At 35.9% G+C, this 72,089-nt stretch overlaps 1 protein-coding gene and 1 long non-coding RNA gene across 4 annotated transcripts; one reads left to right on the top strand and one right to left on the bottom strand.

The window, feature by feature from the left end:
- The first annotated feature begins 15,780 nt into the window (after positions 1-15,780).
- Positions 15,781-24,996, top strand: LOC132645192 (uncharacterized). 3 transcript variants are annotated; one of them, XR_009584029.1, is made up of 2 exons: positions 15,781-16,116; positions 23,179-24,996. It is a non-coding gene; the product is annotated as an uncharacterized LOC132645192 (long non-coding RNA). The 3 variants fall into 3 exon arrangements; XR_009584028.1 differs by having other exon boundaries at positions 23,061-24,996; XR_009584030.1 differs by lacking the exon at positions 15,781-16,116 and adding an exon at positions 18,389-23,011.
- A 10,772-nt stretch (positions 24,997-35,768) lies between these two features.
- On the bottom strand, positions 35,769-48,040 carry LOC132645191 (receptor-like cytosolic serine/threonine-protein kinase RBK2). Its single transcript, XM_060362023.1, has 11 exons — positions 47,654-48,040; positions 47,370-47,524; positions 47,154-47,194; positions 46,783-46,886; positions 46,333-46,695; positions 45,925-46,176; positions 45,664-45,818; positions 37,906-37,985; positions 37,669-37,804; positions 37,426-37,575; positions 35,769-36,294 (listed from the first exon to the last, which is right to left on the bottom strand). Exons 3-11 carry the CDS (start codon positions 47,189-47,191, stop codon positions 36,115-36,117), a joined length of 1,458 nt encoding a protein of 485 aa, XP_060218006.1. The 5' UTR covers positions 47,192-47,194; positions 47,370-47,524; positions 47,654-48,040; the 3' UTR covers positions 35,769-36,114.
- Positions 48,041-72,089: the final 24,049 nt, after the last annotated feature.

Here is a 72,089-nt window from a genome sequence, read left to right as displayed (position 1 = left end):
GCAATTGATGAGTGGCGATCGGAACGAATTGATAGGTCTTTGCGCATGCCAAACACCTTTTTCACGTGTCTGAAGAACCATCTGTAGGATTCATTATTCTCAGAGTCTGCAATACCAAATGCGAGAGGAAATATGTTGTTGTTTCCATCTTTTTCTACTACTATCATGAGCACACCGCGGTATTTTGATTTCAAGAAGGTTGCATCCACCATCATTACTGGTCTACAGTGTTTCCGACCCTCAATTGATGCTCCATACGCAAAAAAAGCATACTTAAACTTATTGTCAGCGGTCCATTTGATGTTAGCAACTGTTCTAGGATTTCTTAATTTCATCATGTGAAGATATTGCGGTAGAAGTGTGTAGTTATTTTCTGGACTTCCTCTTATGACATTATAAGCGGGTTGGACGGAACACTATGCTTTGTGGTAACCAATGTGCAAGCCATATCTGCTTCTCATTTCTTTAATGACAAATTTGGGTGTCATCTCTTGCAGTGTATGGTGTACTAGGTCTGTAATGTATTCCGCTATGAATTTTGAAGTTGCATTCCTCATGTCAGAGGTGATGAAATTTATTGAATAACTATGTCTCTTTTCAAAGTTAACTACTTTGAAAAGTTCTGATCCTCTGAACCTTGAACTGTGGAAATGCCAAATGCAAGTTGGGTCAACACATCTGATGTAATACCGTTACGTGCATGACTTTTCTATCTTGTACTGTTGATGACGAGTAATTGCAATGTTATTCACGCACTTTTTCATGGTATCTTTGTCTTTGAATAAAATGTCAACTTCTATTTGATTAATCGATGCACTAGGTGTCAAAATTTGTGTATCATTTTGTATCCTCTTCTTATTTAATGTCTTTGTTTTGTTGCATGGCTGTGTTTGTGTCTTTTCAATTGTCATGCTCGGAGTAAGTGATACAACATTCATTGAAGTTGGATGCTGAGAAAGGTCATTGTTTACAACTTGCTTAATGTTTGGTGGTTGCCATTGTAGCTGCTGAGGTGTCTGGTTAGGAGTTACTTTCTCGCTCTGCTCATGTGAAATCCCAAGGTTATGTCCAATAGGGCTGTGTTGTTCGTCATCCAATCCAACTTCAGACATGTCTTCTTCATAAGCAATGCAGAGTTGTGTGTCAATTTCCTCTATGGTTAGTCCTTCTGTCATTAGGATAGATTCATTATGATGTTCTTGTAATGGGTTGTTCTCCGCATCACATGAATTAAACTCTAATATGAAACGAGAATTTCTGAAGTTGTCATTGTTGTTAAGTAGGTACAAGCAAGTGTGAAGATCAATGTTGTTTGTTACACGCATCCCTTTGGATGTTTTCTCACTGGTGTCAAACCATATGTTGGCCTCTTTTTGCTGAGTATCTTGTGTATGTCCCGCAAATATCTGTTGAGTGAATTGTTAAAAATTTACACCATCATTGCCAAGTATTAGCTTGGGTTCATGATTAACATAATTGTAGGCGGCATCCCATTTGCCGTTGAAGGCTACGTAGATGCATCTAGGTGTCATTTTTTTGTTAAACTTCCTGTATAAAGAGAGATTCACTTGAGAAAAAAACAAAATGAAATGTATTTAAGTTGTTAGTTTTGAAAATTTAAGTTCTGCCCTTCCCAACAGGCTTTGTATGTAAAGTCATGAAGTATGCCTGAAACGGCATACTCTACCGTTTTGTAAACAGAAGTTCTGCCGCTACCAGCATTCTTAAAAACCGAAGTAACTGTTTGTGCAACAGTTATTCCAATGAAATTGCAACAGTTATTTTCATGAAACTGAAAAACCTCCTCTGTCTTTATCCAATTTAAATCAAATTCATGCAACAATTATTTTAATTTAAAATGGACTAATTTATACTTCTATATAAACCAACACAACTTTTAGAAGAAGGAAAAAAAACACTTTACTTCTGAAAACAAGATATAATCACATACAAAATGAACCAAAATCAACATATTGTACACGTTAATGGTGGCCATGGGCAAGCACATGAACATGCCCATCTTCATAATCAAGTCTATCCTAATATTGCAAATTTTCAAATTACTCATGAAATTGCTGATATCAAAAGAGACATTGATTTTCTGAGGGCTCTTTACGATGCTCTAAATAGAGAAAATTACGATTTGTAAGGCAGAGGTTATTCCAGCACACTGGCCAAGTTGACGATGGGGCAATTTGGAATGGGTACACATGAAATTAGAACTGATGATGGTAGTTTGGTACTTATGAAGTTAGGATTTTCTGTTTTGTGGACATATTTAAATGTATGTTAATGAAGTGTAAGTTTCTTTAGGTTTGTAGAATTTTACTTTAATGGCTTCTAAACAGAAGTATTGCCTTCTACGACATACTTGTTCAGAAGTTTGTTCAGAACTTTGCCTGTAACGGCATACTCTACTACTTTATAAATTTTACTTTTGCCTCCTTCGGCATAAGTACTTTTTGTTTTGCTTAACTTAATGCAGTAACTGTTTTTGGTTAAAAAAAAATAAATTAAAACCTTCTCTACCTTCATCCAATTTAAATCAAATGCCTGCAACAGTTATTCCAATTAGAGGATTGACGTAACTGGACTAATTTATGCTTCTATATAAACCAGAACTTTTGCCTTCTCCGTCATACTTATTATGAAATTGGTTCAGAACATTGCCGTTAACGGCATACTCTACTCTTTTGTAAATTGAACTTTTGCCTCCTCCGACATAAGCACTTTTTGTTTTGCTGATGATAATCCAGTAAATGTTTTTGGTTAAAAAAATAAAAAAAAATTAAAACCTCCTCTACCTTCATCAAAACCTCCTCTACCTTCATCCAATTTAAATCAAATGCCTGCAACAGTTATTCCAATTAGAGGATTGACGCAACTGGATTAATTTATACTTTTATATAAACCAGAACTTTTACCTTCTTCGACATACTTGTTATGAAATTGGTTCAGAACATTGCCATTAATGGCATACTCTACTCTTTTGTAAATTGAACTTTTGCCTTCTCCTGCTTAAGCTGTTATATCCCGTATTTTGCACATTCGGATATTTTAAGGTAATTGCAACAAGTTAAAGACAAGGCTATATTTTGATCTTGTTTAATATATAAGTTGTTTATGAAAAATTTTGATGTGGAAATATTTAAAAAGGCTAGGGGTAAAAAGGGAAATTCACAAGACAACTCATGGAAATATGGAGGAAGGCTAAGGGCAAATTTGAAATTTGGAAAATAAATTTTCATGAAGTACGAAAAAAAAAAGATGTGGGCTTAATAAAAGGGGCCAAGTGGCCGGCCACATGGAGTGGGCCTTGGCCCACATGGGAGCCCAACTTTAAATACATAAAAGATGAGAATTAAAGCTCATTTTTCATTCTTAACACTTAGAATTTTCAAGAACCTTGAAGAAGACCAAAAACACAAGGCTATTCGGCCAAGAGAAAAAAAATTGGAGCCTTCAATTTTGATCCAAAAAAATATTTTCTTGTAGTATTCCTACTAATTTGAAGGTCCTCTTTAACGTGGTATAATTGTTGAAGCAAGAAGACCTCTCTTTGTTGCAAGTCCATAATTTTAGCCATGAGGGAAATTAAGGGGAAAAGGTAAGAGTTAATCTTCTTTTATATGTTATGGATGGTTGTGTATGTTATAGTATGTAGAAATGGAAAAAATTCATGAAAATATGGATGTATGTATGGTGGCCGTGTATATGTGTGTGTGTAGGAATAATGACTCAATTATTTTATTTAGTGTTTTGGTTGTTGTTGTTATGGATTCTATGTTGATAATGAAAGTTTGATGATTCTAGTTGAAGTTGTAAGTGTTGGAGAGTGGTTTTAGAAGCCAATGTGACTATAGTATCATTTCTTGTATTTATGGAAATAATGTTGCTAGCATGTGAATTGTTGGCGAGGTTCATGAATTTTGGAAGAAGGAAATGTATTGTTGTTGTTGTTGTTGCATTTGGAAGGTTTCGGGTGGAATGGAGTTTTGGTTGGATTGTTTGAAAGACTTTGGATTGGTATTTGAGTATGCGAGCATTAGCGTTGGTTTGATTGTATGTAGTTAAAGTGAATGTAAACGGAATGCCGTTAAATTATTGTGAGGACCCACAGCTGGGCGCTAACCATACTGTGAACCCCTGGGTACAGCTGGGCGCTAACCATACTGACCCCATGAACATGCGTACATACATACATACATGACATGCATACTCAGGTATTGTATGGGCAGGTGCCAACAGACAATTCGATATACGCTGCAGCGGCTGGTATCGAACCCGTGACCTCCCCCCTTTTGTTCTCCCAAAGGAGACGACTCTCACCAATTGAGCTCTGTCACGACCCAACCCCGTGGGCCGCGACTGGTGCCCTACTTAGGCACCCCAAACAGACTCACAAACCAGATCATCATATTAAGACTCATTCATACTTAACATACGTTGTTCGAACTGAAAACTAATAGCAGACGTCACACAAACATTGATCGAACACTTATCTTAAGCGGTCGCCCGTGCAGAACAGTCATATAAAAATCAGAAAGGTGGCGGAATATACATCGCCCAAATGCACACACACACGTACAAACTCATGGGCCGTCTTGGCCATAGTAGCATACGGGCCGCTTAAGAACGCAAACCAGATCCACATACAAACACACCAGACCCACGACCCACAAATATGACTACAGGCCTCTAAAACAAAACAGAACATACGAACATATGACGGGACAGGGCCCCGCCGTACCCACACAGCCACAAATGTACAGAAACACACACAACAAAAGGTATGTACCAAAAGTTAAGCTCCGGATCAAGGGGAGCTCTCCAAAATAGCAGAATAGGTAGCCTAAACCGGAGGATCACCCAAACGAGCTTCTGTACCTGCGGGCATGAAACGCAGCCCCCCCGAAGAACAGGGGGTCAGTACGGGAGAAGTACTGAGTATGTAAAGCAGAAGGTACAGAAATCACAATCATAACTGGAGTCAGAAGGAACAAACACAAACGTCAAAGTAGCAAATCAAACCTGTACGGAAGATAAATGTACAAATGCAAATAAAAACCATGTATAGGGCTTAGGAACGTGGTCACCCCCGACACTGGTGCCACAACACATCATACTCCAGAAGTTTTCAAATCTCCGTACAGTCTCCAGACAAATCGTATCACACACATATCACATCATCAGAACATATCAAATGCCATATCACATCATAACTCCATAGACGGTAACCGGCCCTATGGCGAGGCCTCGGAAACCGTAACACATCATACTTCCGAATATGGTATAGCGCGCACGATCACAAAGCCGGCCCGGGTACCGACGAACGAAATCATAACGAATGGCACGAACGGAGTAGTGCAGAGACCATATGCATATTAAAATAATTTACAGGACTCGACACATAATTACATATAGGCATATACCGACGCCAGAAGGCTCGGAGTAGGAGTCAGGTCGATCAAAATTAATGTATAGAAGTTACGAAGTTCCAAACTGCAAAACCTTTGAAAAACAATTCACAGGTCATTTTCCGAAAATCTAATATCTTTCATAGTGCAAAACGTTCAATAATAGTATAGGAAATTTCAAACGGACCTTGGAGTCCTAGGCAAACGATCACTTTTCATATCGGACGGAAATGAGTCAAACAAACCAAATAAGGGAAGCCTCGGGGCTTGCGGGCCCACCTTGAGTCAAATCAAGGCGGCGGACACAAATCACAGACTTTAGGCTCCATAAAGCCATCTACGAAAGTTTCGGAGAGATTCAGACACAATAGCAAAAGTTATGAAGGTTTGAACATTCTTGCAACCAATTATAAGGAATATGTTTCAATCGCGCTGAATGAATAGTGCCCAAACTTGAACTCGGATTTCCAAGAGCAGAATTATCCCCGAGGGTCCGATCTTAACCTAGTATGACTAGGACATGCCAAAAGAGGAAAAGGTAGGCTTTACATACCTGGATTGCGCCTTACGCTCGTCAAATCTCAATTCCCGTTTCGTCCAAAAACTGCAAATGGTCACTTTTACCAGTTACTATTCATGAAAGTTAACATTTTAATATTTGGGTTAAGCTTGGCTACCGAAATTTCGGCAGCACTTCCCCTATAACTTTGACACCCCGAGAATTTAACTCGGCTCAGAGTATTCAACCACAACCCACCAACAACATCAACAACATCAACAATCACAATAAAACATAATATAACACTATTAGTCTACTTTCCAATATAATGCCATAATTCCTCCAACACTTCCAAATCAATGCAACCTTACATCATTTTTCCGTCATTTAAATTATAAAGATCATAACCATACAACTAACATATCAAACAAAACAATTCATCACCATATCAAATCCTTCCATAGCCACGGCCAACATCCATATTTTTTTCAATTCAACTCAATTCATTCAACTTTCGTTTCTAATATAGATTTCACACAACCATAACTAGAATACAACATGGAATCAACTCATCTTTGCCTACACAACACATGCCCATGCACGGATACACACTACTTCACACAAGCATCATGCAACTTCCATGTTTTCATGATTTCTACTCATTTCCTACATTCCACAACACAATTCAAGCTTCATAAAATAAGAAATTGGATTGATTTTTACCTTTTCTTCACTTGGGGTTAGAGTTGCTTTCTTGCCACAATACTTATATCAACTTGTAGAGGGCCTTGCACTTGGTAATTATTTCACAAGAAATGGAATTTTGAATCAAGGACTTGGCTCCAAAAAAAATTTCTTTCTTTTCTTTCTTTCTTTCCCTTTCACCTGAACCCTTCTCTTTTTTTTTTTTTGTTCTTGCTTTGTGTTCTTTCTTGAACCTTCTTTGGATAAACATAGATATATATATTGTCACATGGAAATTAATTCCATGGACTTGGGCCTAGGTGGTGGCCGGTTGGGCCTTCCCAAATTGGGCCTCCTTTACTTATCATTTTTGAGCCCAAGATTGTTGGTTACATGTTGTAATTCATGGGGCAAGTTTTCAAAATTCCAATTTTGCCCTTGGCCACCTTTCGTAATTCCACACCATTGCATTCATAGTTTACACATTCCTACCAAGCAAGGTCCAATTGTGGCCTTATTCATTGCAAGTCAAATTATTTCGAATCTTTCGAATAAGCTAAAATGTCGGATGTAACATCCTCCCCCCCTTTAAAACATTCGTCCTCGAATGTTAAATCAACTTCCTAGGGCGTCATACCATTTCGGGAGGGTTCTCTTTATAGTTGTCCTTTGTTGACTTTCCGACATGACTTCTTCACCAACATTATGGGGTAATTTCTCACATCACTGATTCAAATGCCTTCATAATACATTTTCTCATACTCCACGTAATCACCGAACAATAAGCTATATTCTTGTACTAGACGAACGCTTTCCAGACATCATAGTCAGTATCATTTCTTATTACACTGCTGAGTTTCCTGCCACATTATCGTAACCCCACTTCATACCAGACACTTTATGCCAAACAGATTCAGAGCTAGGGCCGGACGCGCATAAGCATATCAGACGGATTCGCAATCGGAGGCAGACGCACTAAATTATGGCGGACGGATTCATAGTCAAAATCAGAGGTACGGAAGTATGTCAGACAGAAACGTATTCAGAATCAGACGTACAAAGATTCATCAGACGGGAACATAATCGAGCTCAGAAATACAGAGGCGTAATAGGCAGAGCCTTATCGGAATCGGGAGTGCAGAAGTATAACAGATATAATCCGAATTAGAATCAGATCACTCCTATTAAGGCTCCAATGATTCATGAAAATTTCCTTTTGTTTGTAAACTTGTTTGCCAAGTGATCATACAAATCGTCCTGCGTGTCGCTCATCGACTCCTTCAGAGATTCCGCTTATTCACACTTCTTATCTTTCATCACTCACAATATTAGTCGCCTGGACTCGGCTCTCGACCCATATGGGCACCAAACGAAAATCATACACACATTTACTAATACCTTACTGGCGAACGTCTCTAACTGTTATTCAAATTCGTTCAATTTCCCGAGCGGTGTTGCACCCTTTTCTTTTTGCCCATTTAGTCCGCCTCGTTCTGCGCGACTCCTGTAAGGGCACTAATTACTCCACACATTCTATTTTCCTTTTGGTTACTTCAAATTTCCATTCATATTTATCATACTCTCACTTGTGAAAAACTTTGCATTACTTCCCAGGGGGTCGTCTCCTTTGGGAGAACAAAAAGGGGGAGGTCACGGGTTCGATACCAGCCGCTGCAGCGTATATCGAATTGTCTGTTGGCACCTGCCCATACAATACCTGAGTATGCATGTCATGTATGTATGTATGTACGCATGTTCATGGGGTCAGTATGGTTAGCGCCCAGCTGTACCCAGGGGTTCACAGTATGGTTAGCGCCCAGCTGTGGGTCCTCACAAAAAAGGCGACTTGTGTTTGAGGATCCGCAGGTGTAACCCATGCATGCTGCGGGTTGCCCTCCATGACTTGCTCATGTACACTGCATTATTGTGGCAGTGAAATCACACCAGTTCGCTGCGCCCTGCAGAGCTTCGAACCCGTGACCTCAGGCCCTTTGTCCTCCCGAAGGAAGCGCCTCTTACCAGTTGAGCTGCAGCTCAACTGGTAAGAGGCGCTTCCTTAGGGAGGACAAAAGTGACTGCAAGGTCGCGGGTTCGAAGCTCTGCAGAGTGTGCGAACTGGCTAAGCACCCTTTCACATACAATGACCCAGTAGTCCATGCTCAGATACATGTCAGCAGAGAGGGCAACCCCAGTGCAGATCACTGTGGATCCTCGACAAAAAGTTGTCTTTTTTGTGAGGACCCCACACCCCTTGCGATGTGATGACCCCCTGTGCCAGCCCCTTACAACTAGATACACCTGAGTATGTCATGCAAGCATGTGTGTCCAGTTGTAAGGGGCTGGCACAGGGGGTCATCACATCGCAAGGGGTGTGGGGTCCTCACAATTATGTTAAAGCGGGTTACTAATGTTAGAATATGTTTCAAATTGATTATTGGTATTGTTGGAATAATTTTTGGTATGGTTGTTGATAAATTTGGCCGAGTTGAATTCTCGGGGTTGTTGTATTTACAGGGGAGATGCTGCCGAAATTTCTGTAGACAACTGCTAGCTTAGGATTGAATTCCTAAGTACTTGTAGCTAACGTTTGGTATTTAATGACGTTATTGTAGATCTTGGGGAGCCCGAGACTTGAGTTGGGATTAGCTTAAGGAGCGAGTAAGGTATGTAAAGCTTACCCTTTCTTTCTTTTGGCATGATCGTGGCGAAACAAACAGACGTTATGTATATGATTCCAAAGAAACTCCTATTCTTAGAGCCACTAGGATGACTAATATTCTTGACTTCCATAAGCTATTTCGTATGGTTTTGATGCGTATCCATGATGTTCGAAGTTCTATTTGGTACGTTTCCGAATGGCATTCGAAAGATAATTGATATGACTAAAGTCTTGATTTCCAAATGCTAGCACGTTCGATTATTCTATTGAGTCCTTGATATATTTTGATACGTACATATGGTTCCAAAAGCTCTATTTGATTTGATCCATAACGATATTTGAAAGGTACTTGATATGATTGTTGCTTTGATTTTCCAAAAATGGCTTCTGAAACGTTCGTAGAAGGTTCTGTACTTCAAACGCTCATAACTTTCTTATACTAAGTCGGATTGACCCGAATCTTGTTTCTGAGCCTTCAGGGGTCGGTAAGTATACTTATCTATCAAGTCTTGATTTATGTGCATATGGTTTCCCACTACTCTGCTCGTGCATACTACTATTATATCGTTCGTCGAGTCCCGGGCCGGTTTGTCGTCGTGCGCACTATGTTATATTCGGCAGTATGATGTGTTACGGTTTCCCGAGTCCCTCGCTATAGGGCCGGGTGCCGCTTATATATGGCGTTATGATGTGTTATGGCGTATGATGTGCTATGATGTTATGATGTGTTTCGGGGTTGTACGGAGATCTGAAATCTTCTGGAGTATGATGTGTTGTGGCGCCAGCGTCGGAGTGGCGACCACGTTCCTGAGCCCTATGCATGATTTTTATATATGGATTATTTGTGTTTCAAAACGAGCTTCTTGGTATACTGATTTTTGTACTCATTTTCCATACTTCTTATTTCCGTTGTGATCTTAATTATTGTATTTCATGCTTTATATAATCAGTATATATTTCGTACTGACCCCCTTTTTTCGGGGGCTGCGTTTCATGCCCGCAGGTACTGACGCTCAGTGTGGTAATCCGCCAGCCTAGGATACCTATTCTGCTACTTTGGCGTGCTCCTTTGATCCGGAGCCCATACTTTTGGTACAGATCTTTTGTTGCACATATTTATGTATATATAAGACTATTTGGGGGTACGACGGGGCCCTGTCCCGTCATATGTTTCTGTTGTTATTCGTAGAGGCCTGTAGACATATATGTGGGTTATGGGTCGTTATTGTTTGGTTATGTTTGTGATTTGCGCCTTAAGCGGTCCCGTTTGCTGTGACGGCCGAAACGGCCTGTATGTATGTATATGTATGTGTATATTTGGGCGATATGTTTTCCGATAGCCTTGTCGGCTTCTGTGTGATATATTTGTTATATGTGACCGCTTAAGACGACATCTGTTCTCAGTATCTATATAAATTAATGTATGCTGAATATGGATAAGTCATTGATATGTCGATTTGGTAAGTGAGTGTGTATGGGTGTCCAACTCGGGCACTAGTCACGGCCCACGGGGTTGGGTCGTGACATAAGCACTTTTTGTTTTGCTGATGATAATGCAGTAACTGTTTTTGGTTAAAAAAAATAAATGAAAACCTCCTCTATCTTCATCCAATTTAAATCAAATTCCTGCAACAGTTATTCCAATTAGAGGATTGACACAACTGGTCTAATTTATACTTCTATATAAACCAGAACTTTTGCCTTCTCCGGCATACTTGTTATGAAATTGGTTCAGAACATTGCCGTTAACGGCATACTCTACTCTTTTGTCAATTGAACTTTTGCCTCCTCCGGCATACTTGTTCTAAATTTGCACACAGTTTGCCTTAATTCAAGTATAAATCGATAAGCATTGCCTGATTTAAATTGAATTTACTATAATTACAATTTCAAGTAAATAAGCATTGTATACTAATTTAATTAAGGTATAAAGTAATTAAAATCAGAACAAAGCATTAAATCCAATCAATTCTATTTTGCTGATTAATTTTATCATGCGTAATGTTCAATCTGAGTTGTATGTCATCTGTTTCTTAATAATCAAGTCGTAGAAGATGATCTTTTTCAAATATTAACAATCTAAACTCAATAAAATCGTTAAATTGAGTTGAATTAAGGTTTGTCCCTTTTACTGATGTTGTAGCAGCAAAATCAACTGAGAAATCTGGCTTGAAACAACGATTTGAATAATGTGAAAAATTGGGAACGAAGTTGGGCTGGGTTAACAATATGAAAGAAGGGAAGGATTTGAGAATAATGATATTTGTGTTTTATATGTAACGGCTAGGGGTAGTAATGTCTTTTTACTATGTTGCTTTTGCTCGAAGGGTAATAATTAAAGACCACCATTTTGAGGGGCAAAATCTAAAGACCAGCCCAAAAGAGGGGCATTCGTGCCAATTTACTTTCGTTGTTTTGATTACGATATTGGGCTTCTCCACAGATCTTTCGCAGTTCTTCTTGGGCCTAAGATGTTGGTCTTAAATTGGTGTAGTCCAAATTACAACCATGTAATGAAATCTTATTGTAACACCCCGCATCTTGGAACTGAGTTTAAGCTCATATCATTAGAGTTCTAGTGGAAACACTGAAGGTTTGAACGTTTTGCGAAAATGGTTGATAGGCCTATTTCGGGCAGCGATAACTCCTTGATCGGTTTGGAATTTGGGAAAGTACCCTCAATGAGGTTTTAGTATATAGAAATACCTTTCTAACGATATAAGGACCAAGCCAATCAGAGATCGGAGCAAGGAGATATGATCGTCTCAATATGGCTGATAGTAAGACACTTGAAATCCTATAGAACCGGCTAAGTTTTCGATATGTCTGCCTTCCAGTCAACTTTCGTGAAAAATCGTTGGTAATTTGGGAAAACTTCCTTGATGAAAGTTGTAGCCCTTTGAAATATCTTTCCAACGGTATATTATGGGGGTCAAACTGACATCTGTGCAAGAAGTTATGCCCATTTTACCGAACACTGTGCAGAACCGACACCCGTCGCTTCTCGGGGCGCGTGCGGGTGCGTGAGAGATCGCGCGATGGTCCCGCTTCGCGGACCGATCGCGCAACTCTGAGTTTTTAACTGCAGAAAGTTGCGCGATGCATCCGCATCGCAGAACCATCGCGAAACAGGTCAATTTCGGGTCAAAAGTCGGGTTTACGCGTTTTCTTGTTATATTTGGGGTTGGGGTTTATTTCCCAACACCCCATCCACGAAAATTCTCTCTAAACTCATAGAGAACAAGCCCCAAACCTCAAGATATTCCAAGGTAAGTTTTTATCATGATTCTAGGTTGAATTTAAGTCCCTAATCCCTTTCTAACTTGAGTAAACTCTTCTAATCCATAGAGTTAGGATTGGAACATTTTTGTTGGATGTGGAAACCCTAGAACCCGAATTCAAGAGGATTGGACTTCAAAAAGGTAATGTTTCTATCCCTAATCATTTATAGTTGTGAATTGACGAATTCTTGGGAGAATAATAATTGGGTTTGATGAAGAGAATTATATGAACTATGCTAGAATTGTTGGATTGTTGACTTGGGATTGTTGTATTCATATGGGTGATGAAGAATGATGTTAAGTACCTCTAATTGAGATTGTAGAATTAGCTAGAAGTAATAGAATGGGGATTTGGTGAAGAAAACACCATTAATGAGGGTTGTGGAGCTTCATGCCCACCAAGTGTTTGATAAAATGCTTAGATGAACAAAGCATGGATATTGTTGCTAATATAGAATCCCTATGACCTGTATTGCTATAGATTAAAGTTGAAGGGATTCGAGGACATTGTGATACGCTCAAAAGCAGGAAGTTAAGGTATGTAGAACTTCCATCCACATGTGGGAATCTCCATGTTCTTCCCCATGATCCGTTTCCTAAAATCTATGAAGTTCAAATCCTAGGGCATTAAACCCAACATATTGGTAGCCCGTAATTATGTATGTATGTACATGAATTTTGTATCTATGTTCGTTATTGTAATCCTAATCTTCCATTACGGATATTAGGAATCCTAGCTTAATCCATGAATCATGAATTCTTCCTCATGTGTTCTCATTATGTTCATATGAAACTGTATGATTTTATTTTGCAAATTACAAGCATGTTTTCAAATCAATTACATATATATGATTATGAACTATTGTTATTACTCATGAATCAAAAATATGTTTACAAGTTATTTCATGAAACCATGTTTACAAGTTATTTCGTGAAATCATTATTACAAGACAAGTACGAGTTAATTCACGAAAATCATGGGCTTCTTAGCCAACTATATTATGTTAATGTTTTTTTTTGGGAGTTGCACAAATTACCGAGAAAGCTCAGATAGCCTGAAACTACGTAGCCACCGTAGGACAAGGATCGCTCCGCCCGGATAAGACGATACCATAATTTTACACTGAATGGATCCATCAGGTACGTTACCACCTTATACCCTGGCAAGGTATAGAGGCTCAACTGGTCCGGCGAGGTACCAGACTCCACGTACCCACGTGGTGATATCATATGTCGGTTTATGAAATGCTCTCCCTACCTATCATGTTTTACTTATGTTATATATATACATATGTACTCATGCTCATGTTCATGTCCAGGTTTTCAGTTTTAGTCCTTATCATGTTATTCCATGTCCCATGTTGTTTCTTTCGGTTGCTTTACATACCAGTACATTCAATGTGCTGACGTCCCCTTTTATTGCCCGGGGGCCTGCATTTCACGATGCAGGTACTGATATACAGGACGACACATCTGCTCAGTAGGACAACATTCGTATCAGCTTATTGGTAAGCCCCATCTCATTCGGGGTTTAGTCAACTTTTGTTTTATGATTAATTATGCATCTAAAGGTATGCTGGGGGCCTTGTCCCAGTAAGTATGTTTTCCAGTCAGACTCATGATAGAGGTTTCATAGACTAGACAAGTCAGTTATGTCATGTCAGACATTTGGAGTCGTATAGCCATTTTGGCTCACTCATGTTTAAACAAGTACTTTATTAAGTATTATGACTTACCATGTTTTATAAAGGCTCATCATGCATTCACGTTATATTCCGCTTATGTTATGTATCATGATGATTCAGCAAGCCATGTGGTTCGCTCGGTCACATGCAGTCAGGCACCGAGTGCCGTGTTACGTCCAGGCCATGGTTCGGGGCGTGACACTTATCAAGTCAAAAGTAGAATACTACATAAGAACATCTTAAAAATGATTTGATTTTCACATTTGATAATTTTGCAATCGCACTCCATCTACAAAAAATTCTCTATTTTACTATTACAGCAATCATCTTTGGTAAGGAATTTAGACAGTAGATTTTTAGTTACTATTTTTGCTATGTGTTGAACAGCTGAAGTAATAAAAGAGAAGTACTTTTTTTTTGTTTTTTTTGTTTTGGCTCTCTCTCTCCCTAATTCTTATCGGGTCGAAAAACAAGAGAACTAGTAAACTAAGAAATCGATATTTTCATATCACCAAATAATAGACAACACTGAATTTCAAGGATTTTTTACCTGCGTGCATCTGCGAAGGCAGGTTCCTGATGGAATAAAAGGATATTTTCGTGTCCATTATTAGTCAAATGAATGACCTTAATAGATGAATAACCAGAAAACACTCTCTTACAGAGTAACATTCTTCATCAGACTTTGATTTTAACTTTCTTTATTAGAAACATTTCTAAAAAGGCTACCTATTACACACAGACACACACATCGATTTATAGAAAATATCATTGTGTCAAGGAATTCCAAATATGACTACGGAATTCAACGAATTGTGACAACCAAAATTTTTCATGAACACTTATGTGTCATCATAGCAGTTTAAGCCTTGAAATTAAGTGTAGTGAAGAGGCATTTTGCATCCCTTTAAAAACACTCAGGAAAGCACCAAGGTCCCAAGGCACACGCTTCAACACCCATAGGTTCGTACCGTCTTGATGAGGGCAGCACTAAGAAAAATATAGCCGGCAAGCCACTATAATAGTTGTTCAAATGACATTATGAAATTATATTTGGGTGACTAATAAGAGAAAATTTGAAATTTAATACATTAAAAGTAGTAATTGTGAACTTAAACTATATTGATGCATCTACAACAATTATGGATCTAATTGAGGAACGCTGGAAAGAACGGATCGGGAAGATGCCCTTGTAGATGACTCACCCAACTCTGGAAGGACATGAGTGGAGAATTGTCGGCAGATTTGATCCAGAAAACACTGGGCGGCGTTACCTTGTTGGTGACTCTTGGTGGATTAGTGTTTAAGGAAGAAATCCTTATTCTAGGTTATTTATATTTAAGTAATGTCAAATTCAAAAATAAAAGGAAAAGGATGCTTGTACGCACATTAGATTTTAAACTGATTTTTGGACTTGGTTGACATGATTTTACTTCCTATATTTTGCTTGATTGCAGATTTCTACATTTCATTTGCTCATATAATCATCTATTTACTTTATAGATGTTTTTTCTACATTACATAAATGCTTTTGTTCTTTCATATTCTCCTTACTTCATAAAGCTTGTGTACAATTGTGCAGCACAATTAAAACCCCAAGGGGTCATTTTGTATTAATAAAAAAGAAAGAGGTTCAAATCGCAAAGGTCCAAAGAAATAAAAACAAAAAACGTAAAAAAGAAATGGGAAAGTAAATGCTTGGTGAAATCCCTAGATTTGTTGCGATTTCTCTGTAATGTCGGCTCTCCTTCTTCGATTCCTCACATTGAGCTGGATTTCAGCCTTGTCCAATCTTGTCTTGAGCTTCTTTGTGCATTTACTTGCCTATTTCCCACATCTACAATTGTATGTGTGTGTTGCTTCCTCATCTCTTCAATTTGGCAGTGCTCAGGTGACCTACTCTTCTCCGCTCATATTTTATCTTGCTTTTTCTCTGCATATCACCTTGAAAATTATTTTCTTGCATCTTCATGTATCCGAGACCAATCTAGCTCAAACACTTCAAGATCTGCTTTGTAGCCCTTTCGTCAGCTTTGATGTCGCTTCACCTCCTGTTGAATTTGGAAAAGGGGAGATCTCCTTCATAAACTCTTTGATGGGTGAACCAAAAACTGCTTTGAACTTTCTGATTTGTGAATTTGTGACTCGTCCATTTCTAGCTGCTTTGTTTCCTCTGTGTATTATCTTTCCATGTAGTGACTTTGCCTGCATGCACTACTAAAAAAAGGGGAAAAACCGACGATGAAAAAAAAAAAAAATCGACGGACAGAGTCGGTTTTTTTAATTTCTGATTTATTATGTTATATAAAAACAATATATATTTTATGGAAAAACCGACACACGACATCGGTTTTTTATTTAAATTTTTTTATTTTAAATACAAAACCGACACAGTGCGTCGGTTTTTTCATAAAATTTCAGAATTATTTCCAGAAAATCGACGGACTGAGTAGGTTTTCCGTCATTTTTCTGGAAAATTTCCAAAATTAATTTCCAAAAAACTGACGGACTGCGTCGGTTTTCTGGAAAATTTCCTGCATTCAATTCCTGCATTTTCTGCAGCCACACCTGCACAGAAACGAGTACCAAAAGCAGCTCAAAACTAGCATTAAAATGCTCCAAATCAATTCTAAAAGAGCTACAACACATAAAATCACCCTAAGTAATAATAAAACACATCAAAAACTATCTAAACACATCAAATACTATCTAAATAGACCTTCAAAGTTCAGAAATATTTAAATGTCCAACCAAAAGTACCATTAACCAGTTTTAACACAATTTCTTTGCTTCATAGTAACTCTTAGGTATGTCGAATTCCGGAATAACTAGTTCCCCTACAAGCTTAATCATTGAGTCCATAGTAGCTTCAGCAACAGTCCAATCTGATTTGATGTTAATCATTCTAACTGCAACAGACAACTTAGAATGCTGACTCCCTACCTAAAGTGGACGACTAGCCTCTTCTAATTCTTGATAGAAGCGCACTGCTTCTTCATTAGGAGGTTCCTCAAAATTTTGCCCAGGTTCAAACCCAGACTGTACGCCAAAAGCATCATTAACCATATCATTAACTCTATCATATTAGACATGACTATATTCCTGCGACACACTACTTTCACCGACAACCAATTCTAACTTTGAATTCTCAATAACAATTCTAACTTTAATTCTAAAAATTGAAAAGTGAATCTAGTCAAATAAAGTCTACATTTTAGTTTTGAGGTTATAAAAATATTATAACTTAATAATTCTAACTTTGAAAAGCACAATTCCAACCAATTCTAAAAATTGAAAAGTAAATCTAGAGAAATAAAATCTACATTTTAGTATTGAGGTTATAGAAATACTATAACTTAACAATTCTAACTTTGAAAAGCACAATCCCAACCAATTCTAACTTTGAATTCTCAATAACAATTCTAACTTTAATAACTTATGGATTCTAACTTTAATTCTAAAAATTGAAAAGTAAATCTAGTCAAATAAAGTCTACATTTTAGTTTTGAGGTTATAGAAATATTATAACTTAATAATTCTAACATAACTTAATAATTCTAACTTTGAAAAGCACAATTCCAACCAATTCTAAAAATTGAAAAGTAAATTTAGAGAAATAAAATCTACATTTTAGTATTGAGGTTATAGAAATACTATAACTTAACAATTCTAACTTTGAAAAGCACAATCTCAACCAATTCTATTTTGGAATGATCAATAACAATTCTAATAACTTATGGAATTCTAACAAAAAGCACAATCCAACCAAAAAAAAAAAAAAAAAACTAGTCAAATAATTAAAGTATACATTTTTGCACATATTCAACATCAATAATATTACAAAGAATGATAACTAAGCTAACACAAATACATTGACAAAGAACATGAAATATAGCACAATCTCAAGCAAAAAAAAAAATGACAACTAAACTAGTCAAATAAAGTTTACATTTTTTTCACAAATTCAACATTAATAACATTGCAAATGATGTTTAACAAAGCTAAATAGATTAGCATTAGGCCTAAAATCTACAAATAAAACTAAAATTGACAGAATTTTAAAAGCCCTAATTTAAGGGAAACTAACCTCAATTAATTAACTTCAAAACGGGTCTGGGGTTGGTGGGACGGGCTGCGCAGGCGGCGGCGCTGGGCGGCGGCGCTGGGCGGCGGGGCTGGGTGGAGGGGAGGGGGGCGGCGGGTAGCTAGGGTTTGAGGGGAATGGGAGTTTAATTGGGAAGAGGAGAAGAAATGGGTATGAAAACCCGTCTGGAATGTTTTTAAAGAAAAACCGACGAACAAAACCAACCCTGTCCGTTGGTTTTTTCTGCACGTTTGACCAGATTTGACCCAAAAATTAAAAAAAAAAAAAGGAAACCGACCCTGTCCGTCAGTTTCCTAAAAAAAATTGTTTATTATTTAAAAAAAAATAAAAAATTGAATTGCATATTATTTAAAATATTTCTATTTTTTAAACCAACGTCGTCCGTCGGTTTTATATTAATTATTAATTTTTTTTAATAAAACCGACGTTGGCGGATATATATTTTCAAAATTCTGCCAAAAAAACCGACGTCGTCCGTCGGTTTTCTAATTAAAATAATTAAAAAAAAATAGAAATGTAAAAAACTGACGCAGAGAGTCGGTTTTCCGTCGGTTTTTTAAACCGACACTGTGCGTCGATTTTTTGTCCGTCGATTTTTGACAGTTTTTTAGTAGTGATGCTTAATTTTCTTTTCAGATCTCTCCTCCTCTGTTGTGACTTTGTGTTTTTTGTTTGACCCTGCTTGTGATCGTCCTGCAATTGACTTATGTTTGTAGTTGTGTTAGCACTTCATGATTTTCTCATTTCATAGTCCTAATCCTCCAATATGGTATCTGCGATTTATCACTATTGAGGATCCTCTTTTGTGCACTCACCAATTCCATAATATTCTGGCACCTAAAATTCCTTTTATCTAGTGCATGATAATCTAGGGAATCTGCTAACGTGTTTCCTTCCCATAGAATGTCAGTATACTTGACCTGAATTCCTCTACCAATTTCCCAAATCTCCTCAATCCACATAGCAATGTTCCAAGGTGGCTTCCATTTCTATAATAAAATTTGTTATATTAGTTTTTGAATCAGTCTGAATGATTATGTTTTTCGTCTGCTTATTTTTACTAAATTCGAGAGATAAAAGGATTGCAATAGCCTCTGCTTCAGTATTGGTTGAGTAACCAATCTCCTTTGCTTGGGTATTGATTAGATATCCTTCTGAATCTCTCAAACATAAACCATAAGAACCTCTTCCTGGGTTCCCCCTTGAAGCATCATCTGTATTATACACAAACCAACCTTTTGGGGAAAAGTCCATGAACTTTAGTAACTTCAGTATAGCTTCCCCCCCTTCCAGCATTTGAATCATAGAACTCCATCTGTACGGTACCTACCTTATGGATGTATTTCTAACTTGTACTAACCTTTGAATTGTTGAGGACACTTGGTAAATGCTACTTCCCACTGTCCTTTTTTCTTCATGCTTTATAACATTTCTTCTCTTCCACAGTTCCCAGATATAAATAGCAGCAACTGCTTGAAATATTGGTTTGACCCTATTTGTAACAAGGGCTTATCACCATTTCACGATAATATGTTGTAGTTGTAATCCTTCCACATTAATACATGCAAAAGAGCAAAAGTAGGATTAGGTCCTGTTAGCTGAAACTGTCTTGGCAAATAGATGTTGAATTTTTTCCTCCCCCGGATTTTCACAACACCAACATCTAGATACCATATTATACTTCATCTTCCTCAGTACATCATCCAGTGGTACTTTGTACTTCCAACACCTCCATAGAAAGAATGATATTTTAAAAGGAAGCCCTTTCATTCACATGTGCTTGTAGATCTCATTTTTCTGCCCTCTCAACCTTAAATAATCCCAAGCATACTTCACATAAAACTGCCCTTTTGAATCAAGTAACCACCAAGGTTTATCCATCTCCTTCAGCAAACATGGTGGCTGGATAGTATCAATGAAGTGTTATACTATGTCTTGAGGTAGTAATTCATGTAACAGCTCAGTATTCCACCTTGCATTCTGACTGACTTCATTGGCATTCTGAATTTTCTCATCATAGTATTAATATGTTGTAGCATAATATAGTGCCCCCAATCCTGTCCAATTATCAAACCAAAATTGAGAATTTCTCATTTTTGTGCCAGCATCTCTGATGCTCTATCAATTATTCCCTTGCTTATAACATTTTCTTCCATGTCGGAGAACCATATCTCCTTTGTGTTATCACTGCATTCACCTCTTACAATTTTTTTTTTTTTTTTTTTTAAAATACTCTATAGTGAAGGTTTGGTTCTAAAATTCCACCATAGCTTACCCTACTAAGACCATAATCCGTTCATGATTTTCATAAGAACTGGATTATAAAAATCCTTCTTTCTCCCGCTGTAGAAAATTGGACACCCAAAGTAAGTAGAGGGGAATTCCTTTTTGCCTATTCTAGTTGTAGTTTCCACAATTATACTGATATCTCCTAATACATAATGGTGCATGAATGCTGAACTCTTTTCCTTATTGACTCTCTGCCCTAAAGTCTTCTCATAATTCCCCTGTACCTCCATTATCAATTGTAGTGAAAATAGGTCTAATAAGGAAAAAATGATCTTATCATCTGCATAAGCTAGGTGATTGATATTAGGACCCCACTTAGTCATCCCATAACTTTTTTTTTAAAATTGTTTTTATTACATAGGGGTAGGGGAAGGGGAAATGGGGGAGGGAATTACAGCGTGGGGATTCGAACCCTCACTAACAAGGTGAAAGTTCAGTAGCCAACCAACTGAGCTACTAGATCCCTACATCCCCCTGAATTGTGGAACTTGATGTAAACCATTCAGATTTCTGGATAATACCTCAACTGTTATTATGAAAAAGAAAGGGATAGTGGATCCCCTTGGTTCACTCCCCGTGATGATTGAAAAAACCCTTACTGTTGTCCATTGATTAGGATAGAATACCCGTTGTTGCTGAAAATTTAGAAAATCATATCAATTAATCTTTTTGAAAAGCCCAGTTTCCTTACCACCTTAGTCAAAAATAGCCAAGAGACCTTATTATATGCCTTTGCCATATCCAATTTAATCACCACATTAGTAGTTTTGGCTCGTAGTCTTATATCTGATATGATTTCCCGAGTCAGTAATATATTTTTCACAATACTTCTCCCCTTTACCAACTCAATCCATTTCCAACTTTTCCCACTGAGATACTACCTTTCTCTGTTGGTCTTACTAATCTCCACAAAAGGAATCTCTTTATTAAAGTTTATCTTCTATTAAAAATGATGTCCTTGAAATCGTGTTATGAACGTTATATGTGTGAGATATCACATGAATTTATCTTTTTCTTAAATGGTGATAATTATTTTCATAAATGAGACAAAAGTAGTGCTGAAATTTTCTTTACAAGTGAGCAAAAAAACGTGTTTTGAACGTTATATCACATGTATTTTTTTCTTGAACGATAATAATTATATTCGTAAACGATAAAAAAGTAGGTGTGGAGTTCTCTAAACAAGTGAGCAAAAAAACATGTTTTGAACGTTATACATGTGATATTTCACATGTATTTGTTTTTTTCTTGAACGGTAATAATTATATTCGTAAACGACACAAAAGCAGGTGCGGGGTTTTCTGTACAAGTGATCAAAAAATGTGTTTTGAACGTTATACATGTGATACTTCACATGCATTTATTTTTTTCTTGAACGGTAATAATAACATTTGTAAACGACACAAAAGTAGGTGCGGAGTTTTTGGTACAAGTGAGCAATAAATGTGTTCTGAACGTTATACATGTGATACTTCACATGTATTTGTTCTTTTGTTGAATGGTAATAATAACCTTTGTAAACGACACAAAAGTTTGGTGCGGAGTTTGTTGAAACATGTGATTAAAAGTTATACACGATGTATCTCACACCATATACACCCATCCAGTTTTAACTCTTGTTATATTTCCCTTTTACCAATGATACACTAGCGTTCTCTCTGCCGCATCTCAATTAGAAAACATGTTTTCAGTGGTACATAGGATGTATCACACATAAATATGTACTCTTCCACTTTCTACCTCAATCTCTATCTGCTCCTCTTTATATTCGGTTGCTCACTACTACACCACTTACTGCGACTATAAACAGGCTCGTTACTGAATTTCACTTATTGCCATCTTTGCACCTCTCAATATTCCTTTTCCCATCGTGATACTAGCTTTCTTAGAAAAAGTTATCATCAAAGCCCATCACCAATAATCATTGATAAAATCTACCACAAACCACCAATGACATTCAATCCTTTGTGAGCCAAGCTCTCCTAGATGACAAAGTTAAGAAAGTTATTATGCATCACTTAATTGCCAAGCTTAAACTTAAGTTCAGTTGTCCATATACAAGCAAAGAACATATTCTTCCAAGAGAAGTTATGGAAGCGTGCATAAGAAGCTGGGTATCGACTCTAATTCTCCTAAAGCTAACCCTTGGATTCTCAAATCTGCTTTGTCGAATTCACTGATTCCCTCTCACTGGCATAAGTTCTTCAAAATGTGGAAGGGAGTTCCATCAATAGACTACCTTCCTTTCCATATTTAGCTGTTCCAAGGATATCAAGAAGGAAAGGAAGAAGCGTGAGGGAAAATGTAGCAACATGTTTCTATCCCTTCAAATCATCCCGGAAGAGCTTCAACCTATTTGACCTGAAAAATGGTACCAGTAATTTTAGCGAAGGTACTTGATCTATTTTGACGTCTTTTTTTTTTTTTTTTTTTGCATTCAGGCTAATACATTCTACATCTACTACTCTTTCATGGAGCTTCCAAGATTCTATTTCATTTTTTTAAAGAGTTTTAGAGCATAAATGTGTATTCTAGAGTTGATCTCTTCTTTGATGATAGAAAATTTAATTGGGAAAGGAGGCTATGCTGAAATTTACAAGGGTTGTTTGGCTGATGGTCAGCTTGTCGCAGTTAAGCGCCTCAACAAAGGTACAACAGAGGAACAGGAACCAAGCTTCCTATGTGAAATTGGTACTATAACACATGTACCATCCTAATACATTCAGAGGAGACCCGCAGATTGTTTTACCAAAATTGTGCAGATTTTGGAAGATTTAATAATGTCAGCTAGTATAGTACCTGATGCACAAAATCCTTCATAAGTAGAATATTATCAGCTTTGGTATCTCTGTGTATACTCCGCCTTTGGCGATTATCATGAAGATAAAGTAGGCCGTGTGATTTTGTACCTGGCGACCTAATCTAAGCTTATCCCTTGAGCCTAAAAAAATTGAAAACAGTAAAGTGCCTTGTGTTAAGAGCATAAATGGGCGGTTAATCAATTACAAGAACAAAAATTTTGTCCTGTAATGAGAAATTTTGAGACAGACCACGAAAAAAATGATCCTAAGCTCCCTTGAGAAAATAATTGAAGAACAAGATATGTGCCTCCTTCCACTCCATAGCCAACCATCCCTGCAGTATTATGGATGGTCTACATGTGCTATAGTACCAATTTCACATAGGAAGCTTTGTTCCTGCTCGTCTGGAGTACCTTTATTAAGGCGCTTAACCGCGACACGCTGACCATCAGGCAAACAACCCTTGTAAACTTCAGCATATCCTCCATTGCCAATCAAGTTTTCTGTCAAAGAAAAAGATCAACTCTAGAATACACATTTATGCTCTAAAACTTTCTCAAAAATGAAATAGAATCATGGGAGCTTCGTGAAAGAGTAGTAGATGTAGAAATGTATTAGCCTGAATGCCAAAAAGAGAGACGTCAAATCAGATTATAAACCTTCGCTAAAATTATTGGTAGCATTTTTCAGGTCAGATAGGGTGAAGTTCTTCCAGGATGATTTGAATGGATCGAAACACGTTGGTGCATTTTACCTCACGCTTCTGCTTTTCCTTTTGGATATCTTTGGCACAGCTAAAGGTGGAAAAGAAGGTAGTCTTTTGATAGAACTTCTTTCTCACATTTTGAAGAACTTGTGCCAGCGAGAGGACATTCGTGGATTTGACAAGCAGAGCTGAGGGTTTAGCTTTAGGAGAACTGGAGCCATTCTCCTGGTTTCTGATGCATGCTTCAATAACCCCTCTTGGAGAAGAATCATCGTGGTTCTCGTTTTGCATCTCAAGCAATCTGAGGTCTACAACAAAATATGATCCATCAGAGGCGAAACAGAAGAAAAAACAAGTCATACACAATGTCTTTTTTGGAATACAGCTGATGTCACCTTGAGCAGAAGCCGTGGAGGAGAGATTATTATTCTGTCCAGCAACAACTTTGTTTTCTGAGGTATGTACTGCATCAATACTTATTTCAGCAATAGTTTTAACTTATCCGAATCATATCAAATCACAAACTAACAGACTAACTCTTTCCTCTTATGCTTTCCTTGGTCTTGCATCAAGGAAAGTAGAACTAATCCCAAAACCATGAATTCAATATGATTGCAGGAAGTTCGGGTTTAAAGCATATATTCAAGCAAGGCAACAAGGTAGCAGATGACTAGCAAAGTACGGAAGTAATTCGGATGTTTTTGAAAACTTAATATTCTATGATGTACCCTTTTTTTTTTTTTTTTTTTCTTTTTTTTTTTTTTTATGCTTTAGCATCTTATGAAAATGATCTAGGTACTTGTATCCTAGACAAATCAAGCTATGTAATAAACTTTAGTAATAATAATAGTAGTTTCTTGAAAATGAAAATTATACTAGAGGAAAAGAATTTCAAGTGAACAAAACAAAAAATTATTTAACCAATTTTAAGATATGGATGGGAATTTAACTATCTCCAAATTCGCAGATCTCTTTCCGCTATAGTTCTTATCAATGTCTGTCGCTTTTTCGGCCTTCTTTAATCTGTTTTTTTTTTTTTTTTTTTTTTTTTTTGGGGGGGGGGGGGGGGGGGGGTTGTCAGAGTCCTTCCTTCATCACACTAAATTTTTTTGTGATTTACAATATTACGTTTACATTCCTTGTATTAATTTGTTTATAACATTTCTTCTAACCCAATTATCATTAATGTAAAAAAAACTCTTTGACTAATATGCTCTTAGTAATATGCTCATTTGTTTAATTAATTTTATAAACATTAAAAAAAAAGTTACTTTAGAACATTTTTATTATTTTTACTCATGTCGCAATTGATGCCATGCACCTTGACTGGAGGAATCTTAGTAAGAATGAGCAATTTTCGAAATTTATGGTATAAAATAAGTCATAAATATTTATGTGACTATAAATTATCTATTTAAAATAAAATAAAAATTTAAAATTAATGTGTTTATAAATATAAAAAGATACCAGTTTCGTGGAACTAACGTATCACATAAATTGGGGCATAAGAAATATTATTACCCCCTCTTCTTAATTATTTTTCTGTTCCATTTCTTTATTTGCTTTGTCTTCTGTCAATTTATCTAAGGTTTTTGGTTCTCCCTTCGAATACGGAATTTTTCATAAGATATCATGTTTTTGTTCATTTTAAAAACAAAGATGCAGAGGTACCCAAGCTATGACAAAGCTCTTCCAACTGGTAATATAATTAACTCAAAAAACGAGTAAATTAACAAAACAAAAAAAAAAAGTTATCATCTCAACTAGGTATATTAAAAAGATAATAAAAATGTAATACAAAGCATGTGATAAACTTAAATGTTTTGCTTTCAGGCCTTTGGAGATTTGGTTCCTATCATTTTCACCACAAAGATGCGTGCAAGCATATCACTAAAAGACCTCCTTGAAAGTGAAATAAAGTATGGTAATCAATTAATACGCACATATGAAAAAAAAAATGAGTTTAGTAAGTGATTTATTGGTGTCACTGTTCAATTAATTTTACATACTTGTTTGACATAAATTCTTGGAAATCATTAATCGGCATACAGAATAGTTTATGATAGGAAAGGGAATAAACAAAAAGGAAACATACAAAGAGGAACGAATGAATTGAGCAGATAAAAAGGTAAGCAACAATTACTTTTGCTTTTAGCAAATTAATCCGAGAGGAACGAATATAAGCTAATTATAATTCTCCAAATGCTACAATGTTTTTTAAAACCAGCTGACTAAGTTTTATTTTTGTAGTTTTGATTCAAGTAGTTGCATGGTTTTCCCTTCGAATGGACTGGTCTTTAATTTTTGGGAAATCTACATGGTATAGAGAATATTAGGGCTTATTTATATTTAGTAGTTATACTTTGCCCAAATTACATCTCATAGCTAAATTTTGTATATTAATTACACAAGGTAACTAATTCAAGCTCATCTTCTATTATTTCATTATATCAATATTTTCTTTCAACACCCTCTCTCTTCTCCCTCAACTCTCTCACCACACCACCTCCTCCACTGCCGCTTCTTCTCTCTCTGCCGCCGCCTGCCACCGTGGAGATCTCCGACGAGTTCCACCGCCATCGTTGTCAAATTTAACTCTAGTGCAGTATAAGTCCCCTTGTTTCTCTCTCTATCTTTAAATCTCTTTGTTTTTCGAGAGAGAGAAAGTTCCAAAGTTACATTAATGGCTCCAAAGCTTCAAAGTCCGCCGGAGCTATGCTCAGATCTGGCGTCGTTCACCGTTGCCTCCGCCGTCTCCACCTCCTCATCATCAACAATAGATCTTAGCTTTATTGTTTTTCTAGAGAGAGAAAGCTTTTTTTTGTATCTCGTCATCGCTGCCTCCGGTCGTTTTCCCGTGGCGGCTCAGATCTGAGCTTTTTATTTTTTTGTATTTCAAATCTGAGTGTATACATATGGTGTATCGGTATTTACAGCATGTATTTCGAAGGAGATCTTTTTGTATACAAAACGAATACAGTAAATTTGAAGTGTATACAAATGAATACAGTGAATTTTATTTCTTGTATTTAGTATTTGAGTGTATTCGTTAATTTTTTTGTGCAAAATTCAGTGTTTGGGGTTGTGTTTAGAAGGATTTATTTTTTGTATACGACCGATTTTAAATATAATAAAGTGAACACAGTGTAAAAGTAGCTACAAATAAATACAGTTGAGTTGAATACATTTGACTTGAATACAACTTAGTTGAGTACATCTGACTTGATACAACGAAATCTGACTCAGCTGAATTTTGAATACAATTCAATTTTTGAATACAGTCTACTGTAGCGCGCGAATACAATCAACTATAGCTACTATTGTAGCTATGAAATGTAATTAGCTAAAATGTAGTTATGTCCAATTTAAAACCCCTAAATATTAGTCATTTATGTAAAATTCCTTTAATTGTTACCCTTCAAATGGGGCATAAGTTCTTGGGTCATTAGCATAAATGTGCTTCTTTTAGCCTGGTCTGTAATTTTTGTCCCTTCTATATCATTGTTTTAGTTTTTACCCTTCAACACTTCAAGTTAATAACAAGTGGACGAAATTACCCTCCCATCCCACATAGCTTAGGTTTATTCTCCAACTCATCTTCTTCCCCAACTTCATCCTTCTCTCCTCCTTCAGATTTCAAACCTAGGTCAAGTATCAATAATGGAGGATTTCAAATTTCGCCATCAACTTCCTTATAATGTTTTGAAGCTTCCATTAGCATTATCTAAACAATTTTTTCTTTAATAACTACCCAACCAATTAGATAACTTCACTTACAGATCTGAAAATACAACAAGAAAATGGAGAAAATCGAAAAAATGATATCATTAAAGTTATAGAAGTGATAGATCCAATTCGAAAGTCAACCAAGTTGAATTGAAATTTGAAGAAACCCCAAAACCCAAAAACAAGCAACAAAGTAGATCCCCAAGAAATTGACACTAAAAAAGATAAAGACACCAAAGGGAAGAGATGTAGAAATTATGCCTCAGCTAGTGCTCAATTAAGAGAAAAGGATATAAATGGTCCCATAACTATGAGAGTAGGTTCAAAACAGTCCTTTAACTATGCACTTAACGGTTTTGATCCTTTAAGTTCACCACAAGTTAACAAAATAGTCCCTTAAATATGAGGGTTGGTTAAAATAGTCCTTAAGTAAGCACTTAACAAGTTTGGTTCATTAAGTTCGCCAAAAGTTAAAACTTTTAGTCTTCGACAAAATATTCATCGAACTCTGTTTGTTAAATTTGACGAAAACTATGAACAAAAAGGAAAAAAATAGCAAGAACTCACATTTAAAGGTACACATTATTAAAGAAAAGGCCAAATACCTCGGGACAAAACTGACGGACGTTAGTCCGTTATAGGAAAAAACCAACAGACTTGATAATGTCAGAAAATAATGTCTCGGAACACAAAGACCAACAGACTCTATTGATTAAAACCGAGGGAGTCCATTGACTAAGTAAAATACACTAGACTTTAGAAATAACAGAAACTATAAAAATTGTCACTACTAAAAATAAGCGAAAAAACAATGGACGAAAAAAGGGACACAAGTATTTAAAATTTTTATTGTTTTTTACGAAAACCAACAGATGTCTGTCGTAGGAATCTAGTAGCTCAGTTGGTTAGCTACCTGAACTTTCACCTTATTGGTGAGGGTTCGAATCTCCATGTTGTAATCCCCTCCCCCATTTCTCCTTCCCCTGCCCCCTATGTAATAAAATAATTTTTTTTTAAAAAAACAGACGTCCGTCGGTTATTTTCGAGGAAAAATGCGCGGAAACTATTTTTTTTTTGGTTAAAAAGAATCACTACAATGAAAGTATTTACTTTTTATATCGGCTTTTCAGTAAAAATGAGTCTATTGTATTTTACTTAGCCGATGGACTCCCCTTGGTTTTATCGACCGAGTCCGTCGGTTTTTGTGTTTCAAGACACTATTTTCTGACATTATCAAGTCTATTGGTTTTTTCTTGATTTTCCCCTATAATCGACTGATGTCCGTCAGTTTTGTCCCGAGGTATTTGGCCTTTTCTTTAATAATGTGTACCTTTAAATGTGAGTTCTCGCTATTTTTTTTTTCTTTTTGTTCATAGTTCTCGTCAAATCTAACAAACAGAGTTCGATGAATATTTTGTCGGAGACTAAAAGTGTTAACTTTGGCAAACTTAAAGGACCAAACCTGTTAAGTGCATACTTAAGGGACTATTTTTAACCAACTGTCATAGTTAAGAGACCATTTTTGTTAACTTGTGGCGAATTTAAAGGACTAAGACTGTTAAGTGCATAGTTAAAGGACTATTTTAAACCTACTCTCATAGTTAAGGGACCATTTATGTCCTTTTCTCACTCAATCAAAGACACCTGAATGTAGAGTTGAGAAAGAAAAAAAAAACACTCCCATATTATTATTATTATCTCTATCACTAGGCCTTAAGGCCTAACTTGACTAACTTTGAAATCTAAAGTTATGCCTTAAGGCGTAACTTGATTAACCTTGGATTGAGGCTTAGAGCCCGTTTGGATTGGCTTATAAGTTGCTTATAAGCTCTTTTCAGCTTTTTTGAGTGTTTGGTTGGCCAGCTTAAAGTCATTTTGTGCATAAAATAAGCCTAAAAAAATAATTGAGCCCGTTTGACTTAGCTTATCTAAAACAGCTTATAAGTTGAAAACAGCTTATAAGCCAAAAAAAAAATAAGTTAGCCTACCCCAACTTATTTTTTTTTTGGCTTATAAACTGTTTCCAGCTTATAAGCTGCTTATTTTACGCCCATCCAAACAGGCTCTTAACTTGATTAACTTTAGAATCTAAAGTTATGCCTTAAGACCTAACTTGACTAACTTTGGAATATAAGGATAGGCCTTGTAGCCTAACTTGACTAACTTTGAAATTCAAAGTTATGTCTTAAGGTCTAACTTGATTAACTTTGGAATATAAAGATAGGCCTGAAGGCCTAATTAGACTTACTTTGAAATTTAAAGTTATGCCTTGAGGCGTAACTTGACTAACTTTAGAATTTAAGGCCTAAATTGACTAACTTTGAAATCTAAGGCCTAACTTAACTAACTTTGGAATCTAAGGCGTAACTTGACCAACTTTAGAATCTAAAGTAATGTTTTAAGGCCTAACTTGACTAACTTTGGAATATAAAGATAGGTCTTAAGGCCTAACTTGACTAACTTTGGAATTTAAAGTTATGGCTTAACCCCTAACTTGACTAACTTTAGAATATAAAGATAGACCTTAAGTGAAAATAGAAAGTGTTACTATTTGATAATTTTTACCAATGAGCTAAAGACTAGTGGGACTTTATCTTATAATTAAGATAGTCTGGTGAACTAGAGTTACAGTTCACAACTTTATCTTATTACTACTATATAAGGGAGAATACTAATTTTTTGTAGTTTTCACATGGATTTTTTAATCTCTTTTTACCCCTAATTAAAGTTTGTATTACTTTGTGAACTCTTACAAATTTTGGTAAATTTTGAGAACCTTAAGAGCTTTTTTTTTTATGCCACTAAAGATGATGATGTCATAGAAAAGATTGGTGAACCCTATAAAACATGCTTATACATATTTGAGTCTTTTATGAGAAATATATTAAATTTGTTTAAAATTGTATATTTCCTTAAGAATTTATTATAGACACTTAAAGAATATAATTATCATGTCAATCAAATTCTATAATATAGGCTTAATTATTGAATTAAAATATTATTTTTATAATACTATTTATTATTTGTTGATGTTAATTACCAATTATCATTTGCTATTTAAAAATGTCTTCGTCCGGTTATAGATAAGTTTTTTTTATTTTCTCCTGTAATTTTGTATCCTACATGCTGGCAAAAATAAGTAATTAACAAAGATTTCACTTAAGTTAAGATTAGGTTTAAAATCAAAATAATAAATAAAAATATCATTGTTAAATACACTTAAAAATGAATTGAAATTGTAAATTATAGTCAAAGAAAAAATAATTAAATTCAACATGAAAAAGTTATTACAATGTGAATTTCATAAAATTATTTATTAAATTAAGAAAGAGATGTTATTTTTTAACATACATCTTTTGGAAGGACAATGAAAGCTTAACTAAGAAAAAATTAATTTTATGGACTTTTCAATATTTTTTTTGTGTGTTTAATTTGAGAAAACATCTACAAAAATATCTTGTAATATCAAAGGGTCTTAATTATTTATATTTATTTATAAGTTAAATTTATTGAAATCATCATACAACAATATTTTTTTCACAGTAAATATTTTTGACATTAATTGAACATATGAAAAGTCGAATTTGGATCATTGGAGATTTTAGTCTAAAAATATTTAAGTAAAATAGCAATTAGAAAAGTCAATGTTTGATTTTTTTTTAAAGCATATATATAAACTAAAAAAATATTTTTCCTTAACTTTCGGGTAGAAGTCTATTGAAAGTATCAAATTGATGTTAGAAAAACAAAGGAACAATAGCAGAATTTTTTTATAAAATATCTGCAAATTGAATTTTGTAAGATCGGTTTGGGCCCGGGCTTAGCACGAGCCAAATGACACTAGTATTACTAATATGTAAAATGTGGCAATTTTCGTAAGAGGCCTAAGGTGTGGAGTTTTAGCAATCGCCATCCAGTATTATTTCCTGGCTTTTAGCATCTTGATAAAAATAGTTTTTTGATTTTATTAATGTGTAAAGTTAAGTAAACGAGGTTTGGTGACCACATGATGAAATACATCTATATCGTACACAGTTATGTGAAGAACGTTAGGTGCTAACACTACTGTAAGTATTTTTAAAGGCAAACACGGTAGTGTCATTTCATTATTTGGAGTTCGTTCTTGGAGACTATAAATAGAAGAGAGCTCTTCCACCATTGATAGAATAAAAAGGAGGATGAAGTAGCAGGGGAAGAGAAGAAAAGGAGTTGAAGAAGAAAGCTACGCTATTTGGGATCGAAAGATATTTGCGTCACAAAAGTTTCATTAAATGAAGGTAAGGGCAGAAGTTAAATATTTTAAAAACGAAGGATAAAAATTAAAGACCACTCCTTTTGAAGGATACTCAGCGCAAAAACTTGTAAGTTCTTTAAGGGTGTGAGCATAACTTGCGAATATTATAATGCGTAACTTGTGTCCTTTAAGAATAAATTCAATTTTAAAGGACAACAATCGAAGACAAATCCATTTGAAGGCCAAAAATTAAAGACCAACCCATTTGAAGGCCAAAAATTAAAGACCAGCACCAAAAAGGGACAAAGTGCAAATGACCCGTTTTGAATGTAATATTAGGGGGCTTCTGCAGATAGATCTTCTTGGGCCAAAGATATTGGTCTTAAATTTGTGTTGCCCAACTTATAACAACTCTGTAAAATGAAGCATTGTCCAGTTGAAAACTTTTTTTTGCGCGGATTGTCCATCATTTTGGGTGGTCTTTAGTTTTCGTCATTTAAATTGATGATATTTAAGTTTTATCCCTCTCTTAATATGCCGAGGCTGTGGATTCGAACCCCAACTCAGTAAAAAATAAAAATAAATCGCAAGGCAGAATTCTGCTATGCAACTTATAGCAACTCTGTAAAATGAAGCATTGTCCAGTTAAAGACTTTTTTTTTTTTTTGCGCGAATTGTCCTTCATTTGGGGTGGTCTTTCATTTTTTCCCTTCAAATTGGTGGTCTTTAAGTTTTTCCCTTCGTCTAATACACCGAAGTTGTGGGTTCGAACCCCAGCTCAATAAAAAAAAAAGATTCGCAATGCAGAATTCTGCTTTAATGCAAAATTTTACAAATCTATCCATGCAACCAAGGAATTTTTAGCGAAGATAAAAGTTAAAGATCACCAATTTGAGGGACAAAAATTAAAGACCACCCCCAGCAAAGGAGAATCCCGCAAATTGCCCGTAATAAGAACCATAACAAACCGAATTGATTTCCACAATTGGTAATTGTGCAATCGCACTCCATCTACGAGTATATTCTCTATTTTGCTATTCACCAATCATCTTTGGAAAGAGATTTTAGACAATAGCTTTTTACTTACTCCCTCTGTTTCAATTTGCTTGTCTTACTTACCTTTTTTTTTTTTTTTTTTTTCATATACAGAACCACCCGGTTCCAAAATCAGAACTTGAGTGGTATTTTATTAATAGGGAAAAGGGTTAAATATACCCCTCTACTTTGTTTTATTAATCAAATATGCCCTCCGTTAGTGAAAGTTAACAAAAATACCCCTGTCATCTTCAAACTTCACACTTATGCCCCTATTTGAATGAAAATTCAAATCCTCTCAACTTACCCAATTTCAAAAACAATTACCCACTTTTTTTTGTTGACTTCATCTTTAAATCCAACTATACATGGTCTACAACAGAAGTTTAAACTATACATCTTAAGGCATTGAATCTGTCTTTGAGTTTGAATGTGTTTTCAATTTTATTTTAGTTCATAGTTATAACTAACTTGAATTAGTTTTTTTTTTTCTTCTAGTGATGATCTAACATGCTACTTAAATTGTTATTCTCACTCCTTTTTTTTTTTTTTTTACTATTTTATATTTTTTTGTTATTAACAATTTTAATCGACATCTTTATGAACGTCTAATTCATTTCATTTTTGCACCATTCAGATTGTCTCTCATCCACGTAGATAGTTGCCCTAATACCATGTGCTTTTACTGCAGCAATCCGTCGCAAGACCTGACAAACGTTGGGTTTATTTGTCGCGTTTACTTAATTAGACAGAGGCAAAGATGGGCGTGACGATTGAATTCCGTTCAGTACTCCTGATGATCACAAAACGTTATGTACAACTTCTTATCAGCCAGAGCTAAAAATTGCGATACAATGACAGTTTGCCTTGTTGTGCCAAAATCTCCATACTAAATAAATTTGAAAATAAAAGCTGTTTGAGTTCTTAAATCCAACTCAGTGGCACAACTCACATCATGAAACATTTACTAGTACTATAATAGAAGAATTCTGCCCAAATATTTTGACGGGGAGCCTTGGCTTAACTGGTAAAGTTATTGTCATGTGACCAGGAGGTCACAGGTTCGAGCCGTGAAAATAGCGTTTTGCAGAAATACAAGGTAAGGCTGCGTACAATAGACCCTTGTGGTCCGGCTCTTCTCGGACCCCGAGCTTAGTGCACCGGACTGCCCTTTTTAGTGTATTTGCTCGTGCTTGCAGAAAATTTAGTGAACAGAGTTGTTTTTTGTAAGATGAAAATATCTCATTTGTCTATATGTGAACTACCCATTTGGTTGAACAGACAATTATTTTTATGAAATGAATAAATCTCATATGTGTATATGTGAGCTGTTAGTTTGATAGAAGCATAATCCAGAATTAGACTGGCTCCTCTCATTCAGCATCTCTCCTTCTATGTCCATATACATCATAATGTATTATATTCCCAACTTCGAAACAATGACAAGCATAAATTGGCCAATTCTTAGATGAACAAACGCAATATTATCTGGCTAAGTGAAAATACTTAACAAGGAAAAAGCTCGAGACTTTTCCGAAAAGATAGCAGAGAAAGATCTTGTAAATTAGGCATATCATCAAGTTTCAAGGTACTACTATCCTTGTTTCCCAGGACAATTTGACGCTGCTTGTCAAGAATGCTGCCTTGGCATTGTTTAGTCAAATGTTGTTACATCTTGGAATACAGTAACTGGAGGCATTGTGCAGCAATGAGCAGATTAATGAAGCTATGAGGTGCTTCCTTCAAACGCAAACAGAGAATGTGTCCCCTCAAGTACTGGTTGCACCAATATTTGGAGTTGGATTTAAAGATTAAATTTGAGGTGAGTTTTGGGATTTTATCATTTGGATGTGTTCTTGTTTTTTTCTTTTTTTCTCCATGGAAGAAAATGAAGCTAGAGCTTGATGATGATGATATGCGGGTTGGGCAGGGCAGGTCAACAAAAAAAGTGGGTATTTTTTCCTAAAATTGGGTAATTTGAGAGGATTTGGGGATTTCCATCCAAATAAGGGCATACGTGTGAAGTTTGAAGAAGACAGGGGTATTTTTGTTAACTTTCACTAACGAAGGATATATTTAACTAATAAAATAAAGTAGAGGGGTATATTTAACCCTTTTCCCTTATTAATAAGCAAAACAGAATACACCTGAGGGGAGGGCTTAAACCATACCCCTATGAATATGAAACCGGACATATCCAGTTTGATGCATGAAGGCACCAGCCTTGTACAATCCCTATATGATGCATGCTCTACGGGGGTAGGGGACTAGCTCTTATGGAATGCAACTATATATGATGCATGAATCCTGGATACAAAGAAACAGTTACTCTTATTTTTAGTTAGAGTTAACTGCTCTTTGTATTACAATTGAAAACTAATGCAGACCCAACCTATCCTAACAATAAGACTTCGTCTTCTAAGGAGGATCAAATGTGTACACCTTACTACCTTGATTTCTAGTTCTTATACTGGGAAATCCCATCTATCATTATTTAAGTATACCTTTAACTGATCTTGGCAATTCCTGAAAATTATTATAGGTTGAAGTGTTGCTGTGACGCCTCTTTCTTAATTTGGCTACTCTTTAGTTTCAACATCCCACATAGCACGTTTAAGACCATAAGATCAAATGACATTTTTGGCACATTGACATTATACACATCTTTAATTTAAAACCACAAGATTCAAATATTTTCTTTACTTTCTTAAACTCTGTGCCAAGTCAAAACTAAACAAACAAATAGAAACGAAGGGAATATTATAGCTAAAGTCTACTATATATATACATGAACACCACCTAATGAGAATTTACTCACTTCACTATGTTTCCCATGGCATTTGAAAGAGTAAGGGCCTTTCTACCTCTTTCTCAAAATTCCATGCAAAACAGAGATAATTATTTGAAACTTACATATGACGGTAAAAAGGAGCACCCAAAAAATTTAATTTTCCCGTGCCTAAACTGTGTAACAAGCTGATTACCAATTCTAGCTAAGTTGCTGAGGTCTTTATGTTATCAGAAACTGAATGTCTTAGCTTAAGCTGTTTAAGATCATTCAGGCATTTTGTCGAGTTGTACTCTGCTGCATCCATGAGTTCTTCCGAATATGTCCTTCTTCCCAGGAATCTCTGCTTGTGGCAAGCATCATCAGTCCTCAGCAGGACGATAGCCTGCAGTAAGAAAAGGATCATCGCTACAATCTTCATATAGAACTTCACATTACCAGAAGTTATTGATCTGAACAGGTTTCCTCTTGGTTAATGCAAGGACTGTCGCACAGAAGTCACTAACTGCTCCAAGAATTTCAGCATTGCGATTTTTTGAAAAGACGAATCAAATTTAGGTGGAGTGAGGAAGATCACCAAAGATAAATACTGAAAGAGGTGTGGTGATGCTGGAAAGGTAATTAGAAATAGAAAAAAAATGTAAAAAACATTATAAATAAAAAGGAAAGCAAATATTTAGTAGAGAGGTTGGTGGGGCGAGCTGTGTAAAAGGATGACTTTCAATAGGAAAACTATGTAGGTTTCTACCATCAAGATCATAAAGACTTACGATACTATCTAAATAAAAAAGCAAAAAGAGAAAACGTCTTATTGAAATTAGTCATTAACATAAAAGAAGTAACTTCTTACTAGTGTTAGTAGCTAAGTATATAACAGGTGGAATTGGATTACTACAGTCAGCTTGATCCAAGTAAATTTTATCTTTCAAAAGAGAAAGTTTCCATTTTCATTCTTGAGATTAGTTCATATGCAATATGCATAGATAAGCAGATGTGCAGACCTGTATATGTCAGCAGGTTACTCATTTTCATCTGAGACGCATACTCTTAAACTCTTGTTTTATGAGTTAGTTGCAAGGTGTAACCTCTGATTTTCTCCTCTAAAGAATAATTATCCTTTCAAGTAGTATCAAGAATAAAAGATAGATGATTGAATGATTTCTCTTACTAGCTATAGAATCTTCTTCTTTTTTTTTTTGGTGAAGAAAAACATTTAATTAATCTTCACACAACAAACTTCAAAGAGTTCTACCACCTCACTATAGCTATGTATCAGCATACATTACTAGCTATAGAATTATAACCACCAATTTTGTAATTCTACATCTTGTGCCCCAAGAGAAAGCTTAATGCCTTGAGAATTAACCCAGTAAACTTATCAGAAGTTAGCAAGTCCCTGGTCCGTGGAGGAAGATGGATTGATAAAATAGCAGAAGAACAGGCCCCTCTATAATACAAAACTGGCTTGAATTGCATAAGTTACAGAAAATAAGGGTGATAAAGAATAACTACTTGCCTCGTTCATTCGAGGCCGCTTAAGTGGATTCTGCTCTACACATAAGCCAGCAGTTAGAATCACACGCTCCATCTCTTTTGGATTGTACTTATCACCAAGAATAGGATCAATTAGTCCCTTCATGTTGTGCTCATCGAGCAGAGGCTTTGCCTGCGGTAGAATCAGTGTATGCTTATATAATATGGATGTATTCCTGAATTAGATAATAAGGAATATGTTGGAAGACTTGACAAAAGAAAGTACCCAAAGCACAAGGCTCTGCTGTGAATCATCTAATGCTTGCCTTCCAGTTATTATCTCCAATAGCAGCACACCAAAAGAAAATACATCGGTTTTCTCATCCACAATGCCATGCATAAAATACTCCGGAGCGAAATAACTGACAATATCAAGACAAATGCATTAGATCTCCATGCAAAGTAGATGAAAATATCCGAGACATTTTCAAAGCTTTTAATTCAGATTTCAGGACCGACAGACCCAAATGTGCCTTCAAACTTGCCCACATTATGATGTGTCCACTCTTTGGGAAGCCACTTTGCGAGGCCAAAGTCACAAATCTGCATCCACATTTTGCTGATCATCATTACACATGCTTAGAATAGGCAATAATCAAGGGTAATTTGCAGCAAACACGCAAATCATTGTGTCTAGTAAGTACTGAATTACACGGAACTCAAAGAATACTTTAACCGAGTAAAAGGAGAAGTAGATTAACCGAGTAAAAGGAGAAGTAGAACCTCTTTGCCTGTAATTTCCCTCTTCATGACTCTTGATCCATTACTTATTCCACCAGCGAAATTTGCAGTTATTAGACTGATTTATACATTAACTTTGCTCAATATATATAAAACCAAATACAGAAGATGGAAGTTGGACTTCAATTTCTAATCCTGGGACGAATGGTATTTTTATCCATCAGGTTTTCTCCAGCAAATTAAGAAAATTCATAAACCTTTGAACTATTTGGTTACATAAAACCACATATCCTGAAATACAAAGATCGTCCATGTATTGCATTCTCATGTAAATTCATTCATGCAAGTATAATATGCTTCTGCTACATCTTCATCAAGTCATATAGTCATATACACATCTTTCCAGGAATATATATCATATGGTAATACAATTATGAGCAGATATCTCGGACACGTGTTGATACGATACAACTATGAATATTATATCCTAACAACGTTTTCTTTTTAGAAAGTATTATATACTAACAATAATGACGATGCATGTTCTTAGGAAAGTAGCAAACAGTAGATACAAACAATGTCACATCCTGTACACCACCAGTCCAGCGCTAGCAATTAGAAAACCAATGACTACAAAAATTCCACAGTTAGAAATGCCAAGCTAGAAAATGGGACTGTATCATGGAGGACAAACACCTAACAAACTAAAGAGATGGTTTCAGAAGGTCTATTAACTTACAACTACAAATTAATTAATAAATTTCTATAATCATCATTCATTCAAGAAGCCATATATTCATGCATTAAAATGCTTATGTCAAAGAACAGTCCCTCTAAATCTACTCTAGATGTTAAGCTGCTACATCAGTTCTAGATTACTACATCAGTTAGGAAAAATCACCTAAATATAAATAATTCAAATCACAAACAATGGACTAAACTTTTTTTCAAAGATCTTTCACCAGCGTGCATCTGCGAAGGCAGGTTCCTGGTGGAATAAAAGGATATTTTGATGTCCATTATTAGTAAATGAATGACCTTAATAGATGAACAGTCAGAACGCATTCTCTTACAGAATAACAATCTTCATCAGGCTTTGCTTTTAACTTTCTTAATTAGAAACATTTCTAGAAAGGCTACCTATTACACACAGACACACGCATCAATTTCTAGAAAATAGCATTGTGTCAATGAGTTCCAAGTGTGACTACTGAATTCAGCAAATTGTGACAACCAAAATTTTTCACAAACACTTAAATGTCATCATAGCAGCTGAAGCCCTGAAATTAAGTGTAATGTAATAGGAATTTTGCATCCCTTAAAACACTTCGGGCAAGCACCCAGGTCCTAAGGCACACGCTTCAATACCCATAGGTTCGTGCTGTCTTGATGAGTGCAGCACTAAACAACATATAGTTGGAAAACCACTATAATGATTGTTCAAACAGCATTATGAAATTATATCTTGGCGATCAAAAAGAGAAAAAATTGAAATTTAGTATATTAAAACTAGTAATAGTAAACTCAAACTGTATCGATGCATCTACAACAATTATGGATTTGATTGGGGAGCGCTGGCAAGAATGGATCGGGAGATTCCCTTGAAGATCACTTACCCAACTCTGGAAGGACATGAGTGGAGAATTGTCACCGGATGTGATCCAAAAAGCATAGGGCGGAGTTACCTTATTGATGAGTCTTGGCCGGTTTAGTGTTTAAGGAAGAAAAACTATTGTAGGTTATTTTTTATTTAAGTAGTGCCAAATTCAAAAATAAAAGGAAAAGGATGCTTGTACGCGCATTAGATTTTAAACTGATTTTTGGACTTGGTTGACATGATTTTACTTCCCATATTTTGCTTGATTGCAGATTTGTAGATGTTTGCTCATATAATTATTTTTCTTTCTAGATGGTTTTTCTTACATTACATAAATACTTTTGTTCTTTCATATTCTCCTCACTTCAGTAAAGCTTGTGTACAATTGTGCTCTATGCATATAGCCCAGTAGGCCTTTTGGGCACGTTTCTACATGCCGGTCTTTTGACATCACTGCAAAGACTCTCTAGTATTCCGGTTTAGCCTGTAAAAAATCCTTATCAAGAAAACAACCAAATTGGGCAGCATCCATTACAAAACTATGTTCTAAAACCTTGCCATAACAGTCGTCTACTCTAAGCTTTAATTACTAGAGGAATCTCTTTTATTAAAGCTTTTCTTTCATTCAAAAAGATGCTTGAAACACGTGCTTGAATGTTATAAACGATGTATCTCGCATGAATGTGTACCCATACATTTTTTAACTCTTGCTATTTTTGTCCTCTATTTTCCTTTCCTCTTTGTCAGCCTCTCTTGCTAGTCTCCATTAGAGGAATCTCTTTTATGAAAGCTTTTCTTTCATTATGTTTTGAACATTATACATAATGTATCTCACATGAATTAGTATCCATCAGTTTTCTAACTCTTGCTATCTCTTTTCTTCTCTATTTCCCTTTTTCCACTCATATACTACCTCTCTCCATTTCTAAGTATAAGGTAGGAGGATTGCTGGACCCTGGTAATCTCAGCAAATATATTGTGTATAGTATATGTGTTTGTATCTTGAAGGGAGAATATATATTTGATTAGTCACCCGAAAACACAAAGGTTGGTTGGGGGCATTGGTCAAGTATTTTGCTTAAGTTTTGCTCGTATTAGATGGACTGGTTTCGATTCCTAACTCCAGCACTACTTTAAGTTTATTTAGCGGATCCCCCCGCCTTCAAATCCTGGATCCGCCTCTGCTAATGTACTGCTAATCTCCATTAAAGAAATCTCTTTTATGAAAGCCATTTTTCATCCAAAAGGATGCTTACAAAGCACGTGATTTGAACGTTATACAGAACATATATCACATGAATTTGTACTGGACTATGGTTTTACTCCTAAGATATGGATATAATGGAACCAAGATGGGAAGTGTAGGAAGTGTTTTCAAACTTATGAAAGGTATAGGAAGAGTCTTAGGACAATGTAAAGTTGGAATCTACTCTACAGACCATGATTTCAAGTGAGTTTGCACAAGGCCTCAGTTACAGCAAGTATAACCTCCTTATTAGTTGGGAATTTGGGAAAGCTTGCTTGATGAAAGTTGTCTTCACGTTTTCTCCTCAATAGAAGGATTATGTCCTAAATTATGAAAAGTCTTGATCATTCTTATGTCTTCATCTATGAAATGTTGTATTCACTCATGTTATTACATTCTATTTGTTCCCCACGTATCTATGTACGCTCATAAATATGATTCCATGAGTTTCCACTATGAAAGATGAACTATAATTGTTCTCGAAGATCTCTTAATAATCTTATGTTGTATGAACTTATGCTATGATTCACAAGATGAAGTATAATATGAAACTATGGGCACATAAGACACTTTTACCTCCTACCATTGTGAACTCCTTATGAAAATTCTGAGATTCCCATTATTGTCTATTCCACGAATCCTATGTTCAATGCCAATAAATTATTGTCCATTCCACGAATTCTATGTTCAATGCCAATAAAATGAAGGTTTCTCAACTTATGATACTTCTCCAAAAAGGGTATAAATATGATGAACCTATATGCTACACACTTATGTCATGATTTACATGATGGTGAAATATGATGACTCTATGGTTTATGAACTCATGACAGGATTCACGAAAGTTCATAGAATTTAAGAGACGTAATTGTATCGATTGACAAGCATGTCTAAATTCAAGAACGCCTACCCTAACATGAAAAGTGATGTCTAAATATGCTTTTGTGATACATTGCTTCCCAGGGCCATGAGTGTCGGTTGAATCTCACCTTCATGTGTATATGCAAATAGCTATAAAAGATAGCACATATATAGCCTGGTAGTAGATGATGCTACCTGCCATGTTATGAACCATGGTGCATGATGATATGTTATATAGCCTGGCAGTGGATGATGTTGCTTGCCATGTTATGAACCATGGTGCATTATGATTCATAGCCTGATAGTGGATGATGCTACCCACCATATTATGAACCATGGTGCATTACGATATAGCCTAGTAGTAGGTGATACTACCCGCCAGGTCACGACCCGTGGTGCTGTTTGAGATACCTATTCTCTATGTTAAAATGAACTACGAACCCCAACATGGTTCATTACAGAACAGAGGTGACTCCTCCATGTTAAACAAATTACTATGCTCAATTACACTTATGTCCAATTATGTCTATGTTTCAGTTACTTTATCATTTCATTTCCTTATTTTCCTTGTGCATTCATTCAGTTGGTTTTACATACGAGTGCTATTCTACGGTAATCACGTCCGTTTTGCCCGCGGCCTGCATTTCACGATGCAGGTACTAATTTACAAGACGGCAGGACCGCACATTAGGATTCATGTGTATCAGCTATCTGGTGAGCCTCGTTTCATTCGAGGCATTGTCCTTATTTTCAGTACTCATGTCATGTTAGGAAGTCGGGTACGCGGGAGGCCTTGTCCCGGTAATAGTTTAGTATTCAGACTCATGTTAGAGGTTTCATAGACTGGTTTAATATGTCAAGTTGGGTTTTCAGTCATGTTTAGCCATGTTTGATACGTTGTCATGTTTTCAGACTATTTCCGCACTTATATCTACATACAATATTTTTAGTATTATTATTATTTGCATGTAGTGCTCAGCTCTTACTATTAAATCATGCTTTAAGTCACATTCTACAACAGTACATGTCCCATGTTGATTCAGCAAGCCATGTGGTTCCCTTGGTCACATGTAATTAGACACCGAATGTCGTGTTACGCCCAGGCAATGGTTCGGGGCATGACAATTATAATTCTTTTTTAACTCTTGCATCTTTGTTTTTCTCCATTTCCCTTTTCCTACTGAGATACTACCTCTCTCTGTTTGTCTTACTAATCTCCATAAAAGGAATCTCTTTTATGAAAGTTTATCTTCTATTCAAAATGATGTTCTTGAAATGTGTGTTATGAACGCTATACACGTGAGATATCACATGAATTTGTTTTTTCTTAAACTATAATAATTATTTTCATAAACGACACAAAAGTAGTGCTGGAATTTCTGTCCAAGTGAGCAAAAAAAAACGTGTTTTGTATGTTATATATGTGACATTTTTTTCTTGAACGGTAATAATTATATTCGTAAACGATAAAAATGAAGGCCCTGAGTTTTCTGTACAAGTGAGCAAAAAACGTGTTTTGAACGTCATACCTCTGATACTTCACATGTATTGTTCTTTTCTTGAATGGTAATAATTATCTTGGTAAACGGCACAAAAGTAGGTGAGGAATCTCCTGTACAAGTCACATGTAGTGCTGGAATTTTCTATACAAGTGAGCAAAAAAAAGTGTTTTTTTATACATGTGATATTTCATATGTATTTGTCTTTTTCTTGAACGGTAATAATTATATTGGTAATCCACACAAAAGTAGGTGAGGAACTTTCCGTACGAGTGAGGAAAAAAACATGTTTTGAACGTTATACATGTGAGTGGTAACCATTATATTTGAAAACGACACAAAAGTAGGTGAAGAAAATTTTTGTACAAGTCACAAAAAAACAAAAGTATAGCCCTCTTCTAATCTTAGAGGAACTCTATAAGTTCTAGTGAATTTCTGACTCATTTGCATATTCCTTCTTACACGAAAAGTGAAATAACAAAATACAATCTTAATCTTCTTGACTGACTTTAGCTTGTCTTCAAAACATCTTGAGCTCCTTTCTCTCCAAATCACCCACCACATACAAGGAGGAGTTGTATGCCACTAACTATTTCTGACTTTGTTCCGACTCTTGCCTATACCAACAACTCAAATAACCCATGTATTCCGAGGCACAGAGGCTTTGATTCCGGCAAAGTTGAGAAAAACTAACAAAACTAGTCAGTAATAGGTCAGTGCAAAAAAGGGTGATTAATGGTTTCCGGTTGGCATCCATCTAAATAGCATCTGCGTTGTATACATGATCTATGTCACTTGATGTGTACCGTCCATTTCTAACTCTTTCTATCTTTGTTCTTTTCTATTTTCCTTTTGCATACCTCTTTCTGTTGCCTCTCCTGCTAGTTTCTATCGGTAAACATGTTCCAAGTAGTAAATAGGTCGCACAAAACTATCCAATTTGTATTCATCCTTGTTTTAACTCTTGCGATCTTTGTTCTTCTCTATTCTCTTTTCCCACTACCACTACCTCTGTTGCATCTCCTGCTGGTCTGCATAAAAGGAACCTCTTTTATGAAAGGTTGTCTTTTCCTCAAAAGGATGTTGTTGAAACATGTGATTCAATGTTATACACGATGTATCTCACACCATATACACCCATCCAGTTTTAACTCTTGTTATCTTTGGTTTTCTCTATTTCCCTTTTACCAGTGATACACTAGCGCTCTCTCTGCCGAATGTCCAACTAATCTCCATTAGAAAACATGTTTTCGGCAGTACATAGGATGTATCGCACATAAATATGTACTCATCCACTTTCTACCTCAATCTCTATTGCTCCTCTTTATATTCGATTGCTCACTACTACACCACTTATAGCCAGTATAAACAGGCTCGTCACTGAATTTCACTTATTGCCATCTTTGCACCTCTCAATATTCCTTTTCCCATCGTGATACAAGCTTTCTTAGAAAAAGTTACCATCAAAGCTCATCACCAATAATCATTTGTAATATCTACCACAAACCACCAATGACATTCAATCCTTTGTGAGCCAAGGTCTCCTAACCGACATTGTTAAGAAAGTTATTATGCATCACTTAATTGTCAATCGTAAACGTAAGTTCAGTTGTCCATATAAAAGCAGAAAATATATTCTTCCAAGAGAAGTTATTGAAGCGTGCATAAGAAGCTGGGTACTGACTCTAATTGTCCTAAAGCTAACCCTCAGATTCTCATATCTGCTTGTCAAATCCATGGATGTCCTCTCGCTGCCACAAGTTCTTCAAAATGTGGAAAAGAAGTTCGATCAAAAGACTACCTTCTTTTCCACCTTTAGCTGTGCCAAGATGTCCAGAAGGAAAAGCAGAAGCGTGAGGGAAAATGCACCAATGTGTTTCAATCCATTCAAATCATCCTAGAAGAACTTCACCCTATCTGACCTGGAAAGTGCTACCAATAATTTTAGTGAAGGTTTGTAATCCGGTTTGACGTCTCTCTTTTATGCATTCAGGTTAATACATTATACATCTACTACTCTTTTATGGTGCTTCCAAGATTCTATTTCATTTTTTAAATAGTTTTAGAGCATAAATGTGTATTCTAGAGTTCATCTTCTTTGATAGAAAATTTGATTGGGAAAGGAAGGTATGCTGAATTTAGTTGTTTGCCTGATGGTCAGCTTGTCACAGTGTAGCGCCTCAATAAGGTACACCAGAGGAACAGGAACAAAGCTTCCTATGTGAAATTGATACTATAGCACATGTAGACCATCCTAATACACTCATAGGAGACCAAATTGTTTTACCAAAATTGTGTAGATTAGGGAAGATTAAATAATGCCAGCTAGTATAGTACCTGAGGCACAAAATCCTCTGTAAGTAGAATATTATCAGCTTTGATATCCCTGTGTATAATCCGCCTTTGGCAATTCTCATGAAGATAAAGTAGGCCATGTGCTATTCCAAAAATTATTTTGTACCTGGCAGCCCAATCTAGCTTATCCCTTGAGCCTGAAAAAATAGAAAACAGTAAAGTACCTTGTGTTAGAGCAGAAATGGGCGGTTAATCAATTACAAGAACAAATTTTGTCTTGTAATGAGAAATTTTGAGACAGACCACGAAGAAATGATCCTAAGCTCCCTTGAGAAGATAACTGAAGAACAAGATATGTGCCTCCTTCCACTCCATAGCCAACCATCCTTGCAGTATTAGGATGGTCTACATGTGCTATAGTCCCAATTTCACATAGGAAGCTTTGTTCCTGCTCATCTGGAGTACCTTTATTGAGGCGCTTAACCGCGACAAGCTGACCATCAGGCAAACAACCCTTGTAAACTTCAGCATATCCTCCTTTGCCAATCAAGTTTTCTGCCAAAGAAAGATATCAACTCTAGAATACACATTTATGCTCTAAAACTTTCTAAAAAATGAACTAGAATCATGGGAGCATCATGAAAGAGTAGTAGATGTAGAAATGTATTAGCCTAAATGCAAAAAAGAGAGATGTCAAACCAGATTACAAACCTTCGCTAAAATTATTGGTAGCATTTTTCAGGTCAGATAGGGTGAAGTTCTTCCAAGATGATTTGAATGGGTCGAAAGACGTTGGTGCATTTTCCCTCACGCTTCTGCTTTTCCTTCTGGATATCTTTGGCACAGCTAAAGGTGGAAAAGAAGGTAGTCTCTTGATAGAACTTCTTTTCCACATTTTGAAGAACTTGTGCCAGCGAGAGGACATCCGTGGATTTGATAAGCAGAGCTGAGAACCTGAAGGTTTAGCTTTAGAAGAACTGGAGCCATTCTCCTGGTTTCCGATACATGCTTCAATAACCCCTCTAGGAGAAGAATCATCGTGTTTCTCATTTTCCATCTCAAACAATCTGAGGTCTACAACAAAAGATAATCCATCAGAGGCGAAACAGAAGAAACAACAAGTCATACACAATCTCTTTCTTGGAATACAGCTGATGTCACCTTGAGCAGAAGCCGCGGAAGAGAGATTATTATTCTGTCCAGCAACAACAGCTTTGTTTTCTGAGGTACTTACTGCATCCATACTGAGTTCCTTAGCAGTTTTACTGTAAAATATCAATGAATAGTTCTAAATTATCCGAATCAAATCAAATCAAATCACAAAGAAAAAAACTAACTCTTTCCTCTTATGTTTTCCTTGGTCTTGCATCCAGGAAAGTATTGCTAAATCAAGCTTTGTAATAAACTTTAGCAATATTATAATATTAGTTTCTTTTTGATTTTTTGTTTCCTGATTTCACAGAAACAAAAACAATTAAAATGAAAATTTGTATAAGCAATGCTGAATAGATACTAGGACTAATGAAACTTACTGATTACAAGCACCACACAAGATGTGTTTTACAACCATTCCCTGTGTGGAAAAAAAAAATCATGTCCAGTCAGTCTATACTCCAAAATTTACAGAGTCAAAAAATTAACCCCCTACCCCATGACACCTAGAAAAGAACAAAAATATATATATTTTTTTTTAACAGATTACAGAGACAAAGAGCATAGGTGATTCCTTGGTGGACGAGTTATCTCACCTGTCCAGGTGTGATGTAGCAGGTACCCAATAGAACGTCGGGTTTGCATGCAAATTGGTCTAGCCACCACCCTTAACAAAAAAAAAAGCCCTATGGAACACAAAATCAAAGCCAATTGCTCTACACAAACGCCAAAAAACTTATTGCTCTCTCCTCTGCATCATAAACAAGAAAATGTAAAAAAAAACTTTGATCTAAAAATCATCTGATGAAAACAGAAACAAAAAGAAACTTTTAAAAAACAAAAGGAAATCACCAACGAATAGAAGAAAGAAGGAACTCACAAAAAAATAATTAAGAGTGTTGAAACAGAGAATCCAATGGAACAGAGCAATTGAATAGAGGGCAAAAATCAATGCAGCTATGACTAATGTGGGTTGATACTGCATAGAAGAAAAACTCAACTAGCAGAAAAAAAAACAATCTTGTTTTATTAAATGTCATCCATGTTCATCCAAAAATTAAAGAAAAGATTGTAATAAGGACCCCTTTATCCTATCTTATCATTCATTAAACTTTTTTTTCACAACACCACTAGAGATGGGTGGGGTGTTGTTTGATTTATGACAAGTGGAGGGAGTTTGAGGAACAAAATTGAAGTGCTAATATTAAGGTCCTAGTATTAATCCTAGCCTTAATTTTGGACACTCACCATAGAAAAAAGAGTGACTTTTCCATTTTTGGAGGGGGTGAGGTGGGGTGGGGGTAGGGGGATAGAGAGGGAAACGTTAGTTTGGATTTTGGGAATTCAAATGTCAGCTTTGTCATTGGAGTAACCAAGATTTCTTATAATCTGTTTGGATTATTTAAATTTGTTTAGGAACTGCTTTTCACCCAAAAGCTCTTTTATCATAAAATATTATTAACATCTGTATTTACATTAATTAAACTAATAAATGCAAGATATAAAATTTTCATACATATTTATGACTTTATTATGTTTAAGTTTTATGTACTCCCATTTAGTATTTTTTAATTAAAATTATGTTATGTTATTTAATTTAATGTAAACACTTGATGTTAACGAGTATGTATTTACCAACCTTTTTTCAGACTCATATAAAACTAGTAGGGGTCGTTTGGTATGATGGATAAACAAAAATAGGCCTGGGATAAAAATTTAGTACCGTCTTATCCCACGTTTGGTTGGAATAAAATCGTGGGATAACTAATCCCGAGATAATTTATCCTGGGATTGTAGTGTTTTTTTATCCTACATAGATGGTAGAATAGTTATCTCGGGATAACTTGTTCCCCAACCAAACGAGCCCGTACAGTACAAATTTTCAAAGGAAAAAAATTAACTATTTAAACAGTTAACTTCTATGAACTATATTATGTGAAAAGCTCTAAAACTTTTCCAAATGTTGTCCAAACTTTTTCGCTTGTTGAAATTCTTTTACGAAAAAATCGTTTGTTTGACTTTTTCAAGACACTAAATGGGAAATTTTTTTCTTTTTTATTTTAGGAAAATAGGAGTAGTAGTTTTTAAGGTGTTTTTCAAAGAGAAATCCTTTTCTTGCTCACAAATATTAAAAGAGAACTTCAAAATAAACTAACTAAATATTTCTCCCAACTTTGTTCCAAAACCCCTTTTTTTTTCCTTTTGTTATTTTTTGTTAGTTTTATAATAGTATATTTTTGGAAATTTCTCCTTGTGTATATTTGGAAAGAATTCAGTGGTAGGAGCAAGAGAAAATTTACGAAATCTTTTATTAGCTTCGTACCTATTTGCGGGCAATAGCTATAAGTCTTTCAAATATAAATAATATTTCCCTTCATACACACCCTAAATGGAAAACTTTTTTGGCGGAGAAGAGATATAATTGATAGTTAATGTTAGTAAACTGGTAATAATGTCAGCAAGGCAAAATCATTGATGATGAATTGCACAGTTTCTCATTCAGAAACTTATATTTAAAATGATTTTCCTTTTTGGTGGAAAGAAAATGAAATCTAAAACTTTTTTATTTTTTTTATTTTTTAGACTTGAGTTGTTATTGCTGAAAATCTGGCTAATTGAGTTGATTGACTCACTTGTTTAATTTGATAGAATTTTATATTCTTAGAATAACTTTTTATTGTTATTTATGTCTTGCAATATTACTTGAGATATAATGTTTAAGTTCATTTTTTTATGTAGTAATGATGAATAATATCCTAAACTTTAGTATTATATGAGCTAATTATTATGAATTGGATCCTAAATAAATAAATTTAATCATTGATCTTTTTTAAAAAAATATTATAACTGTCACATCGTTAAATATGTATCGGAAATTATATTTCCGACTAAAATGATTATGGAGGCCAATTACCTAAAGTTGAGTGACTATGGAGGCCAATTATCCAAAATTGAGTGAATTTTGGAAGACAAAATAAAGTTGAGTAACTATAAAGGATACTTACTCAAAGTTCAGTGACTTTTGAAAGAAGAAAAAGTTGGTGACTATAGTAATCAATTATTTAAAGTTGAGTGATCATATAAACTTTTAACTCTTAAATCACTGGCAAATGTCAGAATTTTTACTACTCTCAAGGGTAAAGAAGAAAAGAACTTAAAGCCAAATATATAATACTTCAAATCTCAATTTCTCAATTCTAAGATTTCCTTTTGATTCAACGATAATTTCTTATAAAAGAAAATTGTTTGAGTTTAATTGATCAATATGCACATTGCTTTTTAATTTCAAATTACATTTTCTTAAATATGCATGTGTGTTTAAGATTTTCATCAAACATATGATCTTATAAGTAATTCGCATATTGACAAGAGAAGTAAAATCTAAATACGCGAGAACATATAATAATAGGTCTCCACACAAGTACATTTTATATGCTTATTTCGATGGAGAATGTTGGTTTGTCTAATAGATAAGAAAGAGTACATATTGATTAAACGCCACTTGATATTTTATAACAAATGACTTGTGTTTTGTGTTAGTTCTATAACAACCTTACTCTTCTTCGAAAATTGTATCATCCTCGTATCCAGTACCAAATTGTCATTACTTAATTCTAAATATCAGATTGGCTAGTTAAGTGAAAGATTTTGTGGACATATTGTCTATACTTTCCTTAATGCAATAAACAAGGCTTCTTAATTCAATAAACAAGGAAGCCTTGTTTTATGGACCACGTTCCTTGTTTTTTTATTAATCTAATGAGCTTAATATGTCCATTTATTTGTTTAATTGCCACTGCCATTTGAAGAGTTGAACATATTACACTAAAATGTGACATCGTGTTATATAGTAATAAGTTATTAGTCTCGTGAACAATTAAGAAAGTAAGTCAAATTATGGTATTTAATCGTACCTTTTTTTTAATGAAGCGAAATGACCAGTAAGGATTCATACAGCTGTCCTAACTTGTTTTGTATAAGATATAGTTATCATACTCTTATTAACAAGGCGTGATAGAAAACTTTGGAAAAGATGGGGAATTACACAATATATGAAACATAGCTATTTTCGTGAAATCTCATTTGAACCATCCAAAATACTGTAGTAAATTATCAGCTCTACAACCCATAAAAAGAAATGCCTGTCGTTTGGGGTTTTAGGACATCCTAGAATGACAACAAAATACAAATTGAAATGTCCTCTTCACTGAGTCCATTGAATTAATCATACATTGAAAGACACTATCAATAGTGATGTTTGTCGGTGAAGAAGCATCCAAAGAAGTGTAAATGAAGTTTCAATGAAAGGACAGAGTTATTATACTAGCCTACTAGGGTGTTAGCCTGTCAGGTGTCATTTATTTTCATGTATAGTCTTGTTAATGTCAGACTGAGATACATATATATAAATATGGGGTCCTTTCTTTGCCGGTTGCTACACAGTCACGCTCATTCTTATTTTACTCATTTTGATGTTAGATATGAATGAAACCTTGCCATTCATATTTAGACTAGCGTTTTTCCTTTCTTTATTCAATAGGCAGTTGATGTCCGAAACTTATCATTGACTCGATTAATTCGCATTAGCGTTAGTAAACTGATCATTACGGAGATTAAATTTCTTTTTATTAAGAAATTTTGCATTTTCAGGATTGAATTCGAAGGTGAAGAGATTCTAATTAACTAACGCATTACACCCCTTGATGCACTAAGGTTACTTATTCGTCGGTAAGTTACAACAACTCTTAAAGTCCAACTAAATTCCTGGTTTAAATATGATAGTGATTTTACATTCTTGATTGAGCACTTCAATCTTTCAATTTTGTCTCAATTATTGTATATGACATCTGAAAACATGTTTTGAATCTCCTATTTATCCTCTTTATAAGTATATTTGTTCAGCAATACCTGAATCATAAGTACTTATTAATAGTACTAAAATTTCTCGATGCCTAAATGCTCATAAAGGTTGTTACAATTAATGGTAAATAAGCTCCTACTTGTAAGATAAAATTACCAAAATGCGTGATATATTGCATTAGGGCTAAGGCTTAAGTGTTTTAATTAATGTAACCATAGAGATGTCTCTGGTCACCAAAAAGTGTACTCTCTCCGTCTCAAATTATTCATGATTTTTTGTACACGCCCCTTAAGAAATAGAGTAATGATAAGAAGGGGCATTTGACAAATTTTACCCTTATTTATGTCTAAGTTATAATATCTTTCGATTAAATGTTTACTTTATTTATCTGTCATCTCCATTACTGACAGAATTTTACTAAGGGTAAAATGGAAAAAAATAATTAATTGTGTCTTGAACTTCTAACACGACAAATAATTTGAGTTAATTATTTTTAGACCATTACAGATAATTTGAAACGGAGGGAGTAACATATAGATTAGAAATGAAGAAAATTTCATAGTTCTTCTGAATTAGACTCTTCAAACAAGTGGGTCTGCCGATCACTGGGGACGCCATGTTTAGCCCATAGTCCACTAACTGGACTGAAAATTCATTTTGTTGCGCGGATTTCCCTTCAAAAAGGCACTGGTCTTTAATTTTTGGCCCTCAGATTGGTGGTCTTTAATATTTGGTCCTCGCCTAATATTCTGAGGTTCTGGGTTCGAACCCCAGCTAATAAATAGAAGAAAAAAAATCGCAAGACAGAATTTTGAATGCAAAACTCTACCTTAAGCTAGAGATTTGAAACTCTGTCTTATGAATCCAAACTATATCTTACGATTTTTTTTTTCTTCTAATTTTGACTGAGTGGGGTTCGTATCCGAAACCAAGGAATTTTTTAGCTTAGGGAAAAAATTAAAGACCACCAATTTGGGGGACAAAAATAAAGACCAGTGCCTTTGAAGGCCAATCGTGCAAATGACCCCTGAAATTTTGGCCCATAGGCCCCATACTCGAGGGCCATAGCAACGTTGGTCGTTTCATGTCATTTTATTTTCTTGCCTCTTTCTTAAATAATTAAAGGGGAAATAACACAGCCAAGTTAGCAGTTCAATAAAAGTTCATTTTGTGGTATAACAATTCGATATCGAAATTTACTAGCCCAACTAATTCAAATTCATGTTGAATATGACCTTTAAAAAGAAGAAGCTCTTTGAGAAAACTTGGAGTTATCAAATAATAAGAAAAATCTTGATTTGATTACGAGTGTCAGGTTACTTAACCCAAATGAGATATCTACTTTTTTGAATACATAGAACCTTTATGAACAAATATTCAGACTCTTGCTATCTTTGAATTTTATTTTTCCAATTAATACACTACCTACCTCGGTCCCCTCTCCTATCAATCTCCATCAAAGGAATTTCTTTTATGAAAGCTCGTCTTTCATTCGAAATGACACTTTTGAAACACGTATTTTGCACGTTATACGCAATGTATCTCATATTAATGTGTAACCATCCATTTTTAGCTCTGACTATCTTTTTATTTCCCTTTTCCGACTAACACACTAATTCTCCCTGTCACACGGCCTTGTGCTAGTCTCATTTAAAGAAATCTCTTTCCAGAGAGCTTGTCTTTCATTCAAAATGATCCTCCTGAAACACGTGTTTTGCACGTTATAAATGATATATGTAACCCACATGATGTGTACCATCTTTATCTCTTAATCTCTGAAATCCGATCTCTATTTCTCTTTACCATTGATGCACTGCCTCTCTCTGTCATTACTTCTGCTAGTGTCCATCGGAAAACGTGTTATGAGCCGTACATATGTGTCAATGACACAAAAAGCTTACTTGGCACAAAAATTGAGACTCACTTATGTGCGCGGGATGTTAAAATATAGCTGAGATGGATTTTAAAAAAAAAAAAGTCCACCCATAGTATAAATCTAATTCTCAGAAACAAAAATAAAAAGAAAAAAAGAATGAGCTTCAATGTGCTTCATATCTTCGGACGCCATGGCGAGCTTCTGGGAACGTGAGAAACAATTTATCACGCTCTGTCAGCTACAGGGCAGTACCCGAGTTAAACGTTGGAAAAACGACAAAACCAAGGATTCTTATTTGGCAATGGAGACCTCACTGCACAGGCCCCAGGTCTGGAAGACGATCCTATAGTGCTGCTCCGATTAGAACTGTTGGGTTTTTTGATATTGGTGAATGGGAAATGATGGGATGAAAAGTGAAGGGAATATAAAAGGTCCCTTTTTTGCTTTGGGAAATGTAAAAGGTTCCTTGTGCTTTGGTTAAAGCATCTGTCCCACATAGGGAAAAGAGAGAAAAAGAGAGGTGTACATATTACATTACACCTTCTCTAGTTGCTAAAAGGGTTGAGGGGGAAAGGACCCCACGCGCCGTCGTCGTCGCTCGCTCGGCTCGGCTTCGGCTTTGGCTTTGGCTTTGGATTTGGATTTGGATTTGGTCAAATGATCTGATTGATTGATAATCTTTTTGGACCAAAATTCTTTTAAATTTTAATTTAATTATTTATTAATTAATTAATTATTTCCAGATTCTGACCCGTTAGTGACCCGGATCCGCGTGTCTGACCCGCGACCCGTTTCTCCCCGGATTAATTTAAATTTCCCTCCGTTTTTTTTAAAAAACGTACATTTTCTGAAAGGTTGCAACCCTTTCTGAAAAGGTGCAAACCTTTTCCCAACCAGTGCGTTAATGGCTATAAATTCCAGTTAATATTCAGATTATTACTTACGAATTTTTCTGAAATCCTCTATTCTTCTACTCTTCTTACAAGTTTTTTCTTTTCTGTGTGATATACTGCCATTGAGTGGTTCGCCGCTACCAGAATTTGGAGTACTACTATTTTGGTAAGATAATCGTTCTATCCTGGGAGGGGATATTCCATCAACCTCGAGTACTGTGAGGGGAATAATTTCCTTAAGGACACACTTTGAACTAAGTGGGCTCGATTATGTTCTGAATATATTTTTTTTTCTAACACTGTTTCTGTTCATTTGTCCATTTTCTGTAATTTACTGGTTTATAGTTTTTTTACAGATTGTGCAATCTGCTTTTACTAAGTGTTTTACAGATTCAGAAACTTTATTTAGACTTATACAGATTATTTTTAAAGAACAATCTTAAGGAAATTAGTATATAATGTTATAATCTGTATTCTGTTTAAGGAGATTAAAACTTCTGTAGTTTTCTACTCCATATGAATATTAGTATTCTGACTTGAAGATATAAAAACTTCGTTGGAATACCAAAGTTCATAAGTATACTGCGATTTGAAGAAATAAAATCTTCATCGTTTAAGTTTGTGATTTAATTGCTATTCTAGTTTTATTAACTAAAACAGTTTGTCGATTTGACAGTGACAAAGAAAGAATGGCAATTGAGACTGAAACTCCCTCTGCGACTGGAACTCCCTCTGCGACTGGAACTCCTTCTGTGAACATTGCACCAGCGGTCACGCCTACAACCCGTGCCGCTGTGCCACCGGCTGAGAAACCTGCGAAGTTCACCGGTGCCAACTTTAAAGGATGGCAGCAGAGAATGTTCTTTTGGCTTACCACCCTTGGTATGCAAAAGTTCACCAGTGAGGACCCTCCCGTGCCTGCCGCCGACATGCCTGACAATCAGAAGTTCATGGTTACTGAGGCTTGGAAACAGGCTGATTTTTTGTGCAAAGGCTACATTTTGAGTGCCTTAGAAGATGATTTGTACAACGTCTACAGTGCAGTAGAGACCTCCAAAGAATTATGGAGTGCACTGGAAAAGAAGTACAAAACTGAAGATGCTTGCTTGAAGAAGTTTGTGGTTGCCAAATTCCTAGACTACAAAATGGTGGATGGAAAAACTGTTGGAACCCAAGTTCAAGAGCTTCAACTTATCTTCCATGACCTTATTGCTGAAGGTATGGTAGTGAATGAAGCATTCCAAGTGGCTGCAATGATTGAGAAGTTGCCACCCTCATGGAAAGATTTCAAGAATTATCTTAAGCACAAGAGAAAGGAAATGAAATTGGAGGATCTTGTGATTCGTCTCAAGATCGAGGAAGATAACAAAACCGCTGATAAGAGGTACCGTAAGAGTTCACCAATTGAAGGGGCAAGTGTCGTTGAAGATGCTGCTCCGAAAAAGAACAATAAAAGGAAGAGGCGTTCTGGAAAGGAGAAGTATCCTAACAAGAAAAAATTCAAGGGCAATTGTTACAATTGTGGTAAAGCAGGCCATAAAGCTCCCGACTGTCGTGCCCCCAAGAAGGACAAAGAGAAAAACAAGGGTCAGGCAAACATGGTGGAAGATGTTGATGACCTATGTGCAATGCTGTCCGAGTGCAACCTGGTTGGCAACCCAAAGGAGTGGTGGCTTGATTCTGGCGCCACTCGACATGTGTGTGCCGTTAAGGAAGCATTTACAACTTACACTCCCGCTGGACCTGACGAGGAGCTATACATGGGAAATACTGCAACAGCCAAAGTTGAAGGATATGGAAAGGTTCTGTTGAAGATGACATCCGGCAAAGTGCTGACTCTCAACAACGTCATGCATGTTCCATCAATTAGGAAGAACCTAGTTTCAGCCGCACTACTCGTGAAAAATGGGTTTAAGTGCGTGCTGGTTAGTGATAAATTTGTACTTAGTAAGAATGATATGTTTGTAGGAAAGGGCTACCTCACCGAGGGCCTTTTCAAACTTAATGTAATGGTTGTTGCCAGTATTAATGGAAAATCTGCTTCTTCTTACTTATTGGAGTCAAATAATTTATGGCATGTTCGTTTAGGACATGTCAATTACAAAACCTTGCGGAAAATGATTAATCTTGAAATATTGCCTAAATTTGAGTGTAATATATCTAAATGTCAAATATGTGTTGAATCAAAGTTTGTTAAGCATTCGTATAAGTCCGTTCAAAAGAATTCAAATCCTTTAGACTTAATACACACTGACATTTGTGATATGAAGTCAATACCATCTCGCGGTGGGAAAAAGTATTTCATAACTTTTATTGACGATTGCACTCGATATTGTTATGTTTACTTGCTAAACAGTAAGGATGAAGCAATAGAAGCATTTAAGCAATATAAGAATGAAGTCGAAAATCAACTAAATAAAAAGATAAAAATGATTAGAAGTGATAGGGGTGGAGAATACGAATCTCCTTTTGCAGAGATATGTTTAGAATATGGAATTATTCATCAAACCACTGCCCCCTATACGCCACAATCCAATGGAGTTGCGGAAAGGAAAAATCGGACATTGAAAGAAATGATGAATGCTTTACTAATAAGTTCTGGTTTACCGCTGAGCTTGTGGGGGGAAGCTATCCTTACAGCTAACCGAATACTCAACAGAGTGCCCCACAGCAAAACACAATCCATTCCATATGAACTATGGAAAGGAAGAAAACCCAACTTGAAATATTTCAAAGTGTGGGGGTGTTTAGCAAAAGTACAAGTTCCTTTACCTAAAAGGGTAAAAATCGGACCAAAAACTGTGGATTGTGTTTTTATTGGATATGCTACAAACAGCAAAGCTTGTCGGTTTTTGGTTCACAAATCCGACAATCCCGAAATTCATGTTAATACGGTAATTGAATCAGATAATGCTGAATTCTTTGAAAATATTTATCCGTATAAAATTGAATGTGAGTCGTCAAGTGAAAGATCTAAACGACCGCGGGAAGAACCAAAGGAAAGTACATCAAGTGAAAAGGATCCAAGGCGTAGCAAACGTCAAAGGACATCTACTTCCTTTGGACCAGATTTTGTGACATTCTTGCTTGAAAATGAGCCTCAAACATTTAAAGCAGCGATGTCTTCTTCTGATTCAGCATTTTGGAAAGAGGCAGTCAATAGTGAGATTCAATCAATCTTAGATAACCACACATGGGAAGTGGTTGATCTTCCTCCTGGAAACAAGCCTTTAGGTTCTAAATGGATTTTTAAAAGGAAAATGAAAGCTGATGGCACTATTGACAAATATAAGGCAAGACTTGTAGTCAAAGGTTATAGACAAAAAGAAGGCCTTGATTATTTTGACACATACTCGCCTGTAACAAGAATAACGTCCATTCGGGTGTTAGTGGCTCTGGCAGCCGTGTATGGTCTTGAAATTCACCAAATGGATGTTAAAACAGCTTTCTTAAATGGTGATTTGGAAGAAGAAATTTACATGGAACAACCCGAGGGTTTTGTGGTTCCTGGTAAAGAAAAGAAAGTCTGCAAACTTGTAAAGTCGCTTTATGGACTTAAACAAGCACCCAAACAATGGCATGCTAAATTTGACCAAACCATGTTGGCAAATGGCTTTAAAATCAATGAGTGTGATAAATGTGTTTACATTAAAAACACTCCAGGTCACGAAGTCATTGTTTGTTTGTATGTTGATGACATGCTGATAATGAGCAAAGAAATGGCAGATATAAATGCTACAAAGCGCATGCTGGCTAGCAAATTTGATATGAAAGACTTAGGAGTTGCTGATGTAATCTTAGGAGTCAGAATTCATAGAACTCCACAAGGTATAGCATTATCACAGTCTCACTACATAGAGAAAGTACTTGACAAGTTCAAGTACTTGGATTTCAAGATTGCCAGAACTCCAATTGATGTGAGTTACGCACTTCAAAAGAATGAAGGTGAAAGTAAATCACAAGGGGACTATGCGAGAGTGTTGGGAAGTCTGATGTATATCATGAATTGTACACGACCAGATATAGCATGTGCCATTAGCAAACTGAGTCGGTTTACAAGTAATCCCAATTACACACATTGGATGGCAATGAAACGAGTTTTGGGGTATCTGAAACATACTCAAGACTATGCTTTGCATTATAATAAATATCCCGAAGTGATTGAGGGATATAGTGATGCAAATTGGATCACTGGATCGTCTGAAGTTAAATCCACGAGTGGGTATGTTTTCACAATTGGGAGTGGAGCAGTGTCTTGGAAATCATCCAAACAGACTTGCATCGCCCGTTCAACTATGGAATCTGAATTCATAGCTTTAGACAAGGCCGGTGAAGAAGCTGAATGGCTCCGGAATTTCTTAGAAGATATTCCATTCTGGCCCAAACCTTTGGCTCCTATATGTATACATTGTGACAGTCAAGCAGCAATAGGAAGGGCAGGGAGCGTAATGTATAACGGAAAATCTCGTCACATACGACGAAGACACAATACCGTTAGACAACTCCTCTCTAGTGGCGTTATCACGATTGACTATGTAAAGTCAAGAGATAACGTAGCGGATCCGCTTACAAAAGGCTTATCTAGAGAGGGAGTTAGTAGATCATCAATGGGAATGGGGTTAAGGCCGAGGACAAGTCATCATGGCGGTAACTCTACCTAGCAGACTGGAGATCCCAAGAACTAGGTTCAAAGAGATCAAACAAAGTTATGACTGACGGTTCAACATTGTCAAACAACTCAACCCATTCTCGGATGAAGACAATGTTCAGAAATAAGGATAAAACTTTATGGCTTGTTAATGAGTTAATAAAGCATTAAGATTTTTAATGATTATCTAAATCTGGCAGTGTATGACCAGATAATGTGGCTATAAGACCACATGTTTAGAAATCACCTATGTGAGTGTTAAGTGTAAGCCGCTTTAAAAGGGAATGATAGTGAAGGCCCATTCTCTATGCACTCATGAAACCAGGCGGTGTTCATGGCTGAAACGAACACAACCGTGAGAACCATAAATGGTTGAAGGTTGATTGTGTGATTTATGTTGTCTAGGTATACAACAAAGTTCGACGGTTCAAAGATATCAAATCTACCGATTGATCGAGTATATCCGATGTAAGTTCACTACGGAAAGTTCAAAGGGAAACCTACTTATCCAGATGCAGTCAATCTTCGCTTGTATATCACACTTGTCCGCGCATTCTTTTATATTATGGCCATTCCCCATTCATGTGGGGGATTGTTGGGTTTTTTGATATTGGTGAATGGGAAATGATGGGATGAAAAGTGAAGGGAATATAAAAGGTCCCTTTTTTGCTTTGGGAAATGTAAAAGGTTCCTTGTGCTTTGGTTAAAGCATCTGTCCCACATAGGGAAAAGAGAGAAAAAGAGAGGTGTACATATTACATTACACCTTCTCTAGTTGCTAAAAGGGTTGAGGGGGAAAGGACCCCACGCGCCGTCGTCGTCGCTCGCTCGGCTCGGCTTCGGCTTTGGCTTTGGCTTTGGCTTTGGATTTGGATTTGGATTTGGTCAAATGATCTGATTGATTGATAATCTTTTTGGACCAAAATTCTTTTAAATTTTAATTTAATTATTTATTAATTAATTAATTATTTCCAGATTCTGACCCGTTAGTGACCCGGATCCGCGTGTCTGACCCGCGACCCGTTTCTCCCCGGATTAATTTAAATTTCCCTCCGTTTTTTTTAAAAAACGTACATTTTCTGAAAGGTTGCAACCCTTTCTGAAAAGGTGCAAACCTTTTCCCAACCAGTGCGTTAATGGCTATAAATTCCAGTTAATATTCAGATTATTACTTACGAATTTTTCTGAAATCCTCTATTCTTCTACTCTTCTTACAAGTTTTTTCTTTTCTGTGTGATATACTGCCATTGAGTGGTTCGCCGCTACCAGAATTTGGAGTACTACTATTTTGGTAAGATAATCGTTCTATCCTGGGAGGGGATATTCCATCAACCTCGAGTACTGTGAGGGGAATAATTTCCTTAAGGACACACTTTGAACTAAGTGGGCTCGATTATGTTCTGAATATATTTTTTTTTCTAACACTGTTTCTGTTCATTTGTCCATTTTCTGTAATTTACTGGTTTATAGTTTTTTTACAGATTGTGCAATCTGCTTTTACTAAGTGTTTTACAGATTCAGAAACTTTATTTAGACTTATACAGATTATTTTTAAAGAACAAGAACTACTATTATTACTAGCATTCTTAGGGTTAAGCTTTTCTAGAAAGACTTTTGCAATATTAAGGTTATCCTTAGTTGTTGGGGAAATTAGTTACGACCCTATTCAAGAATTTCTTTGTGACGGCTTGTCCTTCATTCAAAATGATGTTTTTGGAACACGTATTTTGCATGTTATACATGCCGTATCTCACAAGAATCTATTTCCATCCATTTTTAACTCATGTTATCTTTGAATTTCACTTTTACGACTACGTCTCCTTGTTACCTCTAATGCTAGTCTCCATGAAAGGAATACCTTTATGAGAGCTTGTTTTTTATTCAAAATGATGCTATACTTTTGAAACACGTGTTTTGCATGTATACATGATGCATCTCATATTAATGTGTACCTATCCATTTTTTAACTCTTGCTATCTTTGAATTTCCCTTTTCCGACTAACACACTACACTCACCTCTTGCTAGTCTCCTTTAAATGAATCTTTTTATGAAAGTTTGTCTTTCATTCAAAATAAATGATGCTCCTCAAACACATGTTTTGCACGTTACCCACGATGTAACTCGTGTAATGTACTGTACCATTCAATTTTATATCTTGCTTTCTTTGTTCTTCTCTATTTTCCCTTTCCCACTGATATATTTTCTCTCTCTATCAGTACTCTTGCTAGTGTCCATCAAAAATCATGTTACGGATTTAGGATTTTAAGTTTGTGAGTACTCATCTCAAATTAAAAAATAAAAAGAAACAAAACAAAGACTAAAAAGAAACAAAACAAAGACCTACACGTGGTGACCAAGGAGAATTGAACCCTTGACTAATAGGAGCAAAGCTTAAAGAATTTCTTCTCTACCACTAGATCAACAACACACTTTGTTAATGGGTTTCCAAGTTGTATTTTTTCTATATTTACTGATTTTTTCAATACAAAAATCGAATCTGCATGAATGTATGGGGGTTCCCGGGAACCCCCATACAATGAGCTAGATCTGCCCCTGGTTACGAGTAGTATATATATAGGATGTATCATATGTATCTCTATATGAAAACGTGTTTCATGTAGTACATATGGATGTATCATATGTATCTGATTGTCTTTATCTGAAAACCTGTTTTCCTCATTACATAGGATGTATCATATGTTTCTGCTTGTCTTTATTTGAAAACGTGTTTCGAGCACGTGATTTGAACGTTATATAGAATGTATATATATCACATGAATTTGTATCCATCAATTTAATTCCTGCTATCTGTGTTTTTCTTTACTTCCTTTTTCTCACAGATGCACTACCTCTCTTCGTCGCGTCTCACGTGTTTTGAACATTATAATTCATTTTTAACTCTTGCTATTTTTATTTTTCTCCATTTCCTTTTTCTCAATGAGATACCACCTCTGTCCGTGTGTTTTACTAGTTTGCATTAAAGGAATCTCTTTTAAATGAAAGTTTGTCTTCTATTCAAATAATACTCTCGAAATGCGTGTTATGGATATTATACATCTGAGATATCACATGAAATTGTTTTTCTCTTAAATGGTATAATTATTTTCATAAACGACACAAAAGTAGTGCTGGAATTTTTGGCACATGTGAGCAACAAAATGTGTTTTGAACGTTATACATGTGATATTTCACAATTGTTGAACAATAATAATTATATTCGTAAACGACGCAAAAGCAGATGTGAAATTTTCCGTAGAAGCTGCAAAAAAATAAAAGTGTAGCCCTCTTCTAACCTTAGAGGAACTCTATAAATTCTAATGATTTTTTGACTTATTTGCATATACCTTCTTACACGAAAACTGAAATAGCAAGATGCAGTCTTAATTCTCTTGAATGAATTTTGCTTGTCTTCAAAACATCTTGAGTTCCAATTAATACACTACTAGTCCAAGTCCCCTCTCGTGCCAGTTTCCATTGGAGGAATCTCTTTTATAAAGCTGGTCGTTCATTCAAAATCACACTTTTGGAACACGTGTTTTGCACGTTATACATTATGTATCTGCAGTATCTCACATTAATGTGTATCCATTCATTTTTTTTAACTCTTGCTATCTTATTTCCCTTTCTGACTAACAAGATTTATCCTGCTAATCTCCATTAGAGAAATCTCTTTTATGAAAGCTTGTCTTTCATTCGAAGGGATTCTCTTGAAACACGTGGTTTGCACGTTATCAAAAAAATAGCTCTACACAAGCGCGAAAAAACTTATTGCTCTCTCCTCTGCATCATAAACAAGAAAATATAAAAAAAACTTTGATCTAAAAATCATCTGATGAAAACAGAAAACAAAAAAAACTTTTTAAAAAACACAAGGGAATCACGAATGATAGAAGAAAGAAGGAACTCACAAAAAAAATAAAAAAATTAAGAGTGTTGAAACAGAGAATCCAATGGAACAGAGCAATTGAATAGAGGGCAAAACAAGGCAGCTATGACTAATGTGGGTTGATACTGCATAGAAGAAAAACTGAACTAGCAAGAAAAAAACAATCTTGTTTTATTAAATGTCATCCATGTTCATCCAACTATTAAATAAAAGATTGTAATAAGGACCCCCTTTATTCCATCTTTATCATTCATGAAAACTTTTTTCACAACACCACTAGAGAGGGGTGGGGTGTTGTTTGATTTATGACAAGTGGAGGGAGTTTGAGGAACAAAATTGAAATGCTAATATTAAGGTCCTAGTATTAATTACAACCTTAATTTTTGACACTCACCATAGGAAAAAGAGTGACTTTTCCATTTTTGGAGGAGGTGGGGGTAGGGGGATACAGAGAGGGAAACGTTAGTTTGGATTTTGGGAATTCAAATGTCAGCTTTGTCATTGGAGTAACCAAGATTTCTTATAATCTGTTTGGATTATTTAAATTTGTTTAGGAACTGCTTTTCACCCAAAAGCTCTTTTATCATAAAACATTATTAACATCTGTATTTGCATTAATTAAACTAATAAATGCAAGATATAAAATTTTCATACATATTTATGACTTTATTATGTTTAAGTTGTATGTACTCCCATTTAATATTTTTAAATTAAAATTATGTTATTTAGTTTGATTTAAACACTTGATGTGAATGAGTAGGTCTTTACCAACCTTTTTCCAGACTCATACAAAACTTAGTACACTACAAATTTTCAAAGGAAAAAAATTAACTATTTAAACAGTTAACTTCTATGAGCTATATTATGTGAAAAGCTCTAAAACTTTTCCAAATTAAATGTTGTCCAAACTTTTTCGCTTGTTGAAATTTTTTTACGAAAAAATCGTTTGTTCGACTTTTTCAAGACGCTAATGGGAACTTTTTTCCTTTTTTATTTTGGGAAAACATTTTTTAAGGTGTTTTTCAAAGAGAAGTCCTTTTCTTGCTCACAAATATTAAAAGAGAACTTCGAAATAAACTATCTAAATATTTCTTCCAACTTTGTTTCAAAACCTATTTTTACCCTTTTGTTATTTTTGGTTAGTTTTATAACAGTATATTTTTGGAAAAATTTCCTTGGGTATATTTGGAAAGAAGTCCGTAATAGGAGAAAGAGAAAATTTACGAAATTTTTTATTTGCTTCGTAACTATTTGCAGGGAATAGCTATAACTCTATCAAATATAAATAATATTTCCCTTCATACAAACACACATAAATGAAAACTTTCTAGTAGACTGGTAATAAACTAATAAGGGAAAAGGGTAAAATATACCCCTCTACTTTAGTTTATTGGCTAACTTTGCTCTCAGTTAGTTAAAGTAGTCAAATATACCCCTCCTGTTACAAGTTGGGCCAAATATACCCCTACCGTTAGCAAAGTTTAAAAATACTCCTTATTTCTAACATATTCCCACATAAGCAAGTCCATGTTGGGAATAAAATAGACCCGCAAAAATAATATTCACGGTATTAGTGATAAACGCGAAACACTAACTTATGGTTAAATCAGCAAGAATAAAATGCAGCATAATGACACCAAGATTTTACGTGGAAACCCTTCTGAATAAGGGAAAACCCACGGCCAAGAGGAGCAGCTAATATCACTATAGTAAGGAATTTTACACTGTGTAGTCACGAGTATAAATACTCCAAAGACCACTACACACTCAAAAAGAAAAAACACTCTTTTGATTTTTCCCACCTCACTACAATATCACTAACACTCTATTTTTCTTCACAGACTATTTTCTTCAACAGTCTATGGTATACCTCACTTTGCTCTCACTCAGATATATTGTCTGAGATTTTTTTTAGTGTGTTTTTAATGAACCATAAGCTGCCTATTTATAGGAATGAATTGCTCCTCCTTATGTCATCAATGACATCACTTTTATGCAAAAGTCTTCACTTGCATTTAATTTGGCCGGTGCCAAATTCAACCATTTGCAACTATCTTTGAAAAGAGTTGCAATTTGGCCGGTGCCAAATTCTTCCTTTGCAGATTTTTCCTTATCAAATAATGGGGATGGACCCCACAAATCTCCCTCTCCAGACCCATTCAACTGAAGGAGGCATCTCCTTCTTCTTAGATAGAGTTAATGCCGACAAGTTCTTTGCATAACTTGAACTTGTCTCTGGGAATCACCTTGGTTAACATATTTGCAGGATTTTCACTCGTGTGAATCTTCTTGACCTGGAACAATTCGTTCTCTACTTGATCACGAATCCAATGATATCTGACGTCGATATGCTTTGTTTTCGCATGGTACATGGAGTTTTTGCTCAAGTCTATTGCACTCTGACTGTCACAATAGACAACATACTCTATTTGCTGCGATCCAAGTTCTTGAAGGAATCTCTTGAGCCATATCATCTCTTTGCCAGCTTCAGTAGCCGCAATATACTCCGCTTCAGTTGTAGACAGTGCGACACACTTCTGCAACTTCGACTGCCATGATATAGCTCCCCCTGAAAAAGTAAGCAGATATCCAGTAATGGATTTTCTGTTATCAAGGTCACTTGCCATATCAGAATCTATATAGCCCTTCAAAATTGGATTTGATCCTCCAAAACACACGCATTCATCTGAGCTTCCTCTTAGATACCTGAGTATCCACTTCACAGCTTCCCAATGCTCTTTCCCTGGATTTTCGAGAAATCTGCTAACAATACCGACTGTATGAGCAATATCTGGTCGAGTGTGTCACGACTCAATCCCATGGGCCGTGACTGGTGCCCGAGCTGGACACCCATACACACCTACTTACCTAATCGACACATCCATATCTTATTCATATCCAACATATATTAACTTATACAGATATTAATCGGAAGCGGTCGCATATAACATACATATCATACAGAAGCCGCTAAGGCTGTCGTGGAACATATCATCCAAAGCACATATATATGTACACATACGTATAAGCCGTTAAGGCTATCATAGCAAATGGGACCGCTTAGGCGTACGCCACACAAACATAACTGAACCTCAACGACCCATGACCCACATACATGTCTACAGGCCTCTAATACAGACAACAGAATCATATGATGGGACAGGGCCCCGCCGTACCCCTGAATAGTCATATACACATAAATATGTACGACGGAAAGATCTGTACCAAAAGTGTGGGCTCCGGATCAAAGGAGCACTCCAAAGTAGCAGAATGGGTACCCTAGGCTGGCGGATCACCACAATAAGCGTCTGTACCTGCGGGCATGAAAACACAGCCCCCGAAGAAAGGGGGTCAGTACGGAATATGTACTGAGTATGTAAGGCATGGAATACAGAAAATAGAAACATATCCGGAACAATGGTACAAGAAAGTAAGTACATTAATCAGAATACTAAGGTGCTTATTTTCCAAACGTACATCATGCTTACCGATGTCATATGTCAGAAAAAGTACCGAAAATGAGTGAATCATCCAGAGTACCAACATACCTACTTTCCAAACACAGATCATACATGCTGGTATCATATGTCTCCATATACATATACATATAACCGATCCATACGAATATAATAGTGCCGAGGAACGTACGGCCCGATCCATATATATATATACATCCATATACATAACATATACTACCGAGGAACGTTCAGCCCGATCCATATATATAACATATACTGCCGAGGAACGTTTGGCCCGATCCATATATATATATATATACATAGCATATACTGCCGAGGAACGTTCGGCCCGATCCATAAATATATTATATTGCTGCGGAACGTGCAGCCCGATCCATAATATATTATATTGCTGCGGAACGTGCAGCCCGATCCATATACATATATCATATTGTTGCGGAACGTGCAGCTTGATCCATACATATAACATATACATATCCATAGTAATACTCCCTTTGAAAAACATATCTTGTTCATATATATACAGAAAAACAGAACATATCATGTTGCCGAGGCGTCGGCTCCGATCCATATATATATATATATATATATATATATATCATAACATGTTAGTGGCGAGTATAACATAGTGCACACAATGATATAACCAACCCGAGGCTCGGCGGATGATATAATAGTAGCACGCACGAGCGGAGTAGTGAGAACCATATGTATATACATCAATCCTAAGGTTCGATGGACAAGTATACTCCCCGGCCTCTGAAGGCTCAGAAACAAGTTTTGGGTCAATCGAAATTAGTATAAGAAAGTTAGAAGCGTTTGAAGTACAAAACCTTCTACGAACATTTCAGAAGCCGTTTTTGGAAAATCAAAGCAACAATCATGTTAGGTATCCTTCGGATATCGTTATGGCCTAAATCAAATAGAGCTTTTGGAACCATATGTACGTATCAAAATATTTCAAAGAATCGATGGAATGATCAAACGGGCTATCATTTGGGAAACTAAGACATTAGCCATATCAATTCTTCTTTCAAATACCATTCGGAACATATTAACCGAACTTTGGACATCATGGATAGGCATCAAACCACTTGAAACAACTTATGGAAATCAAGGACGTTAGCCATCCTAGTGGCTCTAAGAATAGGAGTTCCTTCGGAATCATATACATATCGTATGTTCGTTTCACAAAGATCATGCCAAAAGAAAGAAAAGGTAAGCCTTACATGCCTTGCCCGCTTCCTACGCTAATCTGCACTTAACACTTCGGCTTCGCAAAATCTACAACAATATTCGTACATACCAAACATTAGCCATAAACACTTAAGAGTTCAATTCCAAACCAACACTTTTTCTACAAAAATTTCGGCAGCATTTCCCCTGTAAATACAACAACCCCGAGAATTCAACTCGGCCAAAATTACAACAACAAATCCGAGAATTTAACTCGGCCAAAATATCAACAACAATACCAACAATTATTCTAGCAATATCCACAGTTGATTCAACACCTACTAACATTAACAACTTCTTTCTACAAACTTTGACGACTCTCTATTTACGTCCAATTCACAATTGCTCACATATTCAAGTATTAATCTGAAACCATTCAAACAATATTCGAGAATATTTCAAACAGTCCGTAAAATATTCAAATAATCCAACCCATATACTATGCCACCCGAAATCTTCCAAATGGAATAAGAACAATAACAACACATTTTCTTTCTTCAATTTCATGAACTTCACTAACAATTTATACACTAACAACATTATTTTCCATAAGTGCAAGAACACTATATTCAATTCACCTTAACTTCTAAAACAATTTTCCAACAATTACAACTTGGACTAGAATTATTAGACTTCCATTTCTCATCATAGATTCCATTACAACATCAACGAAAATACTAGATAAATTAATTCATTCTCTTCCATACCATGTCACAACCACACGGCCACAACACATAATCCATATTTTCATAAATTTCATCCATTTCTACATACTACAACATATATAAACCTTCCATAACATATAAAAGAATATGAATTCTTACCTTTTTCCTCAACTTTCCACTTGACTAAAATTTTGAACTTGCCACCAAAAATAGTTTTCTTGCTTCATCAATTATACCACGTTGAAGAGGACCTTTGAATTAGTAGGAATACTAGAAGAAATTATTTTTTTGGATCAAAATTCTTGGTCTTCAATTTTTGGCCTCTTGGCCGAACCCCTCTCCTTGCTCTCACTTTTTTTTTCTCTCTTGAATGTTCTTGAACAAGTGATGAATAATAGGCCCTTCCTCTTTTTTTATTTACTTGGATTAAAATTCCACATGGGCCTTGGCCCAAGCTCCCTTATGGCCGGCCATTTTTTTGCCTTTTCCCTTTTTTTTTTTGATTTTCCAAGCCCAATTGTTTATGGCTAATTTTTTTGTAACTCATGAAAACTATTTTCCAAATTTCTAATTTTGCCCTTAGCCTTCCTCAATATTCCCGCATCAATATTTTTATGAACAACTTATGTATTAAATAGGATCAAAATATTGCCTTATCTCTTACTAGTCGCGATTATCTCAAATTATCCGAATGTGCAAAATTACAGGATATAACAGAGTGCATACCATTGCATACATCAAACTTCCGACGACAGAGGAATAAGGAATCTTGGCCATTCTCTCTTTTTCCTCAGTTGTTGTAGGACACATCTTTTTGCTCAATTTCAGATGACCAGGAAGAGGTGTGCTAACCCACTTAGCACTCTTCATATTGAAGCGCTCTAGTACACGTTCTATGTACTTTTTCTGCGACAAAGAAAGCTTCTTTTCATCTCTTGAACGAGTAATTCTCATGCCTAAAATCTGCTTAGCATGACCCAAGTCTTTCATTGCAAAAGACTTACTCAACTGTTTCTTCAACTCGTCAATCTTGGAAGCATTCCTGCCTACAATCAACATATCATCCACATTTAGCAGGAGGATGATAAAGTCATCATCAGAAAATCTTTGTACAAACACACAGTGATCTGAAGAAGTCTTCTTGTAGCCTTGCTCCCCCATAACAGATTCAAATTTCTTGTACCACTGTTTGGGAGCTTGCTTCAATCCATATAGATTCTTCTTAAGTTTGCATACAAGATTTTCTTTACCTTTTGCCTTGAAGCCCTCAGGTTGTTCCATATAAATCTCCTCTTCTAAGTCACCGTGAAGAAAAGCAGTCTTCACATCCATCTGCTCAATCCCAAATCAAGACTAGCAGTCAAACCAAGAACTGTCCGAATGGAGGACATTTTCACGACAGGAGAAAATATTTCATCAAAGTCAATACCTTTCCTTTGACCAAATCCCTTAACAACCAATCTAGCTTTGTATCTGGGCTTCAAGCTGTGTTCTTCGGCTTTAACTTTGAACACCCACTTGTTCTTCAAAGCTCTCATGCCCTTAGGCAATTTCACCAACTCATAAGTATGGTTCTCATGCAGAGATTTCATTTCATCTTGCATGGCTTCAATCCATTGATCCTTGTGCTCATCTTCCATGGCCTCCTCATAACATTCAGGTTCTCCCCCATCAGTGAGTAATGCATACTCATTAGGTGAATAACGGGAAGAAGGAACATGCTGTCTAGTAGACCTTCTAAGTGGAATATCTAACTCATCCACGACTTCATGAGTAGGAACATCTACCTCATCAATAGCAACATCGTTATCATCATCAACATGTTGATCTGGAACATGATTCTGGGCATCACCATCGTCATCGAGCCCACCAACGTCATCAACATTTGTATGAGGGACTTGATCAAGATTAACTAAACTTTCAGAACTTGAAGATTTTATCTTCTCCGCTTTGTTAATATCTTCAATGGTTTGATCCTCCATGAAGATAACATCACGGCTTCTCATGACCTTCTTCTCAATTGGATCATATAGCCTGTAACCAAACTCATCAAGGCCATAACCAATGAAGATGCACAGCCTTGTCTTGGCAGTTAATTTTGACCTCTCATCTTTAGGCACATGTACAAAAGCTTTGCAACCAAACACTTTCAATTGGTCATAGGAAACATCCTTGCCATACCAAACTCTGTTTGGAACATCATTTTGCAAAGCAACCGTAGGGGATAGATTAATAACATGTGCCGCGGTCAACAAAGCCTCGCCCCAAAAGGAATTCGGCAACTTTGCTTCAGAAAGCAAACATCTAACTCTTTCCATCAAGGTCCTGTTCATCCTCTCTGCTAAACCATGAAGCTAAGGAGTCTAAGGAGGAGTCTTCTGGTGTCTGATACCCTGTTGCTTGCAGTATTCGTCAAACGGTCCACAATATTCACCACCGTTTTCAGTACGAATACACTTCAACTTCTTTCCAGTTTCTCTTTCAACTAAAACTTGAAACTGCTTAAAGACACCCAACACTTGGTCTTTAGTCTTTAAGACGTAGACCCAAAGTTTCCTTGAGCAATCATCAATAAAGGTAGCGAAGTAAAGTGCACCACCCAAAGTCCTTGTATTCATTGGACCACATAAATCTTAATGCACCAACTCAAGCAACTCTGTCTTTCTTGAAGGAGGATGAGACTTGAAAGAAACTCTATTTTATTTTCCAGCTAAGCAGTGCTCACACTTTTCTAATTTAGCACTTTCAAAATTTGACAACAATTTCTTTTTGGCTAGAACATTTAGTCATTTCTCGCTAATGTGGCTAAGCCTCTTACGCCATAACGTTGAAAAGCTATTGCTCTTAACTGCATTCACCATATTAACACAAGTAGAGGCCGTAGTCCAATATAGACCACGACGCTTTTCGCCACGAGCCACAATCATGAACCTTTAGTAAGCTTCCACTTTCCAGCACCATTGGTACTGACATATCCCTCATCATCCAAAACACCAACAGAGATCAAGTGCGAACGAACATCAGGTGCATGCTTTACATTGTTTAAAACTAGTTTAGTTCCAATACTAGTTTTCAAACAAATCGTTCCAACACCAGCCACCCTAGATACAGTCTCATTACCCATACTCAAAGTTCCAAAGTCACCCGGAGTATAGGATGAGAAAAGTTCCTTCCTTGATGTCACATGAGATGCGGAACCACTGTCCACAACCCAGCTTGACTCATCACAAGCAATATTTATCAGATCCGCATCAAGGACAGTAACAAGATATTCTGTCGTGACAGCGGCAACACGATTGCCATCTTCTTTCTTTTCCTCTTTTTCTCTATTCTCTTTTTTCAAAATCCGACAGAACTTCTTTGTGTGCCCTTTCTTCCCGCAATGATAGCACTCAATATCTTTAAGTCTGCTTCTGGATTTGCTTCTATGATGTTCTCTATTTTGAGAACCACGATTCTTGCCTCTCTCTCTAGTGTCAGTCACCAAGACATCTGATGAGGAGGAACCTTGAGATTTTCTTCTCATCTCTTCATTTAAAAGACTGCTCTTGGCAAGATCCATAGAGATCACACCATCCGGAGCAGAATTTGATAATGAAGTTCTAATAATTTCCCAAGAATCTGGTAGGGAACCAAGTAGAAATAACCCTTGAATTTCTTCATCAAAATTAATGCCCATAGCAGATAACTGGTTCATGATCCCTTGAAAAATATTCAGATGATCTGTCATTGCGGAACCATTGTGGTATTTCAAACCCAGCATTTGCTTTA

Source organism: Lycium barbarum, chromosome 6 (genome assembly GCF_019175385.1).
Source record: "Lycium barbarum isolate Lr01 chromosome 6, ASM1917538v2, whole genome shotgun sequence".
NCBI classification, from domain to species: domain Eukaryota; kingdom Viridiplantae; phylum Streptophyta; class Magnoliopsida; order Solanales; family Solanaceae; genus Lycium; species Lycium barbarum.
Note: the sequence above shows the minus strand (reverse complement) of the source record. Positions and strands in the feature narration are given on the sequence as shown.

Excerpts from the sequence above, each read along its gene's own strand:
- LOC132645191 (XM_060362023.1), bottom strand. The coding sequence starts at position 47,191 with ATGGTTGTAAAACACATCTTGTGTGGTGCTTGTAATCA. Across the intron at positions 45,819-45,924 it reads CTTAGGATCATTTCTTCGTG|GCTCAAGGGATAAGCTAGAT; the intron begins GTCTGTCTCAAA and ends CTATTTTTTCAG. Across the intron at positions 37,805-37,905 it reads AAGTTTGAAGGCACATTTGG|TTATTTCGCTCCGGAGTATT; the intron begins GTCTGTCGGTCC and ends TGATATTGTCAG.